This window comes from Manis pentadactyla, chromosome 14 (assembly GCF_030020395.1).
Source record: "Manis pentadactyla isolate mManPen7 chromosome 14, mManPen7.hap1, whole genome shotgun sequence".
Classification (NCBI taxonomy): domain Eukaryota; kingdom Metazoa; phylum Chordata; class Mammalia; order Pholidota; family Manidae; genus Manis; species Manis pentadactyla.
In genome coordinates this window covers 70,274,447-70,345,934 of record NC_080032.1, presented here as the reverse complement: position 1 = coordinate 70,345,934, position 71,488 = coordinate 70,274,447, and the positions used below count along the sequence as shown (strand labels likewise).

Sequence of the window (71,488 nt, the reverse complement as noted above, 5' to 3'; positions counted from 1 at the left end):
GCCTGCCACAAAAAGTGTCTATGGATCACAACTAAGTGGCCCCCACTGCCTGTCTTCTTCCCAAAGCAACTTCAGAAAGTGCTAATGTTCTTTCCATCTTGCCTGAGGAGAGACTAAGGTCCAGAGAAGATTTTCCTACAGTCATTCCAAAGCTTAGCAGGGGCTTTGTTTTTGCCCGTAATGAAACAATTAAAGATTTGGGGTATCACTTTTCCGTAAGTGGCAAGATACACAGAAATATGTAATCACTCTACGGTCTTCCAGTCTGGCAGAGAGTGAAAGAAAGTGATTTGGTATGAAGCGTCAAACTCAGCTGGTTGGCCTTGTTCTCAGTGAGATTATTTTTAAGAGTAACAGGACAGTCTCTAAACACAGGTTGAGAGTCAGCAAGACCTAAATTTGAGCCCTTGTTCAGCTGCTTAATGTGACCTGGAGCAATAGTTCCAGGTCTCAGCTTCCTCATCCAGACTGCTACTTTTCAGAATTTTCATCAAGATGAAAAGAAATAACGTAGATGAGTGGCTTAGCACACAGTGGGTGCTCCATAAATGTTGGCTCTTGTTATTTATTTAACTGTAGAGCAAGAACAGCAGTTAATCAGACTCTTGGGGTTTTGTTTTACTCCTGTGCGCAGACTGTTGCAAAATGCAACCCCAGCACTTCAGGGAGGTGTAAACCAAAACCCAATATTGGAATCATTTTTTACATTTCTTCTCACTATAAATGGGACAATCACAAGTGACTATCAAAACTGAGTTGGTAGAAAAAGTACGGAAGTTTGCAACAGACAGTCCAGGTGACAACCTAATATTTAGTTACTTGGGTTCTAGTGTATTTTTTCCAAATGAGAAGAAAGAGTGACGAGACATATGAGCAAGAATTTTCGGATAGTCCTGGGCACATCAGGCTTTCCGTGTGCAGGGAGGGAAGGGTGACGGCCACTGCCTTGACATTTGTAGTTGCATTAAGGTTTCTAATTACCTGTCTGAGCCAGGTTTGGGAGGAATTCTGGAATTGCCAACCCATTTTTAAGGAAACAGAGATTGGCATATTAAGTTAGCGCACCTAGTTCAGAGGAGAGTTCTATTATAGCTATATTATCGTATTTTTATAATCCATGTTGACAATAATTAAATGTCTTCTAATGAAAAGGTGTGAAATTACCTATCCAACCTCAAGAGGAAAAGTTCACTATGAAGAGACAGCTATTATTCAATGTGATGACATGAAGTTTAGAGTAAATAAAATAGCTGTTTCCCCTTTTAGAAATTTTTAGAATTTGAAGTTATCTTTATCCTGTTAGTTACTACAAGATACATTAAAAAAATATTATGTACAGTTGCTCTCAGGTAAGGGATACATTTCAAATGTATCTTGATGAGACAACCACATGTAACAAAAGTTCCTTTCCTTGAAAATGTCTGTAGGAGTTCAGAAAACATAGTAACTTCACTTTACTGTGATACTGATACTCTTTTCCTGTTCCAGCTTTCCCCTGCTTCTTTTTAAGACACAAAGAGCACCCATCTTCTCAATCTCCCTAGCTTTCAGGCCACTTGACAATAGCAGAATGCAAATTACTCAATAACTACATATTTAAATAACCACTGGGAAAAAGGAGTTTGGCAGAGGTGTTCTGGGAAAAAAAACAAAATCAATGACCCAATGCAAAATGAGTATTCTCCTCATTCAAAGTCTTCTCCCACTATCTGTCCCACCTGTTAAGCCAACTTTATCTATTTGTATATCCCGGAACACCCACCTCCCCGAATCTGTCTCTTGCAGAGCTACCAATCAGAATCAGTCCCTTGCTCAAAATTCCTCAAGGACTGCTACATCAGTTAAGATTTGCATTTGGCGGCTAGTAACAGAGCCCAGAAATAATAGTGGCTTCAATAAGATAAAAGTGTATTTTTCTTTTCTTTAAAGGAATTCTGGAGATAAGCGAGGCTGAGCTGGTGTGGCATCGCCTATAGTTCCTGTATCTTGCTGCTCACAATGCACCTTCTATCCTCCTGGAACACAAGATGCCTCCTCAAGTTGCTTCCATCTTATCCACCTTTTAAGCAGCCAGAAGGGGACAAACAGGCAGATGTCAAACTTCTTTTCAAATGTCTTCGGGGCCTAACACAGCCCAGCATACTTCATGAGCACTCTTTAAATAGCTGCCGGCCCCATGAATGAATGAATTCTACCACAGTACTGATGCAGCTTGAGTTATCGTTTACAAAACCTAAGCAAAATTTAACAGTACACCCAGGGCACCATATTAGAAACTAGAGGGTGTAATTTGAAACTCTTAAAAGGACATGCTACTTTAAAATATCTATATAATTGACTTTCCACAGGGCCTGAAATTCCCAGTTAGAGATCTATTCTGCTGGATTAAGAGACTATACTTGCAGTAAAAGACACTACACTGCTGAGGGAGAAGGGAGAGTTAAAATAAGTATAAAGCAACTTCCTATATATATAAAGTTAAGATGGACAATAATACCTAACACTATCAAGCAGCAGAGAAATGTCAAGATCAACTGGCATGTCAGGGAAGGGTAACAGGTGCATGGACCTCATTTAGTAAATGTGTGAGCCAAGTGATTTGTTAGGCACAAACAGAATGAGGTACGTTTGGGGGAGGGAGGAGAAGCTGCCCAGGCTGGTCTGCCTGGTGGCTGCACCAATGGGCCCAGTTGCCTGTATGTGGCATGCAGGAGTGGAGGCCTTAGAAAAGGGGGTGACAGGCAACCCCAGCGGAGGAGCAGAAAGGATAAGTAAAAACCATTTCCTGCACAGTAGGCCAAGGTCAGTGTGGTGTCATAAAGGTCATGCTGCATCCAGAATGCAGGAGCTGTGGGTTCCAGTCCTGCCTCAGCTGCCCACTAGCTGAATGACCTTAGGCAGTTGACAACCTCTCTGGGCCACAGTTTTCTCAAAGAAGAGGTTTGACCTAGATGATTCAAGGTCCCTGAACAGCATTAAAGTGATCACTACTTGACACTAATGGCTCATGCTCTTATCCAGAGAGACTTTCGTTGAAAGTCTGAGAACGAATATTTAAGGAAGACACGGGAAGACATGAAATGGGGGCCACTGTGTGGAAACAACGTGCCAAACCAAAGAGGCCTCTGCTGCTCCACCCCAGAAGGTTGGAGGCGTTACTTTAGGACATCCTCAAAGGAGCAATAGCGAAGGCCTCAGGCTCCTTGTGTGTAAGGGTTGCGGCATATTCCAGAGTAAAAATGTCGCTGTAAAATAGCAAACACACATGTAAGCTATTATTTCTACACTGGCTTTGTTCTAAGTTTTTCAGGGAAGTGAAGAGAGGAGCAAAGCAAGAAGCAGAGGTAGGGTATGTACAGCGCTTGGCCCAGGCCTGGCACATAGTAGGCACCCACTGTGGTTGCTGTTATTATTGACGAACAAAAGGCCTCAGGAGACATTCCCTTTTCCCCTCCTATCAAACCACCCTCTGCATTCTGCAGAGGTGTCCAGTCTCCTGCTCACCCAGACTCACCCCACTATTGTGCACCCACATCCCCACGGCTGAGCAAGCACATCGGAAAACGTCAATAGGAGTCACAGCCCTCCTCAGGCATAGAAGTCCCCCTGGGCCCCAAGCCTCCAAATTCAGTTGAGGACATGCTAGAGATAAGGAGCTAGTTCCCTCCTCACTTTCCAGCAGTTAATAGTATCTTTTGACTGGAGATTTGTTTTGTTTTTCTGGCAGAGGGGAGGTGGGAGCGGGAGGCAGAACAGAAAAGAGAAAGTTAACAAGGTAAGGTGTAGGAGTTATTTCAGGTCTGGGTTTTGGCGGGGGCTGATACTTCGAGCTGTTATTTTTTGAGAAATATGCAAGACCAACACATTCCCTAAAGACTGAAACAGAAACCACTGTGATTGGGGTTGGAATTACAGGTCACTTAGATGAACTCCAAAAGCACGTGAGTTGGTAGCTGAGGAAGTGAACAGTGAGCAATTTGCTAACACCTGTCGAAAGCTTCAGGGAAGCTTCTGGTCTAGGTTGTTACACCAGTTTCGCCAGCAGAGGTCTCTCTTTTACTAATCTTCAATTTTTTTTAAAAAAAAAAACAGCAACAAAAATCCCTGTGGGTTGTCCATTTTTATTCGTCCTCTTCTGAAGTCTCTTCCCAAAACCAAACAAATAGTGAATCGTTTGGACAAAGTATTTGTGAACACTGAATCCATTCGCTCCGCAAAAATGTAAATCTAAAATGCTGAGCTATTTGAAGAAAATGATTTTCAGTATTCACCCCTAAGCTGTTCACTTGCTTAGAAGATTCACACCACCAGTACCAGCTCATGGGAAAACACAGGCGGGGACCTAAAACAACACAAGCAGCAGGCGCATGATGACAATGAAGAGATTGCAAGCTAACTCGGGAGCGGTGGGGCAAAAGTGGTGAGATTCCCATCTTCGTTTGGCTGAGTCAGCAGACGGACGCCAGGCCATAGTACTCGCTTAGGGCCGTCTCTGAAATGTGAAATGTATCAGCTGTGCCCAGTATCCACTCAGGAGGTCCAAGGACTTCGTGTCCCCCTCATTCATTGAAGCAAGAGTTTTAAAACGTGTTTTAAATTGTGTATGTTAGCAGCGTCATGAAGAAATGAAGAGGTGGAAGCCTAAACTTTCCACATCCTATGGGAATGATCCCAATAGAAGACTGAGGGCTTTGACCAGAATTAGATAAAATGAGGAAATAAGTGAATTTAATTGAATTTGCTGGAGCAACTCTCTTCAATTATCCAATGGCTTCCCACTGCTTTTGAAGTAAAGTCCAAAATACCTAATGTGGCAATAAAAAGCCTGTCTGGGGCTGGGCTTCGCCACCACTCGTCATAGCACTTGTGCCTGTTGCCCTTAGTCAGGGCATCCCAGCCACAAACACCTTCTTTCACTTCCTCAAAGTCCTTCCTGGACTTGGGGCCCTGGACCAGCTCTGCTTGCATCATTCTTCTTCCCCTTGTTCTTTTTACTAGTTAACTCCTGCTCACACTCCAGGTCTTAGGTGAAGGTCATTTCCTTAGGAAGGCCTTCCGAGCTCCCACCACTAGGTTTGGCCCCCTGTTTCAAACTCTTAACACACCTACAGGACCACTGCTGCACCACAGGGGACTTTCAGCAAACTGCACAAAGCACCACGTGGCAGGATGCATTTTTAAAGCTTTGCTTCTGTGGATAAAATGAGAGTTCCTGTGGCTAGGATTCTCACCTGGCCCTGGTTGACTAAGCTCACTGCACACCTGTGGGCAGTGCATGGCTGTTGACTCTATATAAAGAGCTCTGCCCAGTGCTCTGTGCACAACACGGTGGCAGGGCTGCAAAGCTGCAGGAGAGCAGAGGCTGGAGTGGTGGCAGCGCCGAGGACAGAGGCCCAAAGGATAGCTGTGTGGGACGACTGTGCGGGCAGAGGGGCCCAGAGGACGGCTGTGCAGGCAGAGAGGCCCAGAGGCAGAGACTGGCTTGCTGCATGCACTCGCTCTGAGTGAACGGGATTCTAGTGACTGACCTGCCACCTGGAAATGAAGTTGTGTATAACCCTTTCACCCCAAGAACATTTTGCTGTCAATTTCTTTGGTCACATTGAATCCATAGCGAACTTGCCCAGGGCTGAAACCCATTGGGCAAGACAGCTTCTTTCTGGGGAATACAGGCTGGCCTGGGGAAAGAGTTTGGATCTCAGCGCCTGCTGCTCCCTCAGCTGGACACCTTTATCTAGGGCCCAAATTGTCGGGAGCATAAAGCAGAAGCCTTAAAGTGCCTTCATAGCACTGTCCTTCAGAACACTCACCTACGTTCCATTAGTAATTACGGCTGTGATTCTTTGTCTCCTCCAACAGCCTGTAGCTTCATGAGGGCCCTCCTGTTGGTCACACTGAAGACACAGAGCCTGGCCCACCGTATGCTTGCAACCATGAAGCAGTGTTTGGCATCCCTGAACAACCATCACATTCTATGTTCATGTGCTTTTTTCTAGTAAGACAATAAATGTTCACTGTTCAGCCTACACTATTGTACTAGCATCCTCCTTTGAATCCTGTGACTATGTGGTTTGTGGCCCAAAATCAGGAATCTAGCTTGCCTGGAAAATAACCTGACCCACAGGGATGGACTGCATGATCTTGACTAGCAAACAGAAATCACACAATAGTAAGCCAAAAGGAACCTATAAATCATCCTGTTGAACTTCCCCACTTTACAGGAAATGAAGAATTAGAATTTTCTCGTAAAATGAACACTGGATGCAGTGATCTCTCAAACCTGGTATTCAGAGATTCTAAGATTTGCTCCAAGTCAGTCCCATGGAGAGTGATAGCTCAAGACTGCTAACTAGAAATTTAAAACCTTCTCCCCAGCACGATGTCCTAAGTCACTAAACTAAGGCAGGGAGTTGATCTGTTTGTCAAATTCCAGGCAGAATCCCTGGGTATACCAGATGCCAAAGATCAAAGATTGTGAGGTTTGGGATAGTGTTACCAACAGGATCCCTTGTGCCAAAAAGATGGAATAGGCTCAATTTTCCATGGTTTGTTAAGATATCCCTGAGTTAATGGGGATGATATTTATACCTCGCTTACGTGCCCTGGAAGCAAAACCACATACCCAAACACACACACCCCTCATAATTCACATATGGATTTAACGATATCTGAAACTAGATAGAAAAAAGAAGGGGAAATGAATTACAGAAATGCTTCATTCTGTGCTGATGTCTGAGAAAAGAGACTGTATGTGAGACACAAAGAGAAACTTACTCTGTGTTCAAGAACTGTTAAGAATAATTCTTTTTTATTTGAAATATCTTTATGGTTTTTTCTTGTTAAAACTCATTATAAAAATGCAACCAATACCTAAATACATAAAGTGAAAGTCTCTTCATAATCCCACTTCAGAAATCAAAACTATCAATGTGAAGGATGACCTTTAAGGTTGGTTCTATGTATATATAAATGAATCAAAACATTTTTACAAAAATGAGATCACACTATCAATATTTTCTCTGTGCCTGATTTAATACTACTGACTTTTCCTATTATGTATATAAGTTATGCAGGGTGTAGCTTAACAGCTGCAATCTGTGTCAGTTTTGGATATACTATAGTTGGTTCAATCAAATAAGGATGTGTATTCATTCCTAAATCTAAAGGGCTGTTGTTTGGTTGTTTACTTTTTTGTTGCTTTTTAAAATCGAAAATGACTTTACAATTGTCATTTTAAATATATATATATATTATATATACAAAAAGACAAACACCTTTAGTCACACATCTAATTACATTTCAAAAGTAAATTCATGGAAAAGGAATTGCTAAATCAAAGAATAAACCCACACTATATATTAATTTTGTAATTTTTAAATATAATTAATATAATATATAATATTAAAACACTGTGTGTAAATGTGTATGTGTAGGAGGAGGAATTCAACATTTTCCCCACATGGTTAGCTATAACCTAACACCATATTTTCCATAACATAGTCTCTCTATTGTTTGACATTTCATGTTAATTGTATAATAAATCCTGCTTGAAGCTTTCAAGAGAATAGAGAACTTGATGGAAAAGCCAAAATAAAGTGTTGATTTTTGAGAGACCCAGGTTATTAGCTGATATACAGGAATTAAAAGCAGGAATGGATGAGATGTGTCAAGAAAGGTAGTTGTACTTGCCTTGAGAGGCTGGTTCAGGGGTTCTCTATGTGCAAAGAAAGGTGATGCTACTAAGGCAGAGACTAGATGGTTTGGATTTTACACTGAACTTCAAAGGTGCTCATGGCTTCCGCACATGCAAACTCCCTGATTCTCTGGTCACAGATGAATCTGGGGAAAAATAAAAACCACTCAGCCTTGGATAGAGAGGAGAGAAGCAAAGGTTAAACTATCAAGAAAGGATGGATAATGGCTATCTTTGTATCTGAGTAATGCTGACTGTGACTCTACTTACCTATACTTATGTATTCTGTATATAATTTCTATCCCAAGTCTCAAACTACAATTGAGCATGTGTTTATATTTTAAGAGCGTTTTGATTTTCCTTTTCTGAAAATGATGTTCATAGTGTTTGCTTATTTTTATTGGTTTGCTTTTTCCCATTATTTGTAGAACCTCTTTATTTATCAGGAAATTAGCCCTTTGATATATGAGTTGCAAACATTTTTCCCCATTTGCCACTGTCTTTGTGCATGTACGCGTATGTGTGTGTTACTGATTTACACCAACAAATCTATATCAGGTTTTTACCCAGAATGAGTTGGCCCTAAACTCAAAAAATACCTTGTTTTTTTAAGCTTTTAAAAAAACTGTGTTAAATACACATAACATAAAATTTACCATTTTAACCATTTTTTGGCAATATATTAATTCTGTTAAGAGCCCAATAAAAAGGACTTGTTCTTCTCAAGGGTAATAACAGCAGTAATTTAAAATGGGAAACATATTTACAGTGTTACAATGTTAAACATATTTACAATGTTGATTGTGGTTACTTGGGAAACCAAAATAAGAACTGGATGTCTGTTTATTATATTTTTATATAATAGTTATTATTATAGCCAGGTACAAGGCTAAGTACTGCACATACATCACTCCACTGAATAGTTTTAATAAGCCTATGAAAGAGGTGTAAGCATTGTTACTGTATAATCAAAGAAACAGAAACTTTAAAAGGTGAAATAACTTGCAAAAACTTTCACAGGCAGTAAGATAGGTAAGAGACTCAAACCCAAGCAGTCTGACTCCAGAAGTGGAACCACCACACAAATTTCTCACAAAGGATGGGACCCAGAACACTGTGTGTGGCATTCTGTTAGATAGAACATGGGAGAACTTTAAAATTTTTCTAGTAGTTGTGTATTTGTTTGTTATTATTGTGGTATTTTTTAATTAATGTATTTATTTATTTACTTATTATTGCAGTTAAATATGCATAACATACAAGTTACCACTTTAACCGTTTTTAAGGGGACAGTTCAGTGGCATTTAAGTACATTCGCATTGTTGTGCAACCATCACTCCCTGTGTCCTTGTCTTTTGACTTTGCTATGGTAGATTTTGCCATGCAAACATTTTTTGTTTTTACATCATTGAATTTAACAATATTATATTTAAAGGATTCTGTTTTGTATCATACCTAGAAAGACTTTCCTAACTCTGAGATTTTATTTTTAAAGATCCTCTGACATTTCTTCTGGTACATCTATAATTTCATTTTTCTACATTCTACACTAATCCTTCAGGAATTTATCCCGGTATAAAGTGTGAGATCCCACTTAGTTTTGTTTTTAATGCCAACAGAAATTTCATTTCCAACCAAATTCATTTTATATATAAATGGAAAAAAAGGCAAGCCAAAGAAGCTAGGAAAATCCTGAAAAAAAAGAGGAGGAAAGGGACTGGTTGGCCATGGAGGATTAGTGCTACCAGAAATTAAAACATATATTTACAGTAATTACAATATGGTCCTGAGTGCATAAACTGGTAGAACAATAGAATGAAATAAGATGATCAGACTTACCAGAATTGAGTATAAAGGTATAAATTTAATTTAAAAGATATAAATTTAAATGCCATCTTCAGCATGTTGAGCATTCCTATCCAAGAATATGGCATACCTTCTCACTTGCTCAAGTGTCCCGTTAGAAATAAGCATCCTAGAATGAGAAGGCGCTCCATCTTCCCACGGCCTTCCTGCCCACTGAAGAATGGCAATGAAAAGTTACCTGTGAGGTTGTTTGGGGTCTAATTTTTTGTTTCCAGAGTCAGTCCTAACACAATGGACTCCCCAGTCTCTATTTACATAATGTGAAAAGCTGTGATCAAATTCTGATTTAATCGAATGTATCTGTACCATATTTCCATAGTCAGGGCCCAAACCCAATACTAGGTGATAAAGTTTAAATGGTAGGTGTTAAGTGTTGGCAGAATTTTTTTTTTTAAGATTCCAGAGGCCTTGCTTTCACTTGGAAAGATAAGACGGCAGCTGGAAATTAACATCTACTTCTCAGTATTATTAGTCACCATTCTCAAAGATGGGGCTTCAAGTTACCATAAGGTGTTGGTCCAGAACAGCAATGTCCAACAGAAATATGAGTCACACCTATAAATTAAAACTGTCTAGTAACCCCACTACAAAGAAGTAAAAAGAAACATGAAATTTAGTAACACTTTTTTAACCCAATATATCAAAAATACAATCACTTCCACATCTAATCAATATAAAAGTTATTAATGAGATATTTAACATTCCTTTCCATGCTAATTCTTGGAAAACCAGCATATATTACACACTTACAGCGCATCTCATTTGGACTGGCCATATTCAAGTGCTCAAAAGCCACATATAACTTTCAGCTACCATAATGGACAGTACATCTCTAGAAGATGGTAATGGCCAAGGAAATCTATTAAGTCCAAGGTTGGAAATAAAGTATCTCAAGGGTCTAGAACAGACTTTGATCGTCACTAGCCCTAATACTTATTTGATATATTTATCTTGTCTACACTGTCCCTTATCAGGGGGTTATCCAGACTAGTGCTTGACTCACACTTTCAGAGGTTGTGAGTTCGCTGCTCCTTCAGCTAGCCAGTCCATTTTGGTGCAATCTTAACCCCCAAAAAAATTCCTTGCTAGCACACAAGCAGGTTGGTCTGTGGCGGTTTGAGAAGCTTATATGGGGTGGGGAAGTAAGGGATTAGTTGGGTTATGAACTAAAAATTGGGTGGGAGGTTAGGTGAAGAACTGTTGGAAAGCCAGAGCTGAGTATCTGGTTAAAATGGTTAGCTACACCACAACAAAATTAAGACCCCCAAAAAGTAGGTATACATACTAACTTCACTAACCTAGAGATAAATTCGGAGAATTTGAATTAGTGCAAACTTTACAATTTTTCACAGTACAGTAAAACACAATTGGGTTCTAATAAAGGTTACCATTTCTATTAGACCTGCATTACAAATAACATTATCCTAAATCTTAAAGTCTTTTATCAAAAGGATTAATTTCCAGACCCAGAAATCAAAGGCACTTTAAAAAAGTCATGTTCCCTGTCTCCCACATTTTCGTTACTCAAAAACACCCTGGAATTCAGAGACAGAAAACTTTTTTTTTTAATTCAGTAAAAACGACACCACCTGCCTGAATTTGATGAGTTTCTGACTGCGTGGCGCTTGAAATAATACATTTGTGCTATATATGCATTTCTTCTCTCCTTTTTTTTAACCCTTGGTAGTGAGGTGTTCTTTTCTAGGCCTCCTTCACCCTCCCGCCCTCCGCATTCTACCTTTCCAAGGCATGGGAAGGTGCATCCTCGCTGGGGTTCCTGCCAGCGCCTCCTTAGTACCTCTGGCCAGCAGCCGGTGAAACGACGCGCCCTGGACATCCATTAACGTTTATACTACATCTCTGCCGCACCCCCCAAAGCTTCTCCTGTTACCGCCGCCCCACGCTCCCCCACTCGCCTGCACACTGGCAAGCACATTGGGGGGAAATTTTGGAACAGAAGCTCCGCCCATCCTCCGCTCTCCCGCCTGCACAAAACCGGGCTCAAATACCCCACCTCGGGCCGCCGAAGTAGGTTCCGTAGCACGATCTGGGTACTGTATTTTTTACAAGAAAACAAGCATCCAAGAAAAAAATTCAAACTGCACCAGCGGGCCAATGGGGAAGAAGCGGGAGGCGGGCGGAGGAAGTGCGCGACGGGCGGGGCGGGCGCGGGGCCTGGTACCGCTGGGGATTCGCAAAAACGCGGCGGGCGCTAGCTTTGGGGCTCTTTTTTTTTTTTTTTTTTTTTTTTTTCCTCCAAAACCCGCTCCAGCGCGAGACTCCGCCTGCAGCTGCCGCCTTTCGGATCCACCTTAAATCTTCAGTGGACTCAGCGCAGGGGTCAGTGGGCGCAGCCAATGCCAATCAAGTTTACAACCACCAGCACGGGAGGGGGAAAAAAAAAGAGGAAAAAAATAATCTGTAAGTTCTCCAGTCCACACGCACAGTCACACGGACGCACGCACTCACAGACACTAACACAAAAAAGGAAGGAGGGGGTGGGGGGCCGGGCGCGCCAGAGAAAGGGAAGATGTTTGCAAAATGCTGCTCTGAGCTCGGCGCCCGTGGCCCGAGCGCTCGGGGAAGGCGCGCGGGAGGCGCGGCCCGGCGCGAGCGCCATGATGGTCGCCGCGGATCGGGGCCTTTTCTGGAGGGGGAGCTGCAATGATGCAATCCCCCGGCCCGCGTCCCGGCTGCGCGCCCTGCTCCTGCCTTTTCTTAACGTTCCTTTACAGGCACGTCGACGTTTCGCGCCCAGCACGCGTCGATATTTTTCTGTATTTTTTTACTTTCCGATTCCTGCGCACTCTGCGTGTGTCCCCACGCGAGACAGGCCTGGGGCGCGGGTGACCGCGCGGGACGAGTTTACGTGTAAACGCTCCACTTTCGGTTCCGCTGGGTCTGACGGAGGCTGACCCCACCCCGCCCCACCCCCAAGCGAGCCGAGGCCCCGAAGGTCCCCCATCCCGGGGCGGGGGCTTCTAGCGTGACCGTGGGCCCTGTTTCCCTGCCCCACCCCCACCCCCACCCCCAGCTTCGCTTGCAGGATTTTTACCTTGATTTTGGCCCGGAGGGAGGGGACCGGGGCGCAGGGTGTGGCTCAGGTGAAGGAGATGGCAAATCAGAAAAAGAAATTCATACTCCGCAAAATTGATCAGAGATCCTAGACGAGATTTTAGGACATATTTTGCAAGCCGGAAAAGCTTGTGAAGAGCAAGTGTCTACGGTAACGATGATGAAGGTGACATGGCGAAGGCAGCGTTCCCGGCCGCCAGGAAAGGTCGCTCGGCGCGGCCCGGGGCGGTGGGCGCACCTTGGCCTGAAAGGCCGCCCACCCCGCTCCCCTTGTCGATTTCCTTGGTACCCTCTGTCCCCCAGTCATACCCCTGGACCCACATTTCCCTAGTTCTTTCCTGCGCCGGTGCCCCGCACAGGATCGAAGTGGATGCGCTGGGGAAACCCTGCAAAGCGGGTGTAGGGGAGGAAGCGACCCCCGCAAGCGGCTGTGGCGCTCGGCCCTTCAGCGCGCGGCTGCGGCCCTCTAGGGCGGCCGGCGAGCCGGGAAGCCTTTCGAAATGCGCGGGGCTGCGGATCATTGGAGCCCGGGGTGGGGGTGGGAGCGGGCTGCCCTGGAGGGTCCACAAATTCGGAAAGGTTCTCCCCTTCGCTCAAATGCCCCAAGCGCCCTGGGATGGGCAGGGTGCTGCTTTGAGGGTCCGAATGTGGAGAAGAATGGGGGTTTTCGCTTCTTTCGGAGCCCAGACGAGAGGTGATGAAGGAGGAAAATTTCTGAGCAACCGCCCAACCCCGCTGCGCGGGCCGAGGCGCAGCCGCCCTCCACGGCCTGCGGGCGCCCGAGCGCGGGAACTGCGCCCAGAGACCCGGACGGTGCGGGAGCTGCAAGTTGCAGCCAAGGAACGAGACTCACTGGCCAACTTGTCCCAAGGCGACAGCCAGCCAGGCCCGCAAATGCCGCGGCTGGCGGGCGCGGGACTGCGGGACAGTTTGAGGAGACGACGGCGCAGTGGCCCGGGTAGCGGGGCAGGGGTGGCTGGCGCCAGCGGCCGCATCCCTCTGAGGGACGCTCACGGCGGGCCCCGCAGTCCGGAGCCCGCGTCAGGACGTTCCAAACCCCTGGGACGCATTTGAAGACTTGACACAGACGTGTAAAGGATCGACCCAGTGACGGGGGGCGGGGGGGCTGCGTTCCTGTGAACGTGCCTAGGGCGGCAAGCATCCACTTCTTGCTGGCCCTGCACGCCTAAAATGCAATCTCTGAAAATTCACATTACAGATGTCTCTTTAGGAAAGGAAAATGGGGGTAAAGGCAGCAATTAAGGGAAGATTCCCCCCCCCCCGCACCTCTTTAAAGACACATTTTAATTTTAAAGTACCCTTTTTGGCTCAGACAAACTCGTTTTATTTCACTATTTCCTGACAACCCGTTTTGAATTGTTTTTCTTGCTTTCTCAGCGCCTTCCTGAAAAACAGCCTGTACGCGTGTTTTGAATAGAGCCACAAAAACCCCTTTAGGCTTTAATTAAAATAATACCTAAAGGGAAGATGTAGCCCAGCTACAGAGGATCTACTTTTCCCTTCCCGGCAGCCGAAGAGAGTCAACCCTTCTTAAAAAAAAAAAAAGTAACTTTGGGTCAAACTAAGCTCGAACTATGGTGTTTAGAGCCCCTTTTGGGGTGCAATAATGTGATTACAAGTATTTGAGGGAACTGTTTAACCCAAATTTAGATTTTTGCAATTTAACCATTTACAGATTCCTGGAAAAAAAAAACTTACTTTTACACCTCAACCACATTTCTTGAGAATGTGGTATTACAGGAATTATTTTAGTAAATCTGTCTTTAAATGACTTGTTGAAATTTTTTGTTTAAGTAAAAAAATCTCTCTCCCTGTCATGTGGACATGGGGACCCAAAACCCACACAGATTTGGTATTTAGATTAACTAGTTTGGGGTTGTGTAGATAATAACCAAGAGATTTATAAATTGAGGAATTAGTGTAACCAGTTTATTTGAAGAATGCCTATTTTATCTAAATTAGCGTGGAATGCATCCAAATTTCTAAAAGACTTCTGAGTATTTTGGGCAAGAGGTGTAGATTAGGTGGTGTGAACAATTGCTCGAATTCTTCACAACACTGCATGTGTAAATACAGAATTTAGAGAAGTCACCATGTTACTTTCATTTTCAGTCCTACAAAAGTGTGTTCAGTCTACTTATGTAACAATTTTTGGTTCTGACATATTTATATCCTAGAAGACATACATATTGAAACTAATGCACACTTTTGACAATCTTATTTATGTCAAAATGTGACTCTTCCACTCCACACTTCTCAAGCTTTGTCCATCCAAAAAGAACAAAATAGTGACTGCTACATTCGGACCCACATAAACATCTGAGCTGTGAACCTGATTTATCTAGGTATTTGCCACTTCATATTATATTTGTGTAAATACAACTAGAATGCCAGGTCAAATACCTCACACTGAGTAAAGCACATTACAGTTCAACTCAATGAATAGCTATGGAGTTTTTTATTGATTGCTTGATGTGTAACAATAATTGGCATTTTTTTCACACATTACAAAAAATTATACTTGGCTCAGTATGCAACCTTTTAAGCATAGCCATATTATTTAACAGAAGAAGGGAAAAAACCTATTCTACCCAATACAGCATTTACAAATGCACAAAACATGCCACTTTGGCTTATATATTGCCTAGATTAAAAAAAAAAATCTTTTTAACATAAATAAGTTAGTATAATTTTTCAGTGTCTTTACAGAGTTATGTACACAGGTACAATTCAAATGGTTTTGTTTCATACACATACACAGGCAATTTAAAAATACTGTTTAAAGATGTAGTATCCATTTCACTTTTCCACGTGTGCTTTTCTCTATACACACTTTCATTTAAAAACACCACTTTCCTTTGGGCAAATTAAACAGAATGAGAAGCTTTAAATTTAAAATTACTTCATTATTTTTTATGTGGAGTTACAGACCTTAAAAAAAAAACAACCCAAGGATTTAGAATTATTTTGACTGCCTACACAGCCTAAAGTAAGAAGAAAATTAAGAAAATTTCTCAAGAAATCTGCTAAGAATTAGATGGTCCATTCTGAGCATTTAGAACTCCCCCCAGACACCCCAGATTTTCTCCCAGAATTACTTAACTGGAGTGATTACCTAACTGCTGAATAATTAACTGATAAATTCCAATTTAGGGGGGCCTAGGGTAGACGCACTGAGGATAGACTCGCTGTTGTTTCTTTAAAGAAAAAAAAAAGCCATTTGCTGCTACATAACGGAATCATCAGAGCTCCCAAATAAGAAAAAGCTTCATGTAAAAATAAATAGCAATTATTTGTAGTCAGTGTTCAAATTTGGACGATTTTAAAAATGAAGTATCAGTTTTCACTGAAAGGGACATTACATCTTTAAAGAAAACACAAACCCTTCCCCCAAAACTGCCTCTCCTTTATGCAAGTCAAATATTTTTCTCCTTGCTCTAGATTGAAGCAAGCTCTTCATACCTCCCATGCCAATTCCTCAGCCCCCACCCTGCCCTCCCTTCCCCAGTTTATGTGCTACATAAAAAGTAAAAACTATATACACAGGTAGTACAATGAAGCAAATAAGGAAAAACCTAATTGCACAATGCTACATCCAACGCTTTTAGAGGCAGATCATTTAAGAGTGCCTAACATTTTAGTGTTATTGTGTTGTTGTTTTTCAGTGCTTATACAGGATGTCCATTCCATGGAGTCAGCGATATGTATTTAAAACTTTTCATTTGTATCTTCCTTGCTTCATCAAGCAGTGATGTATAGGATAAACAAGGAAATGTACCCAAGTCTGCAAAAGAAACAAAAAGCATTAAGAGAGAAGCACTAAAGTAACATTACCAATAAATTACAGGAATTACTTGGTCACTTAGTTGGGAAATACCTGTGCAAAGCAAAAGCAAAGTATGTACTAAAAGTTGATCAGTGTAGTCATCTCCATCCAACATTTCCTGCTCTGGATTCTTACTATCCTCTGTGTTGTGACAGTGGGCATTCTGGCCCCCCAGAGGACATTAGCAATGTCTGGTTGTCATACTGGGGTTGGGGGTGGGGGTGCTATCGGTATCCAGTGGGAGAGGCCAGGGATGCTGCCAAACATTTTACAAGGCACAAAACAGCCTCTACAACAAAGAATTATTTGGCCCAAAATGTCAATAGTGCAGAGGTTGAGAGACCGTGGTGTAGAGAATCGGGGTCAAAGATGGTGAGAAAAAAGAGATAGGAAAATTAAGAGACTGTGACTGCAGGAGTAATGACACGTTCAACTTTGAAAAATAATTTTAAGTAAAACTTATAAAGTCTCTCCCAAGAAAATTCCATTAACTTTCTTTCAAGTACTAGAGTCTTTCTTAGTCATACGCAGAATACACACTTGAATGCTTCTGAAAAAGTCCTTACTACTATTTCTAGTATTCTCTGAATTGGCACTATTTACTAACAATTGCCTCTCTGTATGTCAGAATGGGGCCAGATCAAAATCCAGCAGGTCTGATTCACCGTGGCTCATGTGAAGAGCTCGGCCACAAGTCACAAAGCAACAAGAGCTGCAGGTGTTAAGGCTGCTTCAGAAAAAAATTAACATATTTTCCCACTTCACTTATAGCTGTAATATAGAGGTTCTATAGTGCCATATTATATAAGCTCCAAAAAAATACCAGGTGTGAAGTCACATATATGACATGATGATTTGAAAATAAAACTTGAATCCCACCTGAATCCCTGTTCTTAATTTATTTTTAGTTTTTTTAAATGAGGACTTAAATCAACATCTATTAAGACAGCTTCACATGCTAGGCTATAAGTGTGATTTGGAAAAAAAGGGGTCACAGTCCTTGTCTGTAAGAAGTTTACAAACTATTAATATATGTAGTTTGATCATTATGGATAGCCAATTCACATCAGGTTGGGGTTGAAATATTCAAATTAGCTATTCATGTTGATCAGATTTTAGCAGATGGGAAAATCTCCACTTCCCTTGTTTGGGGTAGACCTACCCTTGCCAGTCTTGCTATCTACTATTCATTTCCCCTAGAAATACCCAAATCATCCTGTTATAGCACAATTAGCATACTCATGCTGACGTGTTCCTGGACTGCTTACTCTGGCAGAGTTAATTCTGCTTTGTTAATTCGTGTTCAAAATTCTGTAGGAACCTTAGTATTTTTGAGCTTTCCACTTTGGTTATTTTAAATACATAGGTTCCTTTTCTGTTCTCAAAAGCTATCAGAAAATAAGGAAAGGGACAATTTATGAAAATGACAAAGAACACAACATACCTCTCTACTCACATTTCTAACCACTGAATTAACTAAATATGACCCAATTTTACCTAAAAATTTAAATTTAATCATTTATTTGCCATTCTTCCCCGGATGGCTCAAAATCCATTACTGACCCAACCTGAACCTCATGGGAAATAAATTCTCATGAAGTGGGACCCAGGCATACCCCAGTTCTTATTCAGATGAGGAAAGGACCTATTGTTCCCAACACATTTTGGTGGGACTCATAGGGAACTGACATTCCTACCCAAGGGGTCCTTGATTACAAGTACTTGACTGAGACACTTGGCTCTAGTTGTTGCGTGTTTCAAGGAAAAACGGTCTCAGAAAGTAGAAACTGTTAAGAACTACCGTATCCTCAAAGTGATTTCCAGCCTTTCCCATCCATACTTTCTTGACCCCACAAAATATAAGCAAACCAAAACCCCACAAGCTTTAATCTGACAGCAACTGCTACGATGGGGTTATCTGGGGGTCTGAAAGCCCACGAGTTCCTGCAGCCCCATTCGGGTGTCAAGTTCTTCCTCCTAGTCCTCTACCCACCGAGCAGTTTACGTTTGACGTCTTCGGAGGCCCGGCTTCTTGGGCGTCTGCTCCACTGCGCCCGCATTCGGGGAACCGTCTGAAACATTTTCTTCTGTTCTGTTGGCTCTTTTGTTTTGAGGAGAGGAATCTACAGGCAAGGCGGAATTTTAAAAAGAACACACACAATCTTTATTAGAAAAAACAATGGCTGACAGAAGTTGGCACAATAGTCAGGGGATGAAAAACCCACCACCTCCACCCACAATCCCGTACCCGTCATTCCCAGTGGCCTTTAAGGGCACAAAAATGAGGTTGTTTTCCCATAACAGAAAGTGCATTCTACGCCCCAAAGCGCTCTCTCCACAGCGAAGAGGGAGGAGACTGATAAACATCCCAACGCTGTCACACACCTACCGCCGGCCAGCGGGGAGACCTGCAAGGTTTTTTTCAGTTCGAGAAATTACCAGATCATACAGTCCCACGTTTCTGACTTAAAAATCATAAACAGACAAGTAGTCAGCCAGATAGCATTCAAAACCGAAGATGAGGAGAGTTCGCTCCCCAAAAGCGAAATCAGAATACGCTGAAAATAAAGCTCTATTAAGACCCTCCAGCAGGCAAAGCGGTGGCCCAGGCAGTCAGGCAGACTTTCATTTCAGGGCTTGGAAAGGGTCCTTACCGTCCGCCGCGGGTCTCTTCCTCATCCCGGCGCACTGCTCCGCCAGCCCCGTCTGGCTGTCCGAGGTATCAGTCTTTGGGTCTACCAAATGGGAGTCCTCTGAGTTCGCCTGAGACCCAATTAAAGGCACCGTCGGGCGGTTCGCGCTGACATCCTGGCCCTCCAGCGCCGGCACCTTGCAGGCGCCTTTGGGGGGCCGCGGGGGTCTGTAGTAGAACTCGGGCAAGCTGCCCTTCTCCACCTCTTGCCACTCGTACTTGCCCTCCAGGGGCTTGTGATTCTGAAAATCAAAATTCCACTTGCGCTGGCTTGCCTCTTCCATGTCTCTGCAGTGCTTCTCCAAGTCCCGGGTCAACTCTTCGTGATTCACCGGGCCGAAGAGGTTTCTGCAGGCTGAGGGCTTGGGGTACTCCGCCTGTCTGGCGTCCATCCGCTCCAGGCTCGGGCTCCCGTTAGACACTCGCACGTTTGACATTTTCCTCCTGGGTCTTTACGACCGCCTCGCTCGCGCTCTCGGAAAACAAAACCGAACAAAACAAAACGCCCCGACCCAGCCCGAACCCCTCTTATAAGCCCTGCGACCGCGCCGGGAGCCAAGAGCAACAAACACCAGCAAGTGGCTGCCCGAGCGTCGGGGGCGCGCTGGCTCTGGGGGAGGGGGCAGGGGGAGCCCGGGCCAGGCGGCCCAGAGTCCCCGCCGATCAAGTGTGCGGGCGAGCGGGAGGGCGGGGAGGGCGGGGAGGAGCGGCTGGGCCAGTCCCAGTCCGGGCTGCCGCGAGCGCGGGCCCCGCGAAGCGAGCGCCTCTCCAAACCTTGCCGGCGTCGAGTCGCGGAGCGGCGAGTGAGCGGGCAGAGAGGGGAGGGGGAGAAAACACCCCGAAAAGACGAGCCCCCTTTTTTTAGTTGCCCAATATGGCGGTGGAAGGGAGGCTGACGAAGAAGAAAATGATTGACACCGCAAGTCTATTTAAACAGAGGAGGAGATCCATTGGTCGCGGCGCCGGGAGCCGCCCCGCCGAGGTTGGCGAGCGCGGCCTTAAGGTGGCCCAGGCGCGAGCGCGCCGACTCCGAGAGCGCCGCCCGGAGATTGGCTGGTCGCGTGATTGCTGGAGGTGCGCTGCTGCCAGCAAACCTGCTCCGGCTGGCCTCGGAGAAATTAAAAAGACAAACAAACTAGCCAAACGGCCGGGAGGCTGGGGAAGGAGGGGCCTGCGAGGTGGGGCGACGGGGCGGCGGGGCGGCGGGGCCTTAGGATCTGGTCCCTGCGCGGCGCTGGCAGGCGCACTGCCGCTCCGGAGCCCCGCGCCCACTCCCCGCCAGGAAACCGAGGGGCTGGACCAGATGATAGCGAAGGCTGCGAGCAGCTCGCCATGCGCCTCGGCGGCGAGCTTGTTTTCCCGCACTCGCCGCGCCGGGGGGCAGCTGCGGGAGGCCGGGGGGCAGGTCGTGGGAGCTTTGCCTGCAGCTGGGCTCTCCCCGCGGCCCCAACCTCCCGCACTGCGCGGACGCGGGTGACCCGCGGAGGGGCTGGGAGGCCGCCTGCCTAGGTGCCCTAGCTGGGGTTGAGCAGTGCTTCCCTTCGACCCAGCAGGCTTTGCTCCTCTAGGGGAGGCAGGGGCCTAGGGACGGAGCCAAGGAGAATGTCCTTCTATAAATTAGCCTGGAGTAGGCACAGCATTTATAATGTATGCGGAATCCAAGCTCTCCCTCACTAAAAGTTAAAACAGGACTTCAAGATCAAAAACTTGACTGGTCTCCCAAGTCCCTAATAAACTTTGTACCTGTCTCAGCCGCATTTCCTTTTCAAAAGCGAGGTTACACCCCTGGCCTAGGTTCTTGCTTCCCAAAGCCCAGTTAAGGCCACTGCCACGAGCTGCGTGTGGGAACTCGTCTCCTCTTTCTCTTTTTCAGTGCTTTCCCGGGTTGTAGCAGTTTCCTCTACCTGAGTCCTGCCGCCAAATACAACAGCTCCTTCCTTCCTCCACTTTTCTCTCCCACTGGATTCGCTCCCTCAAACCACCCAGAACATTCTGATGCAAATGAATGCTTTTAGAGGGCTGCAAGTCGTGGAAGGGTGAAAATAATCTGAAAGTCCAGAGTGCGAAGTGATTTATAAAGCCACTACAATCATGTCCTCATGTCTGATACTCTGCTCCCCTTTGCAGCTTGAAATCTACCTATTTTGTTCTTGAGCAGGGGTGGTGGAAGTTAAAATAGAATGGGCAGAGCTGTCATACCTAAGACAGAGCTGGAAGGGTCTTTAAGTGCCTCCCCACCTCACCCCCATAAGTAAAATCTTGGTTTGGGCCAAAGTTAATGCAGTTTACTGGAAACGAATCCCCTTCAGTTCTAACAGTCCCCAGCAGAAATGTTTTCTTAGGCATCTCTGCTACAGATGAGTTTGATTTGTAACTTGTTTCCTTAACCACGTATTTTTTGTCCCCTTTGTGTGCCTGCCTCACCTCACACACTCCTGAATGAAGGAGTGGGGAGGGGCCTTGGGAACTCTGCGGTGCAACCTTCTCTTTTCACCACTAAGGAAATTGAGACTCAGGTTTCCTGTCCAGGGACACATACCCAGTTGGTAGCGGAGCTAAGACTAGAGGCAGGTCTCTTAACTCTCGGAGTGCTTCATTTTCTCTTCCTTTCCTTCCGGGTGGCCCCAGCTGGTTCAAGTTTTTGTCTGGATTCGCCTCTACTATATAGTCTGCAGGTCCTCCTCACTCACAAGTGACGCAAAATGGCTCCTTCTCATCCGCTGGGCTGCCTGCAGATGCTTCCTTGATGTGGCCTGTGGTCACTAATACTTAAATGCAGCTGACACTGGGTGTTGATGTTACTGTGCACTAGTTCAACTAAAATGCAGATTCCAGAAGGACAGAGGTGATCCAGAGAGCAGTGAGCGAGGCAGTGCCCCAAACTTTTTTGAAGTCAGGTTTTCCTACCTGACAGGAAATATTTTACCTGGAATCAAAGAAAGAGGTCTCATCGTCTTAATTTTTCTACATTTAATGCTCCACTTAATTTACTGTATTAGAAAAGAAGGGAAGAGGGACAGGAAAATTAGAGTAGGCCCCAATTCCATAATTTATACTCTATTCCCAAAATTAGATCATTGTTGTTGAAATTTCTACATAATTGCTAGGCTACACAGGAACTCTTATTATATGTAAACATAAATTCACACGCATAAATACAGAAACTACCACATATATGTAAATGGAGATATTCTAGAGTATTACACCTTGCCACAAAAGTTTGGTTTTATTCATGGAATTAATAATATTTTACTCAAAAGTACAAGATTAACACTTCTATCCCCTCACCCCAACACACACACACTGACATGTAGAAGCACCATTTTGTTAATCTTAAAAAGTAAACAAGTCAGTCATGCCACCTTAAGACGTCTGGCTGCCAGCAGAAAGGCTGTGCTTACACCGACCTTGCTATGATCTAAAGTGTTTTGTTTACAATCAAGGAACCGGAGATCTGGACAGCAAATAATGAAAAGGCCAACGCCTGTCGTAGTAGCGACCAAGCGTGAAAAAAATACTAGGGAGTCCAGAGGTAGGAGGGAATGTGGAGATCAGAGCGCCATCCTGCTGCGGAAAGTAGGCGGCTGCAAAATTGTAAGCCAGGGAGAAAAATTTCAGATAAACAGTATAAAGGCGGAGCGTGGGTGGAAGACAGCAAGTCCTACTCACGCTGCTCTAAAACAGGCTATGCTTCCCCAAGACCCAGAATCTAGTCCTGGGTGATGTTTCCTTATCATTTTAACTCCTGGTAGTTTCCTACTTAGAGCTGAGGAGTGTCACATAAGCCACCCAAGATTTCTGTGTCCTCAGCAAGTTGAGACGCAAAGACCAAAGTAACTTAAAACACCTGCGTGGTAGACATGTGTCCACACGGGGGGTGGGGCAGACTCATCTCCCAGATGCGGTCCTCTCGGGGGGAAGTTAGGCAGCCCAAACGTTTCTGCGAAGGTACTCGTTCCCTCGCCCAGCTGCCCCTCCCACCCCAACTTCGCAGTTTGAATCCTCCTCCGAGGCATGAGGCAGCTTTCTCTCAATGTCACTGATCTCCTAAACCGACATAGTTACACAGTTTGGACATTTCCCAGTCATCTGCTTCTGACTTTTCATTCAATTTAACAAATATTTATGGAGCACCTTCTATTAATTTGTGTATTGCTTTTCTCAACAAATTTATCCTAGACTAGGGAATGCATTATCCTAGACTAGGGAATGCAGACATAAACAAATAGATTTCAACTAGGATGAAATTTACATTCTGGTAGGGGGAGTGGAGACAGAAAATAAACACAATAATACATGAATACAATGTATACTATGTGAGGAGGTGATACCTGCAGTGGAGAAATAAGCAGCAGGGGAGAGGAAAAGTGCTGGGAGGTCCTGATGTGAATAGAGTGGTCAGGGAAGGCCTCACTGAGAACCTGACCTTGGAGAGAAAGCCCTGAGGACGTGAGAAAGCAAACCGCGCAGGTCTCTGGGGAAAGAGTGCCCCAGTAAAGGGAACAGCAAATGCAAAAGTTCTGAAGTGAGATCTTGTCTGATGTGCTCCAGAAACAGGAGCAACGGGAGAGTGGGAGCAGAACATCAGATTCTACCAGACCATGCAGGCCTATGTAGGGATTTTCTCACTGAGTAATTTGGGGAGCCACTGGGACGTTAGGGGGGGTTTTAAGCAGTGGAATGATGTGATCTTACCAAGTATAAGGTATTCCCCGCGGCCATGTTCTTGTCATTCTCAGCAGTGTGGGGAGCAGCAGGATGACTAAGTCACAGTCCCTGCCTTTAGGGAGTATGCGCCCTAGGTGGGGAGACCACGGTGTGCACAACCTACAGAGAGAGGTAGGAGCGATTCATGGATGAACACAGTACAAAGGTGCAGTACAAAGGAGGGAGAAAGAGGACGCCTTCGAGGAGGTGATAAATGAGTCAGATCTTGAAGGAGAAAAATGTCAAGAGTATAAGGATATATTGGCAGGGGTGGTAATTGGGGGATGGGAGCAGACAGTGGCAGGCCATGGACGGCATGCTAAAAAAAAAAAAGTCTGTTTTGTTCAGTAAACAATGGGAACTTGATGGAGCTTTTGGTAAAGAGAGTAACATCCTTCACTGTCCCAACTTGTCTCCTGAATAAGAGCAAGCCTGGGCCCTGAGAGACAATGTCTAGGGACAGAGCTAAATGAAAAGCTGAGTAGATAGTCCAATTATGGTGTTAATCCAAAGGGAGCTGGGTTTTGGGCAGAGTACAGGTGTGAGGCAAGAGGGCAGAAGCACAGGCCACGAGACCAGGAGAAGAGGCTTCGGAGCAGAGAGTGGGAGGCAGTTCTGGCCAGTCTCCTGCGCTACAAAAGGCAGAGCTGCAGGCGCTTTCTTTGTGTATAGAGCTTAGAGGCCGCTGAGTGGAGAGGTAACTGCTGAGGGGCCCAAGCTGTCCTGGGCAATCAGATCTCTGTGTTCGGAAGTGGCATCTGACAGCAGAGTAAAGGATGGTGTGATGAGTCTGGAGAGACTGACATGGGGAGGTAATTTTGAAGGCTGATTGCAGTTGCTTATGCAAGAGACACAATGGCCTTAAGCAGTGCTATGGAGGAAGGAATGGAAAGCATGTAATGAATGTTGCTTAGGTAGGTAGAACAGATACAGAGACTGGGTTGAGATGGAGAAATGGAGGATGACTTTTAAGGACTCAAGCTTGGGTATTAGAGGGGAAAATGCCATTAACTAAGAGAGGTTAACACAGAAAAGATGAAACAGACTGCTAGCTGTCTACCAAAATCCATTCCTACCTTCTTACTTAGTATCAGAATTATAACTGGGTATATAGCTGCCTAGCTACACTAAATTTCCCAGCCTCCTTTGCAGTTAGATGTGGCCTTGTGATCAGGTATTCTGTAACAGAATGTAAGTAAAAGTGATCTGAGTCTTCCAGGCCCAGTGCATAAAACCTGTCACATGATCCCTCCACTTCAGCCTTTCTTTCCCCCTTCCCATGGGCTGTAAAGTGAATACCACTGCAGTCTGGGAAGCCATATGTTGAAGGTGATAGAGGCACCATCAACCTGGATCACTGACCTATAAGAAAAAATTAATTCCTATTTTGTTGAACAATTACATTTTAGGTTCATTTGCTATAAAATTTACAATCAGTTCTAACTAATACAAAGGGAAAAGTCTGGGAGACAGGGAATAGGGATTTGGTTTGATAGAGTCAGTGTCTGCATTGAAATTAATTGGGTCCCCAAGATAAGAATGAGGTTAGGTTCCTTAAGGGGGCAACAGAGACAATGTTGGAACATGAACCTGACACATAATGTGAAGGGCTGCCATAGTTGGTGGGGCTCTCTAGACCTGTCCGTATTTACAAATGTACCATTAATTCTATGGCCAGGTCATGTACTAAGCAGTTTAACAAGTGCAAAGATATAGGAATAAGGATGCAAGCAGTGTTCTCGGTACTTTTATGTCACACTCCGGGTGTGCACACTCCTTGTTTCACCGCCACCCCACACTCCCTTCTCAGGGACAGCTCTGTGAGCCTCCTCTGCTGGGGGACAATAGATCATACGATGCTGTTCCCACGCCTTTCCTGAAGTTCACCATTTGAGGGGAGAGGAGGTGTCTATCTGACCTAAACTTGGCCAACCAAATTCTCTTTCCTGAAACTTTGCAACCAGATCTCAGGAACTTCAATTTGTAAATTGTAATTTGGAGATCAGTAAGTTAATGTAGATTTGAAATTGAAAGGTTCTAAGAAAAGTGATGTTGGCTTGTACGTGATAAACTGACACTGTAAAGCATAAGAAAAGGACATGCCAAGAGCGGCAGAGAATAGAGACCACAGGTTTTAGAAAGAGAACCCTTGGCAACCAAAAAGTCCCCAGTTTCTGGATCCTGCAGTTCATGAGGTCCCACTCCCTGGACTTAAGTTCTATGGGCCAGCCCTGTGTTCATAACACAATTTCCCCCCGTTTGCTCCAAGATAGTTTGTTATGAGTTTCTGTTAGTTGACTTAGTTCAACCCTGATGAACAGAATACTTTACATATTTGAAAGCAGCTTCTCTGGTGTCATCACATTTGACCGTCAAAAAACCACAACTTGCAAGACATCTGTTATTATCCTCTCTTGTGGATGAGACCTTGAGATGGAGGAGGCTGCATGTTTCAAAGCCACAGAAGAGAGCTGAGAAGGCACTAGGACTAGGGTGTCTGTGACATGGAGTCCGGAGTCTTTTGTGACTCCTCTCATAGAAAGTACAGTGAGGTGGTAGGTTGCAAACTTTATCACTGAGGCTTCACTGGCTTAATTTACCTACAATGAGCTATTCATAAAAACAAGGTTCTGGGGAAAGTGAGACTCAATTCCTGGAAATAAAAATAGCATTTTTGAAAGAAACTGGATTCCGGAAATGGTTTAGAACTGACCTGGTGGAGTCAGACTTTGAAGGAAAAATACATCAGGCATTTTTACTTGCATTAAAATCTTCATTTCCAAGCAAATGATAGTAAGTATATACAGGTTTACTAGTATTGCTGATTTCATAAGAATGGGACATAAACAGCAGAACCTGGACTCATGACCACATACATGATTTAATTTCCATGACTGAAACATAAGGGGACAACTTCTGTGATTAGAATATGGAGTTTAGAACAATAAACATATTCACCGCCACCAACTTCAACTAACATTCTATTCTTTTCACTGAGAAGACATGGAGAAAACCTCCCTTGATTATGATCTCCATCTTCAGTTTATGCAAGCTTACAACTAAAAAAAACCCTGGAAAGTGCTAATTTTCTGCTCCTGACCACATTCTGAATAACTGTTCACATGAATATTTGTTTATTCCTTCATTCATTAAATTTTTAATGAGCCCTTACCAGATGCCAGACTCTCTGGAGACGCAGCAGAAACAAAAATAATCAAAGTCCTACTTTCATCAAATGGGCTTACATTCAAGGGTGGAAGGCAGACAATGCACAAATAAATAAGCATAGTATGTCATGTTGTTTGTAAGTCCTAAAACTAAAAATAAACTACTTAAAGGTACAGAAAGTAATGAAGGCAGATGCTCCAATAACGGGGAAGAACTCTTCAATGAAGTGACACCTAAATAGAAGCTTGACTGAAATGAGAGCATGGACTATGTAATTTTCTGTGTTCCAGGCAGAGGAAATAGTAACTTCAAGGGCCCTAAGGAAGGAATGTGCTTGGGATGGCTGAAAAATAAGGGAACTAGTAAGTCTGAAATAAAGTAGGGGTGAAGAGGTAAGAGATGAAATCAGAGAGAAAGTAGGGGCCCAGATCATGTATACTCTAAAAGCCATGTAAAGCGCTTGGGTTTTATTCCAATCAAAGTGAGCAGAGAGTTTTGATCTGACTTTGGCTAACTTGGATTACTTTGATGAGTGGGAGATACTTCAAAGAAGCAACAGAGAAGTGGAGAGGACCAGTTAGCAAACCACTGCAGTAAACCAAAAAGAGGTCATGCTGGCTCAGACCAGGACGGTAACAGGGTTAAGTAGTGAAAAGGTAGAGTTGACCGATGTGTTTTCAAAGATACAGCCAACAGGATTTGCTGAAAGATTGGAATTAGAGTGTGTACATGAGAGAGAGGAGTCCATCGAGACTCCAGAGCTTTTGGGCCCAAGGAACTGAAGAGAGGTTGGCCATTTCCTGAAATAGGGTGGACTGAGGGATGAACAAATTTTGCTTTGAATCTGTTAACTTTGAGATATTCATGGACATCCAAGTGGGGATATGAGTAAGCAATTGTGTATATAGGAGAGAGAGGTTTGTGCTGGAGACAGAAATTTGTAAATATTCAGCATTTAGATGATATTAAAGCTATGGGACTAGATAAGATCACCAAAGGAATGAGATTAGACAGGGTAGAGGCCTGGGCATAAGCCTTGGAGTATTATAGTTTTCTAGAAATCAAGAAGATGGGAAGTATCCAGGCAAAGAAGGCTGAAAGGAGGCCTGACAGAGTTGCGGAGAGCCGAGAGAGAGGCGGCCCTGAGACCAAGTGAAAGAAAGGGTTTCGAGGAGACAGAGATCGAACAGTTTAAATACTGCTCATAAATAAGACGAGGGCTGAAAACTGCCCATTGGATTTGGCATGGAGGTCACTGGTGATCTTGCTAAGAGTCGTTTCGGTAGAGTGGAGGATATGAAAGCCTGATTGGAATCGACTAAAAAAGAGAGAAAGTCATGCACGCTGAATACCCACACGAGTACTATATGCACACACATACCTAGTCTAAGTAGAGGGTAGCTAGGTTCTAGTATCAGGAAACACATCTGGAAGCAGGCCAAGCGTGAGGTCTCGGCACCGGCAGATGTGGGAATAAGTCCATTAAAAAAGTGCCACCCACTGACTAACCTCTCTACCTGTTTAATTGTATGGTTTCACAATGCTTCTTTCAGTAGCTTTTCTTAACTTTCTTAAAAACTGTCATGCCAACAAATAATCTTAAACCTCTGGAAGGAATCACTTTTGGAGAATGTACTAAGAGAATCAGCACAAAATGAGTTTTTCTTATGAGTCTCACATTTCCACTGGCTAATGTTCTGCTTAGGAAATCATGTTGAACAGTATCTTCTGTTCCCACCCTAGTATAGCCTGTCATATTAACCAAATAAACAATATTAATAACAGGCTATATTATAAACTCTTGGCATATTAAAAGGGCAATGAGTTGCATTCCTAGTTATTCTTGACCAAAAGCCTTTCCTGATGCTGTCATAATGGCATTCTTCTACAAACCCCAATAATCTGCTTATGATCTTCCTCAATCAGTGAACCAATTTTAATCTCCAGGGTCAAATGCAATTTGTAATTTGTTGCCCTTTTCCTTAACTCGGGATTAGGATTTTCTGACCTAGAATGTTGCAGAGCAGTTTTCCATCTCTTCCTTTACTGAAGAAACAGAAATATCCAGAAGAGTTAGGCCCTCTGTGGCCACAGGAGGACAGAAGAGGGTAAGTAAAAAGGTAGAATTACCCCACAGAGTATTCACAAATGTAACTTGCCTGCTGAGCTATTTAAACAGCACAGGAGGGCAGCACAAGGCCAGAAATGTCAGCCCTAATCTTAAAAATATGCCAAACCACAACCATATCTATAATCTACTTTTCTAAAAGCATCACAAGAGCTTGAATCCTACCAAATTTAATTGAACTCTAAATCTGCATAGATTCTACCTATTAAACATTTATTTTCAGGTTATTTTCATATAGTCCCACTTAATAATCTGAAATTAACATTTATTTGATCACAGCAGACTGTAATTGTCTGTGCAGTCAAGGCAAATATTATATCCCTTAACAAGTGAGGAAGTAGAAATAAAGGTAAAAGGTGACTTGTCTGTGGTTATACACAATTAGGTGCAAAGTCAAGATAACCTAAAACTTGATCATTTTCCACTAAACCAAGCTCTTTCAGAAAGGCACCCCTGCCCCAAACACACAGATAGATATACTGCCTCCATGCCATACTCACCTTGACTTCAGATATAAATCTATAGTCTTTAATATTTTTTTACCTTTCACTGATCCTTGAAACAAAGTAAATGCAAAGTAGGTAGCACCCAATAGATAATTTTTAAATATACATGGTTCCTGGATAGGTCAGAGAGAGAGCCCCATTGCATTCTACCAGGGATCCTAGATGTGGAACCTACCAAGTCTAGAGCCCCTTCCAGGAGGAAGTGCCCCACTCCCAGCCCCCTGACCAAGAGCCACGGTTTATAATGTGGCCTAGTATAGACTGCTGTACCCAAGAGAAGCAAGATGGTTATTAGTTAATCCAATCTTACACTCCTATGCAAGAGTTAGAACTGGGAAGTATAGGAAGAATGAGAAGGCCACAGCAAAAAGGACAGCAGATGCACAGAAAAGACATAAAGGCACTGACAGCATCACTATGAGTTAGAATAACAGGCCATGGACTTCCGTGGCAAAGGCATTTGGAACCCTCCATATTCCAAGTGAACTTTTGATTCATGCTTCCATGTAACCTTCCAAAGCCCCATAGGTTGGCTTTCCACATTCTAAGGACTTGGCAGTATGGTTAAGATTCCTGTCACACATGTGAACACACATGTCACACATTACTTGATGTTAACAAATGTGACTGTTCCTTACAACCAAAAGACCTTACCCAACCACCACCCAGAGATACTTTCCATAACTATTGGTAAGTACACAACCCCAACCAAACTCACATGGAATATATGATTGTTTGATCAAAGCTGTACTTCATTCCCTCATTACGTACTTACAGATCACCTACAGTGTGCCAGGTGCTATGTGAGTGCTGGAGTTATAAAGACAAATAAGCAACAGAGACATATAAGACAAGGTCTCTGCATTTGAGGGCCTCCCAGCTCAGTGGCAAAGGCATAGAAACATCATACAAGAATGGAAACAAATTACAGAAAATTTAGAAAAATTACATACTGATTTCCTAAATGGTAGATTCTCTTTTGTTTGTAAGTCATTCTAATAGAACTCTTCCATCGAAGTCCAGTCAACACACGATTTGTGTCAGCACAGGATTTGTGTCAGCATACTGTATACACAAGTGAAAAAACCAGAACAGAATTACATTATCATTCTTGAATGCCTTGATCACTGGGGTGTAAAAGGGTGCAATTAGATGGACAGGGTTAACAATTACCAAGTTCATCATGACTGCTACCTAACATGAATGCCAGCTTCTCAGGATTTTAAATGTGGTTTAGACTTAAAAAGTTAGACATCCCTTAACTGATTCCCTGTTTGGGGTGATTATCAAGACAGAAGTTAAGAGAACATAAAGAGCTTAAACAGAGGAGGAAAAGAAAAAGGCCTAAGAAAAGGGAGGAAGCAGATTGAGAAAACCAGTCCTTTAAAACATGAGTCATTATATGGATCTAGATCTGTCATAAGTCTGTACTTACTATAGATTTAGTCATAATCTACCAGTACGTACTCGAATGTTTAGTTTGATTTTCTAATACTAATCTATACAGAGGGTTCTGTTGTATTTTTTTAAGCACTTGAGATGTGAGTCAGATACCAGCTCTTACTTTAAATTTTAGAAATAGTTTCCTATTTAAATCATTTTAGGATAAATACAGCACAATGATATTTAACAAATACTTAACTGTGACTAATTTGTCTGAGCCATAATGCCAGTCAGTAGAATTTTGAAAAGTGAATAAAATACAATCACTGTTTTCAATGGGAGGAGCTTTATTCTGTATATAAAAATTAAACAAAGAAACAACATTAATACTATGCCAAATATGTGTGCTTTAAAAAGATGGTACAAGCACAGTGCTATGAAGGTTCTAGAGGGGAGCTCAGGGAAGGCTTCAGATGTTGTGTTTGAAATGAGTCTGATTTTAATTGGGAGAGGTGAGTGAATTTGTTAATTAAGTGGGACAATTTACTAAATGTTAATTTGGTAACTAGCCAAGTCACATTATTCTCTATTACTGTTCACTGACACTGTCCAGGATAGCCCATTATTGTATACCAACCCTTTAAAAATACAGGATTGGAATTCTCTCTCCCTTTTGCTTACTGGCAGTCCTATCTCCCACAATAAAAGCTGTACATGCCAGAATAGTCATTATTAGCTTACATGCAATTGGCAAATGTAAATATAATTCAGAAATCACATAAGTTCATTCATTATCTTTCCCAGCACACTTACATTTTGAACTGAACAGGGGCAAGCCTTCTCACAACTAAACATAAAGCAATATTTAGACTTAGCAATATAAAGACTTTAAGGAAAAAAGCAGGAAATTATTCAGGAATGCCTGTCTTTAGTGCAAATAGAGTCTTGTCTGGAGGCTTCAGGAACCTTTAAGCTTTTCACACCATTAAGTTAGGTGATGAAGCTGCATGGTGTAATGAAGGTGTGAAATCATTTTCCCAGTGTGTGTGTGTGTGTGTGTGTGTGTGTGTGTGTGTGGTGGTGGTGGTGGTGGTGGAGGGGGGGGGGTGAGGGAGTGGAAATCAAGAAGGCTAAATGCTGAATCAGATTTTTAATTTTGCTTGGAACTTCTTTCAACTGGAATCGAATGCCCCCAAGGACCTCTCTGTCCAAGGAGGAAGCACGCATCGCAGGGTAAAGCTCTGAAGCAGCGCCGTCCAGCAGAAACATGAGACATGTAGGTGATTTTAAGTTTTTTAGTGGCCACATTAAAAAAGAAAAAGAAAGTAAAAAGAAACTGGTGACATATTTCAATATGTAATCAATATAAAAACTATTGAGATATTTTACATTCTTATTTGACACTTTGAAGTCTGTTATATATTTTAACAACACTTCACACTTGGGATTAGCACATGTAAATGCTCAAGAGCCACACACTGCTAGTGGCCACCATACCGGACAGCATAGCTCTACAGGGTGGCTGGGGTGTTGAACATCAATGCCAGTGAAGATGAAATTGTGTTAGTATTTTTCATTAGAATAGCAACTGTTAGAGTCCTCAAGTAACAAAGTTGCATAGGTTTTGAGTGCTCTGCTCCCAAGTCTGTATTTCCTGTAAGCAGTTATTTACTAAATGTTTACTAATGTAGTAAAAATAAAGAAGTTATTTTTAGTGCACCATTTTAAGGAACATACTTGTATTTTTGTACATTCTTTCCTAGCCTTCCTCTCAGCTAGGGGTAGTCATATGATACAGTTCTGAGCAATGAATTGTAAAGGAAAGTATGCTAGTCATATGGGAACGATTTTTTTTCCCTAATAAGAAGAGAGGCCACCAGGAGAAGGCTTCTTCCCCCTCATATCGCTCCCTTTCTGTTTGAAATATTTCATATGAGAACATGATGCTGGGCACTATGGCAGCCACCTTGTGACTACGACAGAAGGTTCTTTAATACTTGAGGATGGTAGGACAGAAAGGCATCTTTCTTTATCGAAGAAGTAACTGCACCCAAGAAGCCAGCCAAGCAAATACGGGAGTGGGAGGGAGGCAGGGCCAGAGTTCCTTAGCAGAAGGAAGAGCACTTCAGCAGAGAAACCATCCCCGATGGGTAATGCTTAATATTCACAGCAAAAATTTACCCTTTCTTTCCTCCCATTTTTCACTCACCCCCTTGCTAATGATTCCACCTGACTGGACCATTCTTTCTTTAGTTATGACAGGAGTGCTGACATTACTCCCAACAGTGAAGAGAGTATAAAGCTAGAGGCAGCAGCAAAACAGTCCTCTGTTCATTAAGGTTCATGCACAAACAGTGCAATCTGGCCATAACATATGTTTAATACTTTTAAAAATGTTTAAAGGTACCTATTGTGAAAAAATTCTTTCACTCACTTAGTAAGAAAGAATATATTGTGCTGATTAAACCAATTTGGGTTAATTGGGAATGCATAGAAAACTCATTGTTCAGAAATTTGTCTTGGGCTCACAATGTTTCAAAAATCTGTATTCATATTAATATATGGCTACAAATGGAAGCAGTTTTTTTTACTGCTTTCCAATGTCAGGGTAATCGCAGCACAGTGTGCCCCTAATGCTACTAAAGAAATGGTATGGGTGACTTTTTTAACTACTGAGTGTGGAAATTTTGATAAGTGTACTTCCTGAGCCATATGATAAACTGAATGGGTGGCCAGACCAATTCTTTTGTTTCTTTTACTCATCAAAGGATTTTTTCCCCAGTGAACAGACGAAGTTTTATTTGACTACTTACCAGTCTCACATTAAAGTTTTCACCACATGTAAATGAACAGGGAGTCTCAAAGGCTTCAGTTCTTTATCAACTCTTTACCCAATTCCCATACTTAATTTTCATTAGAGCCAACTCATCAAGTGCAATAAAAGTATTCAGTTTGTTGACCGCCATAACCAAGTAATCCATCTTTATGAGTCAGTCTTAATTACTCAGATGAACAAGGAATCAATTCACCTTATTACATTTTTTTCCTTCATGAAGAAAATGTCAATTCAATCCTGGCTTAGAAAACTGGTTTATCACCTTACTGAAGTGTACCTGTAGACAGCAGAGGATTTTAAAGTCCCTTTCAACTTTGGTAGAAATTTGCCCTAAAAAGTTAAGTAACCAAACGGATGGATTGCTAAAATTTTACTATTGTATTAAACATAGTAAGAAAAACCCAGAGGCTAATTTTTTAAGGTGAATGCTCTCTGTGAACCATGATAGAAGCATCTGGATCCTTCAAAATTTGGCCCCATCTGCACACATGTCCATTCATTTTTCTCTCCTTAATTTCATGCTACCTAAAAATCTCACCTTCCTTTGTTGAAATTTTCTTCCATTACAAAAGTCTTCAGTTTTATCATTTTAAGAGTCCAATAAAATTGCCAAATTGTTAACATCTATGCCTTCATCCAACTCTAAGGTAAAGATCCAGGCTTAGTTGAATCTACCGGTTATTTAAGGTTGTTTTTGAACACACTAAAATGCCTCATTGGAAATTTTTCCATAAAGGTTTTTTTAAAATTCAGCTTGCCATTCTTTTTGTTCTCAAACGGATCCAGTCGCATTTGTAACACAAAATTTACCGAATCTTCCCATTTTATAAACATAGCCTTCTAAGCCTCTGAAACTGTCTTTTAAGGGAACTTAAAAATCACTTTAAAAATTTTGTTTCTTGGCTTGCGCTTTTTCTGGCTATTGCTTCTAGAGTCAGCTCTTTTTAGTTTCAAATTTTGCATGGCTGCCTTTTTGACGTTGCTTCGAGTCAGCCTAATGCAGGTTATTGCTCGAGGTTTGTTCCAGCAAGATGGCCTTGAAGTTAGGCTTATTTGCATCTTTTCCGTAACAAAGTCTTTATTTTAAATAGTTAACCTAAGGACTTCCTATGCTTTGGGGTGTACTGTCGCTGCTTACCACTTCTTAGTCGTCATGAATAGCATGGTGGTGCTATCGTCACATTCATTACAAAGATCTTCCACGACAGGCACCGACTTCTGAGGGTTCAGTTTTCACTGCCGTTCGTATTTTCACTGGTTTCAGACTTACAAGTAAACTGTCCGGCCACCCGCGTTCCCGGATAAAAGCAGGAGTTTCGTTATGAATTAATTACACACCGCGACAGAAAGTGCCCGCGCTCTGCACGCAGGACTGAGCGGTAGTAAACAAACCCCCGCGCAGGCGCAGAGGCAGCCGGAGGCTACCCTGGCTGCGGGGAGACAAGGGGATTTTTCGTAGTGAAAAGTGGGGGGAAAAAAAAACCCAGAACACCGCGTCTTAAGGTGATAAACTAGTTGCCTTTTTCTATTTTTACATATTTCTGGCTTTTGTCCCTTGCAGAGACGCCCGTGGAACTCCTCGGCCTCAGAGAACCGCCGCTAGTCTGTCAGCTCGTTACACTAGCCTCATGCGTTCTTGCCGCGGAGTCTTGATCTTTTTCTATTTGACTACAACATAGCACTAATCCACAAGAGCTGGAGAAAAAAGGGAAATATAAGGCCGCACAACGCGCGCGCCCGCGCGCACACATACACCCCGCCCCCCAACCCTCACTTCTCGCGTCCGTGCTTCCCCAACCAACGCGAGATCTGCCTGGGCGAGTACGTGTGCGCATGCGCCCCACTAATCATTTCTGGCGCGAAAAAATTTCACCCGCGGTACTGGTGAACGGAATTTGACTCTCGAGAAAGGTCCGGTGATCCGATGATTCACGTTAATTCGATGGATTCAAGCACACAACACTACATTCTTCGAGACGTTGCAGTCACTACTCCACATGCTTGTATGGTTCTCCCTTCTTTCCGTTGTCATTTATTAGCCGTGAACTCACTCTGTGTCACTAGTTTCGGCGAATCAAGCAGGAAAGGAGTGGGCCTGGGACAGCTGATCAAGGATTTAAAATAAGAATGATGAGTTTTACCTGTTTGGAAAGATAACCGTGGGAGCGACATAATAAGTCTGAGGGGCCACAAAATTTTTTTTTTTGGTTTGTTTTTTACTGGAGTCCAAGAGAGGATAAATGTGAACTAAGGTACTGCAGTGGGAAGGAAATAGGGAATTTGAGAGGTAAATTAAGGCAGTAACTATACAGCACAGGGGGTAGGTGAGACTAGAAAGAACTGTTGGCAGTAAACAAAGTTTTCCGTAAAATAGTGTGAACTTACTCATGTTCATCAACAAAAAGGCAGAAACGCTACACATTTAGCCCATGATGTGCAATGTGGACACTGGAAAGTCCCTAAGTGAGTGGAACAAGGATTCTAAGAACCATAGTTCTGAGCAAGGGCTGAGGCTGGGATTAGGCAGAACAGTTCATGATAACAGGAGTCAGGAATTTGGGAACTGTCTTAAGAGAATTGACTAATCTGACTTCTCTCTCTCCCAGGATGCATGGGACAACTGCACACGCATTGGATTTTGTCTTGCAACATGTTAAAGGTACCACCTGACACCTGACATGTTCTCCCCCCAATGAAACCCCTAGTCCCTACTGCCTCCCACCAACCCCACCAACCTCAGCCAGAATGAAGTGTGGACTGCATGGCATGAAAAGGTGGACTTTAGCTATCCAGTTACTTAGATGTACCACTGGCACATTACCAAAGTACATCCTTCTAGCCTCTGGCTTTCCCATTCACTTGGTAGAGAGTCCATCTTGATATTGGCAACAGTCTTACACAAGAGCTTAGCCCGTATATTTTGATTCTTTGTTTGCTGTATGGAGTACAAGGCAGAGGAATGATTGAGTATATTATTTTACTACACCAGGAAAAGAACAGCTTGAAGGTAAGCAATATAGCTTCATCTGTAGAGAAATATAGGACACTACAGGATTTGTGTTAGCAGTGATGAAGAAGGATCCAGGTGTTAATATATAGAATCGAAGTACTTCAGTGAAGACTCAGATAGGGTAGCTATCAAGAAGTTCTGCCTGCCTTGTCTAGCTTGGATTAACACATAGTCTACAGGCACACACCTGATCATCTACATTTGCTCTCTTACAACACTAAACTATGTTTTCTACCTTTATCTTGTATCTACCTACCACTTCAGCATTTTATTAAAAATAATAATAATAAAGAGAGAAATGTGGTATCCACATATAAATCAAGTATAAAAATCAAATGAGTATTCATATTTGAACTTAATTTTTATAGTTCATAATGCATAAGCAAAACCGAAAGCTTCTGTGATGACTGCCCTTGTAATGTTCACCATGTAACTTATTCACTATGTAAGAATTTGTTCTCCATGTAAGAACTTGTTCGTTATGCTTCAGAAGATTGGAGACTGATGAAAATTAGGCTTGGGGTGGATTAATGATTGTGCATTGAGCATTGACTCCCCTATACAGAATTTTATTGTTGTTAACAACCATTTGATCAATAAATATGAGAGATGCCCTCTCAAAAAAAAAAAGTACACACTTCCAATTGTAAAATAAATAAGTAACCGGGATGTAATGTATAGCATAAGGAATATAGTCAAAATATTGTAACAACTTTGTATGGTGATAGCTAGTAGCTAGAATTATCATGTATATAAATGTTGAATCACTGTGTTGTACACCTGAAACTAATGTAATACTGTGTGTCAACCACCCTTCAATAAAAAATAATTATCTAAAAAAAAAAAAAAGTTCTGCCTGGAGCATTTTGGAAAACCTAAAGTATATCCTAGTAGTTGGGCTGTATGTGTGGAGTTCCTGGGAAAATGTTTGAGGAAAATGCATGGATGCCAATAGAATAGGATTTCTGGGTTGGAGCCACGGTGTCTTGTTTTAGGGAGTGGGATTATCTAGCTGTGAGAGGCATGGCGTCTCAGTATGGTGTCATAGAAAGTATGTGGCATTGAAAATCAGACCTGGGCTTTAACTCTTAGGTATGCCAGTCACTCTATGTATGACCTCTCTAAGCCTCAGTTTCCCTGTTTGGAAAATAGTGCCTACCACATAGGATGACTGTAAAAATGAAGTAAGGTACTGTTGGAAAGACTGCATGGGTAATTAGCACGGAACTTGATGTATATGATCAACAAATGAGAATTTCTTCCCTGAGCCTCTCACTACATCTGTGCATGCTGTCTACCCATAAAACTGCAGATGCTCTATGTAGCAAAAGTTCATCTGTATTTAGAGAGCCTTAAGACGGGTTCTCCACCTTGTCTGCACATCAGAATCTGCTCTGGGGAGCTTTAAAAAAATCCTAATGCCCAAGCTTCACCCTAGACCAATTAAATAACAATCTTTGGGAGTGGATCCTGGACATCAGTATTTTTTAAAGCTCTTCATTTTGCTAATAAGGTAGAGAACAACTACTTTAAGAGTTTCCTCTAGAAGAAAGAGAAAAGAAATTAGACCTGTGATTTAAATTCACCTCTGTGGATAGCTATATATTCAAGAAATTTCTAGAGGAATAAAGGCTAGAGCTCAAGATGGGCAGATAAGTAGGGCGTAGTGAGCCATATTCAGGAAAGAATGTGGCAAGCATCCTCATTTGGGAAAGGTCATTAATAGGCCCCAGGAATATACAGGATCTGCTGTAGAGAAGGAGGACCCTCGGCCTCCCAAGTTGGCCTTTGATCTAGCACAGACAACACAAGTGATGATGTCTTTATTGCTTTACCATGTGGTGAATCTTGGACCATCAGCAGGGCTGATGGCAGTAGTGGGGTGGCACCGCCTTTTACAACCAGCTCTGCTCCATTGGTTAGGAGGCATCTTTGAAGTGTATGTATGTGGATATTCTTCTCCAGTGGGAAGGCCCGTGCGGGAAAGCATGTTCAGCAGGCCACTGATAATGAGGCTGCTCCCCATAGCCTCCTGCGGGGTGTTAATGTAGCTGCTCTGACTACCTGAGTGGTTCTCTAGGTACTAACAGATGAAGAAGGTGAGGTTCAAGCCTGTTTATAGCCTTCGAGTGAATAGAGAATCACTTGGAATAGGAAGGATGGCATGTCTGGGCAGGAATTTGAGCTTCTAAGAGAAACAGGCACTTTCCAGTAGGACAACTCTGATTTCTAGGGATGTAAGTAATTCAGAAGCTGAAGCCAGCATACGACTTCAGTCATTGGATGCCAAGACTTTCGCCGTCATGGTCAGGAATATCTTCTGCCACATGAGCTAACCGGTCTTTAATTGGGACCCTTTTCTTGAGAAGCATAGAAATGTGTCTAGTCCCTAGCAAGAGCATTGGTGAAATGGCTAAACACTGCTGGCTCAGTAAGGAGACAGAGGATTCCGAGACTATGCAGGGGGCAATAAGTAGAGGTTATGAACTGGTGGATAGCAGATCACGCAGAAGTGAAGGGAGAAATGGGGGAGAAGAATAGGGGACACAGGGTGAGGAGGGAAGCATGTTGAAAGTTAGAAATGGCAAAATCCCAAGTGGTAACAATTTCATTATACTGTTATAAAAGTATGTTAAATAGGAATGCTGCCTGAGATCCTATGATGAGAAATCCCAGAGATAGGCCACTCTCTAGGACTTTCACAAAATGTAGGCAGGTTGTTAGGCTATTCTTAAAGCCTCACCCATAGCAAGGGCATACAGGAGTCAAGGTGAAGACTGGGTAAGGGGTTTTAAAGAGGATATTTGAATGGAGTTATTGGTGTGCTGTTGGGCAAACAAATCAGAGAAAGAGGAGTGGCTGTACTCTTTCCTGAAATGTAAGTTTCCTCTCTAAGCAGGCACAAATGGAGAGAAAGCCTTAACTTTAAGTTAGGTGGCAAATTTTGACTATTACATAGTACTGAATAATATTTGAATTACTAACTTTTCTTAACTAAAAGTGACCAGAAAAAGGAATGGGAGTGGCCAAGTTTTTATTTAGAACAAGAATCAGCCCCTACAGAGTGTTTCCATAGGTGCAGTGGAAGATAAAAATTAAGTTGCTTTAAGTTAGTCCCAAAATCATGCTTCTTCTAGGTGCTGGAACACTTGTTTGAGCACCTACTTTGTTTTTTATATTCAAAGATATACAGATGAATTGGATGATATTCCTCCTTACAAGAATCTGTGAACTACACCACTTAGGATGGCCAACATTGAAAACACCAAGAACAATAAATGCTGGCGAGGATGTGGAGAAAGGGGAACCCTCCTACACTGCTGGTGGGAATGTAGTTCAACCATTGTGGAAAGCAATATGGAGGTTCCTCGAAAAAATAAAAATAGAAATACCATTTGACCCGGGAATCCCACTCCTAGGAATTTACCCAAAGAATACAAGTTCTTAGATTCAAAAAGACATATGTACCCCTATGTTTATTGCAGCACTATTTACAATAGCCAAGATATGGAAGCAACCTAAGTGTCCATCAGTAGATGAATGGATAAGAAGATGTGGTACATATACACAATGGAATACTATTCAGCCATAAGAAAGAAACAAATCCTACCATTTGCAACAACATGGATGGAGTTGGAGGAAATTATGCTCAGTGGAATAAGCCAGGCAGAGAAAGACAAGTGCCAAATGATTTCCCTCATTTGTGGAGTATAACAACGAAGCAAAACTGAAGGAACAAAACAGCAACAGACTCACAGACTCCAAGAAGGGACTAGTGGTTACCAAAGGGGAGAGGTGGGGGAGCATGGGTGGCGAGGGAGGGAGAAGTAGATCAAGGGGTATTGATTGGTACATGGTGTGAGGGGGGTCACGGGGGAGACAGTATAGCACAGAGAAGACAAGTAGTGACTCTGTGACACCTTACTACACTAATGGACAGTGACTTCAGTGGGGTATAGGGGGAACTTGATAATATGGGTGAATACAGTAACCACCATGTTTTTCATGTGAAACCTAATGAGTGAATATCAATGATACCTTAATAAAAATAAATAGATTTAAAAATCTGTGAACGTAATGCAATATAATATATGCAATAATAGGAGTTCTATGTATGAAAATTTAACAAGTCTATAATAAGCAAGAAGATGTGAGTAACTTGTTTTGGAGGGGGTGAGGGTAAGAGTTTAGAACCAAAGAGAAGATGAGACCCAGAAAGATTTGAGAGAAGAGTAGATGTTCTCAAGGTGGAGAAGGCAGAGGAAACTGTGTGTCAGGTCTCAGTTTGTGGAGGCATGAAACAGCATGGTGTGTATGTGGGAGAACTATGAGCAGTTGCAGAGCGTGTATCCAGGTGATTAAAGTGGAGGTGAGGTGGAGGCCACAGGGATTGTGAGGTTAGCATGTAGCTACTGGCAGGCTCACCAGCATGGAGTTAATGAAATTTTAAAAACATACACACACACTGAGACAACAGTCATTTCCACCCTCTCCTCTCCCTTCCCTTTTATAAAATTTGTCAATGTGTTAGAGTGCTGAGAGGGTGGCACGGACTTCTCCATTCCAGTGCCTACAGCTGATTGGATCTGGCTGTCTGACTTAAGCTGAGCCAAACAGACTCTAAGAATTTAAATCAAAACATTGGGAGACTGAGTCATATTATTGAAATATAACTGACAAATAAGAATTGTATATATTTCAGGTATACAATCTCCAAAATATTTATAGCTATTTTAAACCAAATCCCTCCAGTCAGCATTTCAATAAATTACATGCTTTGCTGCAATTTTGTCTTTTTAAATGTGAAATGGTAACAGTGTACCCTTCAAACTGCATACCTTCTAATTTCATGACATTGATTTTTTAATAAGTCCAGACTAGTTCTCTTCTACAATATTCTGTATTCTCAATTTGGCTGATTATTTCCTCATAATGTCTTATAACTTGTTTCTCCCACCCCTGAGTCCTTTTTTTTTAACTAGACATTATGAGTAGAGGTTTGATTAGATTCAAGTTAAACATTTTTAGAATGTTTCACTAGTAATGTTATACTTCACTAGTAATGTTAAGTCACATTGTTTCACATTATGCACATTAATTCAGGTTGTCTCACTATTAGTGATGCTAAATTGGCTACTTGGTTAAGATGGTGACTCCCCTCCCAGTCTCACCATTGAAAAAGGACACATTTCCCTTTGTGGTTTGTAAATAACCTACAAACGAGCTGTTCCTAAGAACTTTTCATCTGATAGTTTGACTTCCTTACCAATCTGGATGCCTTTTATCTCTTTGTGTTGTCTGATTGCTGTGGCTAGGACCCCCTGTACTATGTTGAATAACAGTGGGGAGAGTGGGCATCCTTGTCTTGTTCCTGATCTTAGGGGAAAAGCTTTCAGTTTCTCGCTGTTAAGTATGATGTTGGCTATGAGTCTGTCATATATGACTTTTATTATGTTGAGGTACTTGCCTTCTATACCTATTTTGTTGAGAGTTTTTATCATGAATGGATGTTGAATTTTGTTGAATGCTTTTTCAGCATCTATAGAGATGATCATGTGTTTTTTGTCCTTTTTGTTGATGTGGATGATGTTGATGGATTTTCAAATGTTGTACCATCCTTGCATCCCTGAGATGAATCCCACTTGATCATGGTGTATGATCCTCTCGATGTATTTTTGCATTTGGTTTGCTAATATTTTGTTAAGTATTTTTGCATCTATGTTCATCAGGGATATTGGTCTGTAGTTTTCTTTTTTTGTGGTGTCTTCGTCTGGTTTTGGTATTAGTGTGATGCTGGCTTCATAGAATGAGTTTGGAAGTATTCCCTCCTCTTCTATTTTTTGGAAAACTTTAAGGAGAATGGGTATTATGCCTTGCCTAAATTGTCTGATAAAATTCAGTGGTGAATCCATCTGGTCTGGGGATTTTGTTCTTGGGTAGTTTTTTGATTACTGATTCAATTTCATTGCTGGTAAATGGTCTGTTCAGATTTTCTGTTTCTTCCTTGGTCAGTCTTGGAAAGTTGTATTTTTCTAGAAAGTTGTCCAGTTCTCCTAGGTTATCCAGTTTGTTAGTGTATAGATTTTCATAGTATTCTCTAATAATTCTTTGTATTTCTGTGGTATCTGTCATGACTTTTCCTTTCTCATTTCTGATTCTGTTTATGTGTGTAGATTCTCTTTCTCATAGTAAGTCTGGCTAGAGGTTTATCTATTTAATTTATTTTCTCAAAGAACCAGCTCTTGGTTTCATTAATTTTTTCTATTGTTTTATTTTTCTCAATTTGATTTATTTCTTCTCTGATCTTTATTATGCCCCTCTTTCTGCTGACTTTGGGCCTCATTTGTTCTCCTTTTTCCAGTTTCAATAATTGTGAATTTAGACTATTCATTTGGGATTGTTCTTCCTTCTTTAAATAGGCCTGGATTGCTATATACTTTCCTCTTAGAACTGCCTTTGCTGCATCCTACAGAAGTTGGGGTATTGTGCTGTTGTTGTCATTTGTCTCCATATATTTCTTGATCTCTGTTTTAATTTGGTCATTGGTCCATTGGTTATTTAGGAGCATGTTGTTAAGCCTCCATGTGTTTGTGAGCCTTTTTGTTTTCTTTGTACAATTTATTTCTAGTTTAATACCTTTGTGTTCTGAGAAATTACTTGGTAGAATTTCGATCTTTTTGAATTTACTGAGGCTCTTTTTGTGGCCTAGTATGTGGTCTATTCTGGAAAATGTTCCATGTGCACTTGAGAAGAATGTGTATCCTGCTGCTTTTGGGTGTAGAGTTCTTTAGGTGTCTATTAGGTCCATCTGTTCTAGTGTGTTGTTCAGTGCCTCTGTGTCCTTACTTATTTTCTGTCTGGTGGGTCTGTCCTTTGGAGTGAGTGGTGTGTTGAAGTCTCCTAAAATGAATGCATTGAAAAAAAGATTTCTTTTAGGGAAACTATTTTAATGACTCTCTCAGTGGACAATTTGACAGTCACTTGTTTTCAATTCTGTTTAAGGCAGTGGGAAAGTTCTTGATTTTTAAAAGGACTTGTTACTCAATTATTGGAGCTGCTCACGAATATCTCAATAGCCTTCCCAATATTTCCAGCTGTTCCTTTGTTTGGTTCCCAGGAGCTTTTTAAATCCAAGCAATGCACCATTGTAGGATTTGAAGTAAAGATGGGTGAGAACTCACCCTTCTATGGTAAAATGGAAGAAAAACTAGTAGGTGGGAACCAAGAGCCACATGACACATGACACAAGAGCCACATGACATCTTGACTCCACCAATTCTCAGGAAGATCAGCTTTAGAAAGCATGCTTGGGGAAGTGAGGATCTCCAAACTTGTTCCCATAAAACTGTCTGCATGCTTTAAGAAGTCCTATAATAAACAAGATGGGACCCTTGGGAAAGTCTTTGTCTGCACCAGTCTCAAGACCTGCTCTACCCTATCAAAACACTGAGCAAAGTCTTCCATGTTTTTGAGGACAAGTAAAGGCAGAATTAAAGGAATTTTGAGGATGGCTTTCAAAATAGTAGGCTGGATTTCACTGCTCTGGTCCTGCTGCACACTCCTATTTTAATATTGATTCCTTCTTTCTTTACACTCATCTTGTAACTTCTAAACGGTGTCACACTCCCTATCCCTGAGGCAAATTGATTCCCCAGGCAGAGGAGAAAAAAAAAATCACATAAATTATTTTCAAAATATTTTCACAACTATTCAAGTATTATTGGGTTTGATGGGTTTGGATGGAAAACAACTGTCTCTTTTTTCTTCCAAATGGCCAGGAATAAGTTTAGTGATTACATATTTAATGCTTTTTAACAGAATAAGTATATTAGATAGCACGTTTTATAGCCATCCTTAATAATACTCTGGATTATGGTTCCTTATAAAATTATTTTTATCACTTTATCATGAAGGTATGATGTACATATGCAACCATCCTAAAAGGAATGAATAATTTGGTCATTTTGTTGGTCTCAGTTGAAAGCAATCTTTTTGATTTCTCCTGTCAAAGACCTATAGTTGTGGATCAAATCACATTAAATTGACAAGTTGTTTTAGTCTAGTTCATTATTCATGATGCAAAGTAGTATAGTATAGTGTGCCTACTCTGGGGTCAGATTAAATAGTTCCAGATCCTAGCTCCCACACTAACTAGCTGTGAGTTTTGGGCACATTACTTATCCTCTCTAAGCCTCAATTTCCTCATCTATAAAACAGAAATGTTAATAATAGTACCCATCTCCTGGTTTGATGGGAGGATTAAATGACATCATGTACTAAATACCTGGCACATGTTAAATATTAGCTGTTGTTGTTGGTATTGACTAAGAGATGATACATATATCACCATCCTGCTGGCTGTCAGAATTTTTTTCAAAAACATATCCAACTTTCCTGATAAATGAATTTCCTGAAAGTGGCAAGTGTTAGATTTATGAAAGTTGAGTTTCTCTGAGTTTTATACAAAAACACTAGAATTACCCTGACTCTTCTCTTGAAATGAAAGAAGTAAAATACATCTTATCTGTGATTGTTTGAGTCATGTAGGAGTTTAGCTTCTTGAAATTACAGTCCAGCTCCCCTTTGCTACGAGTTTGCATTCCTGCACATTGAAAGTCAGCATTTCTCCCCCAAAAAATAAATATTCAGAATTGCCATGATGAGGATTCTGAGTTAGAAACAATCAGTTATATGTCAGGCTAATGAGACAAATGTATAGCTAGCTTAACTCCCTAATTTGGGGTAGTCTAAATGCTACCCAAGGGATTAATGTTACTAATCAAATTTATTTTTAAGATAATTTAGGAACTCGCATTCAAAAATATTTATCTTTTCTCCCATAAAATTGTAAAGCATTTGCAAATTGTTCCTAGGGTCAGCAATCCCCTGTGGTTCTAAAGTATCTCCCAATTGAGCCTGTTGGACTTCAGTGAGCGGCACTGTAAAAGTCAGAAGCCCAGGGAGAGAGGCATGTTTCCCCTGCTCCTCCCTCTACTCTGTGATGGCGCTCCACGGTCATTTTATGAAGCTGGTGTTTTCATTCAGTTGCACCTAAATAGATTTTTTTAAGGAAAAAAAAAAAAAGCAGTGGAGAATGGAGGAAGTTACCATCACAGTGTCCATACTAATTCCTAGAATCTTTTCAAGATTTAGGGTGGCAACAATTCACTAAGGAAAGGGCCATTAGGTAAATTTGGCTCTGAAAATGCTAATTGAAAGTCCTCCTCATCAATTCAGCCCTTTTCCCTTTTCCTTTCTTTAACTGTAGGGTCCCATGGTGACTGGTTCTGAAAGAAATCATCCCCTGCAGCAGTTACCTAGCACCATGGCAACAGGGACGTCAGCAAAGCAGGAGAGACCCTGCACAGAACACCTCCTACCCGGCTCCCTCCCAGCCTCTGTAATTCAGCACTGCCTTGAGGCCTAGGGGTGGAGATAAAGACATCTAAAAAAAATGCACACTCAAGAAATCCCACTTGTTTCTGTGGTTTTGCTCATGAACATAGATATATGGGCATAAAGTAAACTACGCTATGAGAATTTCCCTTCCCCCAAAGAACAAGGAGCATATTTAAAAGATGGGGATTGGTGATGCGTTGAAGACCGGGAGGTGAGCATGGGATGGTCTTTCGGTTTAATGATATGTAAAAATTATTTATAAGGTAACAGTAAGCTGATAGTAGGGAAAGTCAGAGCCCTAATATATGGTCTGATTTATATTTAGACAGAAGACTTGGGGAAAATATTTTTAAAATATTTTAATTTACCTGAAAGTGAAATAAACATTTGTTTTTGATGAGCACTAAGTGGGGGTGGGGGTGGGGGGTGACGTGTAAGATGTTCAGCTGTCCATGGTGCTGAACATTCGATCGTCTCAGATGTGCCCAAGGGTCTCCACAGGGAGGTTAGGGAACACCTTGCCATGTTAAGATACTGATGATAAGAAAGAAAGAGAGGCTCTGGAGAGAAAGCATCATTTCCCTCCCTACCAGGCAACTCCGAATGCCCAGGATAAAATGTTCCAATAAAAAATAAAACAAAAAAGAAAGTGGAGAGCGCTGTTGGTTTGGATGACTGACTCTTCCCCTTTTCATATGGAGATTTTTGGTCAGAGCCAATCAGGTCAGAGATTTCTGTTGCTTTGCTCCTGGAAGAAAAAGTGGGGGAAGGGAGAGAAGATGGCTACAGTCTCCCCCTGAGCCACATGATCTATTTCCCATGTGACACATTCCAGAGCCTTGGAAAGAAGGGAGGGGCACCAAAAGTGTGGGGCTGGGGGTGGTAAGATAGTTTAACTGTCAGCCCTGTACAGCGTCATCTTGTCTTCCTACCAGGAAGCAGGCTGGGAGCCAAGGGGAAGGCAGAGGACAGCTATGAGTGCGCTTCCACGCTTTCCTGGTGGTTTATGGCATTCTCCAAACTCCTATGCAAGGGCTATTCCTGATCAAGAAGACCCAAGGAGACCGTCTCTGAAATCAAGTCCAGATGAAGGTATGTACTAGGGATCGCTCGGGTATCAAGCCTGAAATTTGGCTCAGAGGACATAATACCTTCTTTTTTTTTTCCAGGCAATTTGAAGATTTTTGTCCTGGCTTAGATGCTGGTTAGGGGCTTCTGATTTGTTACAGGTCCAGAAAAAATACCTAGGTAGTTCTATAAAATGAGTAATTCACCAGAGTAAGTGCCTGTTGAAGAAAAATTAGATGGAGATTGTGCATAGTGATAGTTAATAAAATAAAGCACTGATAGGTAAAAAGGATATTTTTTTTTCTTTGAGGCCTGGAAAGATGAAAGAATAATATTACTGAAACCATCTAGATTTCCTTGTCACTGCAGTGAAACCCTGCTTATTCTGTGCCCATGTTCCCAGAGATTGCTGGCAGTGGCTTAGGGAGGCTCAATGGGCAGGCAGGCTGTTGCTTTGTGCTATGCAGTTTGTCTTCCTTCTCATGTTCCTGTTAACAGGAGTGCTTGTGATTGTTTCCAGCTCTGGTTTAGGACAGGAGATTGCCACTGCATTCCAAATCCTAGAGAATAGCTACCAACAAGGTCCCCCCGGAAGTTCTCAAAGGAATTTTCTAAAGTTACTGGCTAAAATAATCTGCCTTTCACTCAAACCTGGGTATCTTTGTCCATTTCTACCCCAGCACAAAGAGGGAAGCTAGCCAATTTAAATTCTATGTCATCTTTAACAAACGTTTATAAAGTTCTTGCTTTGTGCAAGATGTCATTCAAAGCACAAATAATCAGTCATTCAGCCCTTATAATAACCCTCTGACAGAGGTATTTTTCATACTCACATTTTTGAAATAAAGAAACTAAAACACAGAGAAGTTAGGGAACTTTCCCAAGTTCACACAGCTAGCAAATAGAAATAGCATTTGGACCCAAGAAACTTGACTTTACAGTCCATGATCTTAACCACTGAACTTCACTTCCTCCCTGTTCCTGTTATTTTAAATGATATCGACAGTTGATTTGGCTACAGAGTTTTGTTTAGCTGATGCTTCTAGAAGACTGAATCATCTTGCCTGACTAAGATGAATCCCAGTGAAGTCTATATTTAATCATGAATTATCCCAATAGTCGCATTCTGTACCCCCAAATAACTCAGTAAGTAATTGCCTGTTCTTCTTCCCCTTGTGCTATGTTGATATCTGGTAGTAAAACATTGTGTTGCTATGGTTACCAAATGATGACTAAAGGAAAAAAAGAAATCTAGAATTACATCACGGTTGATTTTTTTTTATTAAATCTAGAAACAGTCTTCCATACTCAGAACCTAGTAATAAGACCAGCCTAAGCATATTATCTTAAAAAGCACTTACCTGGTTTTGAAAAGTAATAAATTTAAAACTTTTAAATTATGAACATAAACAATGATATCAAAGTGACTACCTTTAAAATAATATACTTTAAAACAAGGGAATATATCTCTCTCTTTGAAAGCTATTTTAGGTTTTTAAGGGAAAAAGAGGCAGTTTTAAAAAAAATTCTAGAGATTTCTGAGATATAAAGATTCTCTCCCGTTGGTCTGTGGAGTTCCCCTTCTGGCTCTTGACAATAAAAGATAACTGCTTTCATTCTCACATGCTGTGGGAAAATTAAGAGAAGTTACTAGGTCAAAGATACAAAAAGGAAGAAAAGGGACTAAATGAGGTATTTCCCTCCAGTGTTTTATTGAAGAATACTTTGAAAAGTAATTGTGTCTCCCACAATACTGAACTTTAGTCCTTTGGATTAAACTTTTGATTCCTGCTGAAATCTACATTTCTCTGGGACAAGTAACACTTGTCCACTATTGTAGTCATCTGAAGTGAGCTTTTGAGAAAAGGGACCATATCCTTATATCTTTGTATTTAGCACCAGGTCTGGTTTATGGTAAGCTCTTAATACACATTTGCAAATGAAAACTGGGAAGAGTCAAGATTCTGACAGCATTCTGCTGGAGCCAGTCTGGGGTCGCATGCCCATTTTGCTTTGCATGTGTTTAAGGGAAGATCATGAGGTGGTAAATGTAAAGCAGGAGAGAACTTGGCAACAGTCAGAATTCTGCCTGAAATTTTATGTACACTAATCAAACTGACCCTGGATCGATAGCAAACTTGAGTTGAAGAAGTATACATAAATTCTTTCCTGGGGATTACCAGTCCTGACAGTTTATTTATATTTAGAATGAAGTTCTGTCAACACTTTTATTGTCATCCAGATGAGGACCCCCCTAACAGCCTCATTTTCCTCTGATGTTTTGCTTGGCACCATCTCCCACTGTTGAAATAGTTCATCTTGGGTTGAGAGGGGTTGTCTTGAGAAGGTTAATTCCCTGCCCTTCTAATCAGTGTGGGTCCCAGTCCCCAGAACAAGAGCTCCAGGACTGTAGGACTGCTCCCTAGAGATCCCTGGGGTCTTCAGTGTCCGAATGGGCTGGAGCCAGACCGCCTTTCCCAGGTGGTGGCAGTTAGGACGCAAGTGCAAAAGATTGCTTAGTGCATCTTGAAAGTTTGCTTAGGATTTGACTTCAAACAAGCAGGCTAACTAGCCTTGAAATAGTCACCCCTCCTGATAATATATATAAATACGTCCTGTTATATTGTGTTTCCATCTAATCAAGTCATTCTGGAGAGGAGAGGGGGTTTGTGATGAGGTGAGGGCCCTGGACTCCCTGCTCTCATCCTCCTCACCTCCAGTGTCACCTGCTGAGTGAGCAAAAGAAACAGCCCTGCGTGCGGGAAGCTCCGTTCACTGGGCCTAGTGCTGCACCGCCCACCACACGGATGCGGGCTTCCTGGAGCAGGAGGCTTGGATCTGGAAGCTTCCCTGCGCTGCCTACTCCTCCTGCGCAAATCTAAAAGGGGACGATCCACTCAGCCAGCTGAACAGGAGAAGATGGAACAGAGGGAGAAAGTGGGGAGGCTTCCCTTTGAGGAGAGGCCTTGCCAAGTATGCTTTCAGCTTAGAGGCTAGACGGGAACAAGGGAATAAGAAGGGGGACAGTGAGCGTGGGCCAAGGCCCTGAGGAAGTGACACCTGGGTACTGCCTCTCAGTCCCGGTAACTCGCCCACTGCTTGCAAACCCTGTCAAATCAGTCGGGCCCTGCCAGCCCAATCAGCAAATCCTTTTCTAGGATACCTATGTAGCGAGGGGAAGGAATGGAGAGAAGGACCACAGTGTGGGTGCAATTCCTCCTTCATGAACCAAGGCAAAAAGTGGGATGATACGGCAGGCAGCCTCTCCAAGAGAACAGTTTGAAAAGCAAAGTGGGTTTCCACCATGGATTTATTTCCCTGTTCGTAGAGTCATTTTCCCTGGGCTAAACTTTAAAGCGGTCATCTGGAGCCTCTCATTCAGCAGACTTTCCTAGGTACTGGATGTCTGCCTTGTTTAATCCTGATAGAAACTCTGAGGTATGCATTTTTAGCACCAATTTCTCATCAGAAAACTGAAGCACAGAGACACCTAATTTGCCTGAAGTCACACACGGCAAACAGGGCCAGGATAGGAATTCAGTCTTTCTAAATCTGCTCTTTCTGTCACAAGTAAAATTCTTTCCTCTGCATCCTTGGGTCTCTTGACTTGCTGTTCAGTGTATATAATCAAAAGCAGGACCCAGGTTTCTTAGTCCCCAGTCCAACGTTTGAGGTGAAGTAGAAAGCACTATACTCTAAGCTTTCAGGGGATTTAATATTCTGGATGCTGGTGGTGGGGTAGGGGAAAGCAATAAAATAGCTGATTCGAATTTAGTCTTTACACTCAATTATATAAGAAATGCTATATTGAATTAGTTCCTATTGCTGCTGTAACAAATCACAAATTTAGTGGCTTAAGGTTTCAGTCATTTGTTATGTCACAGTTCTGCAGGTCCAAAGTCGAGGCAGGTTAGGCTGATTTCTCTGATTTGAGTCTCACAAGGCTGAAATCAAGGTGTTGGCAGGACTATGTTCCCTTTCAAAGGCTCTGGGGGTGATTTCCCTTCCAAGTTCATTTTGCTGCTTGGCTAAATCCAGTGCCTTGCAGTTGTAGGACTAAGGTCACAACTTCTTGATGACTGTCAGCTGGGGGTCACCCATTACTCCTAGACGCCCCTCCCTGGTTCTCGCATTTGGGCCCCAGCATCTCAGAGCCAGCAACGGCATGTTAATTCCTTCTCAAGGCTGGGCTCTCTCTCTGACTTCTGCTGCATTTCTCTGCTACCAACCAGAGAAAGCTCTCTGTTTTTACTTCCCAGGTAAAGCTCCATGACCTTAATTACACATGCAGAGTCCCTTGTGCTCTATATAACGTGACATATTCACAGGTTCTAGGGATTAGCGGGTGGACATTCTTGAGGGGGCCATTCTGCCTAATATACACATTATTTCCTTTAAATAATGGCCAGGCTCCATCTTACTAGGCCAATGGGAAAGTCAGTGACAAACATTATTGAAACTGTCTTTCTTTTCCTCTTTCTAGATCCTGGGATTCTTATGCACAGCAAAATATATGAGGAGGTTCCTCTAGCCTTAGATCCCTTCTGATGATAGCAGATATTACTGTGGTCTGAGCTGATGTGTCTTCCTGTCACTAACTCCTTAAAGGCTGGTGGAACTGCTGCTTTGGGACCACCGCTGGGGCAGTGGACTCCCTTCCCAGCCAGGAACTCTGTGCTTGGACCAGCCTCGCAGCTGCCCTCCTCCATTACCACCTGTCACTTACCTGAGCACAGTGAGGAAGGGAGGCAAGGGTCCCAGACCTACCTTTTTTTACAAAAAATTATTCACACACCATAAAATTCACTTATTTAAACTGTGCAGTTCAGTGATTTTTGTTACATATACAGATCTGTTCGACCATCAGCATAATCCAAATTCAGAACAGTCTCATCATCCCAGAAAGCTCCCTTGTGCCCAGCCAGGCCACCTTCTGCATGGCTTCAGGAGACACGGCCACATTCCTGGGTCAGAGGTCCTTGTTTCTCCTTCCTTCCATCTGTGGAAATCCCCTCAGAACTCAGCTTCCAGAAACCCAAAGCCAAGAAAACAGGTTTGTCTCAGGCCCAGAGATACAACTCTCCTCTAAGACTTGGCAGCACTTAGGCATGGTTCGTTCTCCGAAGGGGATAGGAAAGGAGTCCCAGCAAGGAGCACAGGGCACACCAGCAGCTCAGGAATTACCCTGCCTGCGGACAGTGCTGCAGCGCCTTCCAGGTACAGTTACCAGCGGGCAGCCTGGCTCCTTGGAGCAGGGACCTGCAGGTGGCTGAGTCAGACCTGCTCCCCTGCCCCTGCTTCCTGCCTCCTCTAAGCAGAAGCAAAGGTATTCTTTGCTCCCAGCTCAAATGACCCAGTGAGGACAGATGTGGGGTGGGATGTGAGAATAGGGAACCCCATCCATGGCCTAAGAGTGAAAGGAAGTTCCCAAAGGCGCTTTGTCCTCCAGGCCCCACTTAGCCCTATTCTCTCTACCCTGCCCTCTATATAGGTTCTTTTGACTGTAAAGAATGCTGAGCTGCCTTAAGGACAACAGCCTATCACAAGGCCATCCTGAGGCCAGGCCTCAAGGAACCTAAAACGTTCTGGATCTGGAAGGCGGCTGGGGAGCCAAGGTGCTTGGTGACCAGATTTTCTTGTCATGTCACCTGTGCAGCGGGAGCCCTGGACAATCTACTGTCGATGACCCTGCTCTTCTCTCTCTGTGCCTCTACCGCTCCCGCTGTTTCCCCGACCACCTAGCCCAAGAGGGGGTCCCCGTACCATGCTCTCATAACAGCTTGCTGTCTTCTGCCGTAGAACTCATTACAACTCACCATCTTCACTTGTGCTTATTTATTATTCTTCACTTCACCCCTCCCCAACTAATCAGACTGTGATCTCCATGAAGGTAGGGACACAGTTTTGTCTGCCCCCATATATCCAGTTCTTAGCTCGGTACATTCTGGCACACGGTCTGATCTTAAAGTATACTTACAGAATGATAAATGAATCCGTGACAATGTGCACAAGAATTGAAAAGACATTTCTTCAAACTTACATATTCGAGTGCCAACTGGGTATCTCTTCTTGAATCTCTAAGAGGACTTTAACTCATCCAAAGTAGAATTTTTGATTTCCAGCTCCCCAGCCTTTGCCCCCACCCCATCTCAGACCCTTAAGCCTAGGAGCCGTCCCCATTGCCTAAACCCCATCACGCATCAGCAAATCTTATTGGCTCTGTCTTCAAAATATTTTCAGTATCCATCTACTTTTCTCCACCTACACTGCTACTACCCTGGTATAAGCCACCATCATTACTTACCTACGTTATTGTAATAGCTTCTAAACTGGTTTCCCCACTTCTACTCTTAGCCACCTACACAGCAAACTAAAGTTATATTTTTAAAACATAAATCAGGTCATACTCATATCACTCCTTTGCTGAAAACCTGCAATGGCTTTCACTGCAATAAGAAAAACATCTGTGCCCTACAATGCCATATGTGATCTGACCCCTGTCTACCTTTCTGATTATATCAGTTACCAGTTTCTTCTACTTTCATGTGCTCTAGCCTCATAACAAGCTCACTCCTGCCTCAGGGTCTTTGCATTCACTGTTCCTTCGCCTAGAATGCAATTCTAATTTTCACTTGCCTGGCTTCCCATCACTGGGGCTTCAGCTCTAGCGCCAAAGAACTTCAAAGAATCCTTCTCTGACCACCCCATCTGAAGTAAGACCCTGTATCAGGCAAGATGCTTTTAGAGGCAAGTAACAGAAAGCTCAAAGACTCTTAAGCCATAAAGGAACTTACTGATTATTCAATAAGTAGTCGAGAGGTGGGTGTTTTAGCAGCACTATGATTTCGGGGCCCTGGGTAGTATCTTTGTGAGTCTCAGGATTTCCTTTTGACCTCATAAGATACCACCCAGTGCCCTGAAATTGTGTGCTGCTAAAAGTTTCATGTGACAGTTTACAAAGGCAAGAAGTAAGGGGCAGCCAGGCCCCTGAAAGAACATGTCCCACATGCCCCTTTCCTCTTACCAAGAAAGAAACATTTCCCAAGAGCTTCCAATGCCCTGCCAGAAGCCTTTCTCTCATCTAGTGGCCAGAAGCAGATGATGCTGGTGACCACCCAGCTGCAGGGGATGGTGGGAAGCACTTATCTTGCCTTTCCAGCCTTTTGAGAGAGGAAGGCAGGGAGGAGTTGGGAACGGCTACTGGGTAACCATCTGCCATTCCACTTCCCACTGATTCTTGGTTCTTCATTCTGCTTAATTTTTCTCCAAAGCACTAATAATTTCTTTATTATTTATGTATTTGTTTGGCCGTTTATTACTTGTTTCCTCTACCAGAGGGAAGCACCATAAAAGCAGGGACCTTCCCAGGGAAGGCAGTATAGCACAGAGAAGACAAGTAGTGACTCTGTAGCATCTTACTACCCTGACGGACAGTGACTGCAATGGAGTGTGTTGGGTGGGACTTGATAATATGGTTGAATGTTGCAACCACAATGTTGCTCATGTGAAGCCTTTTTAAAGATTGTATATGAATGATACCTTAATAAAAAAAAAATACCAAAAAAAAAAAAAAAAAGCAGGGACCTTGTCTGTCTAGTTAACTTCTGTGTCTCTAGCAATTAACACAATCCTGGCTCATGCTAAGCGATAAAAAATATGGATGAATGTATGATTGAAGGCTATTTTGAGTGTCCACCATATCAAAATAGTCATTTCTTAGGGTAAAGTTTCTTGGTATTTATTTCTCATTTTCCTTCTTGTTTTATCTGACCTTACAGATTCTGGGTGAACAGTAGAGAGACAGGGAAGTCCGGTATTATTAAACCTGGAGCTGCATCCCTTCTGTACAGAACTTGGCTAAGTGGCAGCTGGAATGTGTCCGTTATACATCCCCAAAGAGGTGCCAATATGACCTACCTTTGTTTCCTGCAACATAGTTTGCGAATAATTTGGGGACGACTGCAGCTCGTGGTCAACATAAACCTTCACGTGTGGTAACACTCAGGCTCCTCGGTTATGTGCCTTTGAGAAGGATTTTTACTCCCGTGCTAGCCTTCCCTGCCCAGGACTGTCAAGTAGGTGAGGTTTATCTGCTTCCCGGTCAGCCCTTCACCTACCCCAGCCCTTAAGGGCTCCCCGCCTTCACTCTCTCAGATGCTGGCTGTCCTCATGACTTTTGTTTTTGGCATCTCTTCTGTTGTCTTTTTCACTAAGATCATAGGTCTCTGAGACAGAAGGAATCTCAGAGACCACTACTGAACTGGTAATATGTACAAGTATTTACTCTTTAAGAAGCATTTACATTTTATTTTTTTTTATAAGTATCATTGATATACACTCTTATGAAGGTTTCACATGAGTAACATTGTGGTTACTAGATTCACCCATATTATCAAGTCTCCCCGACACACCCCATTGCAGTCACTGTCCATCAGCGTAGTAAGAGGACACTTACATTTTAATAGGGACCTTGGCTTTTTAAGAATGATGTTCTAATGGTGAGAGAAGTCGGGGGCATAGAAGTCTTCCTAGTTTCTGGACGTCACACCAAGGATACTGTTTATTTCTGGTATTTTAGAACTCATGTGAAGGACAAAGAAAGGTAAAGGTGACAGAGAAGTAATAGTTCCTTAAATACCTAGAATTTCTCACCAGAAACATGATTGTCTATTATGGGTTATTTTGTGAAGTTAGAAGAGGCTGAAAATCCCTTTCTGTTCAAAAAGTCATGCCCCCCTTGAAAACATAACCAATAGGCAAACATAAAGAAGGTGCCCAGCCTCATCTCAAGCAACTGCTTGATCCCAGTTGGGAAACAGACTGAAAGGCACAGAGCTGGAAATATTATGGAGGAAAATTTTTATATATTATGTAGTAGGAGGAAAGGGAAAAGGGTATTAGGGGAAATTCCACACTTACAAGGATATGAGGGGTCTCAGATGATGAAGAATAAACTCTGTTTTCATTGGAAGTGTGAGGTTCCTTTGCAATTACTCAGAATTACCTAATGGAAATAATTTAAGCAGAATGAATTCTATATGCTTTTGAGAAAGACATATTCAATCCTGTTAATATTACATATTTGGGCTTAAGGTATTAAAAAAAGCTTTATCTGGCTAGTATGTCACTAGAAAATCATCCCCAACTTGGAGAAAAGTTGTGTTTGTTTATTTATTTGGACGTCAGTGGTTTTCCCCTTAAAAACAATGTTATGGACAATGATTAGGTACTCAGGCCCCTTCACAAGAGCCGTTTACCCTTAACAAAGCTAAACTTTGTAACTGATGTATTGTCTGTCATTATAGTATGTGTGATGTGGTCACTAAAATGTGCTTGTCATATAGCTTATAAGACTTTTATGGGATGACAGTAGCAAAATTGCTAATTTTTTAAGCTTGTGTTATATGCCAGACACTGAGTCATCTGTTTTTTAGAACTATATAAGGATAACACTTAGTATTTCCTCATACCAGGCAGATTGACTTGTATTAGCTCACTTAATTCCTGTGCATATATTATCTCAGTTTATCTTCATAATAATCAAATGAGATAGGAACTAATTCTCCTCATTTGACACATAAGAAAACTGGAGCTCAAGAGGGTTAGATAATTGTCCTGGGTGTCACATGACTAGTTAGTGACAGAGGCGGGATTCACGCTTCAGCTGACTTTAAAGCCTGCATATATAACCACTTTGCCATATTCCTGTATTGGAAGATGAAAAGTAGATGTTTTTCAGCAGAAGATTATGTTATAGATATGTTTGTCAGATTTAGCTAATACAAATACAGGATAAAGTTAAGTATTGCATGGGATATCACATGGGACATACTTATACTAAAAACTTATTTGTTATGTATCTGAAATTCACACAACCAGGTGTCCTGCATTTCAGGCGGCAACCCTCTCTGGGTGGTACATTAGGAGAACGTGGCTTACCCTGGCTAGTTTTTCTGTCCCCATTCCCAGCCCAGTCATGCTGATGGCTTCCTGGGCCTTATGAAGTTAGTTCTACAAAGAACTTAGCTCAGTGTGCACCCTAGAGGCATAGCTCAGGGCTGGAAAGCAAGATAGCCACTCAGGAAGCTTCTGGAGAGGCTCTGTGGCCTCCTTTGCCATTTGTAAGTTTAGGGTTGTGTAAGTTCAGGACTTCAGGACAGGTTGCCCCATAAACCCTACCCCGCTGGAAGTGGTGAGCTGGTAAATGGTTAACAACAGGCTCTGCAGGAGAAAAAAAAATACAATTTGTTGTGTTTTTCAATTTCCATGGTGTGAACATTCCTACCATGGTTGATTCATGATACCAGCAAGACACCACTGAACCTGGAGTTGGGAAGAAGTGTGCACAACTGCCTCTGGGGAGCTCATAAAAGCCAGTCCCAGCCCACCACTGTTCTGGGCATTTCTTATTTTCATATATAGGCATATCAAGCCTACATAACCAGGAAAGGTTTAACAGAAAAATATCTGCTTCCTTGGTTTTTTCTGAATTAGAACGATTAAAATTTAAAAGAGACAATTTCCTACGTGGGATGATACCGCTGATCAAACTTTTTCCTCATGAGATCTGGAGTCTCAAGTTCTGCTCTCACTCTGCATTGAAGGGCAACAGCTAACGATCTGTCACAGTGAATTTCCTCTCGTATTCTTTATTCTGGAGAAAGGCTGTATTTCCAGACCAACACATCTACTGCACTTTTGCTGCTAAGCTTGCATGCAGTATATGGTGGGAGTGATTTTTTTTCCCCCAAATGTTCCCTATGCCACATATTTCTGAACTAGCATATTGAACAGATGTATCTGTGGGTAGGCAAGAGGCTGTGGGGGGATAATTTTATTTATTTATTATTTTATTTATTTTTTATTTTTTTGTAGATAATTATTTTTTATTGAAGGGTAGTTGACACACAGTATTACATTAGTTTCAGGTGTACAACACAGTGATTCAACATTTATATACATGATAATTCTAGCTACCAGCTATCACCATACAAAGTTGTTACAATATTTTGACTATATTCCATATGCTATACATTACATCCCGGTTACTTATTTATTTTACAATTGGAAGTGTGTACTTTTTTTTTTTGAGAGGGCATCTCTCATATTTATTGATCAAATGGTTGTTAACAACAATAAAATTCTGTATAGGGGAGTCAATGCTCAATGCACGATCATTAATCCACCCCAAGCCTAATTTTCATCAGTCTCCAATCTTCCGAAGCATAACGAACAAGTTCTTACATGGAGAACAAATTCTTACATAATGAATAAGTTACATGGTGAACAGTACAAGGGCAGTCATCACAGAAACTTTCAGTTTTGCTCATGCATTATGAACTCTAAACAGTCAGTTCAAATATGAATATTCGTTTGATTTTTATACTTGATTTATATGTGGATACCACATTTCTCTCATTATTATTATTTTTAATAAAATGCTGAAGTGGTAGGTCGATACAAGATAAAGGTAGAAAACATAGTTTAGTGTTGTAAGAGAGCAAATGTAGATGATCAGGTGTGTGCCTGTAGACTATGTGTTAATCCAAGCTAGACAAGGGCAATAAAACATCCACATATGCAGAAGATTTCTCTCAGAACGGGGGGGTGAGGTTCTAAGCCTCACCTCCGTTGATCCCCAATTTCTCACCTGATGGCCCCCCTGCGACTGTGCCTGTCTTAGGTTGTTCCTCCCTTGAGGAATCTTACCCATCTCTGGCTAACCAGTCATCTTCCGGGGCCATACAGGGAAATGTAAAGTTGGTAAGTGAGAGAGAAGCCTTATTGTTTGAAAAGGTTAGCTTTTTACTTCTTTGCATATTTATGCCCTGTGGCTTCTATGCCCAGCATTTGTCTTGAGGTATCTTTACCACTTGGAAGAATTATGATACTCGGTAAATTTGATATGAGGCACGAATTCTATTTAAGGGTTGTAATTAGGAAGGAAGAAGAAAAGCTATAGAAGTAGCAGGCGGAAGAAAACATGGGAAGGGGGATAATTTTATATTCCTATGTTTGGTTGAGGAGTCAAGAAAGACCTATCCACAAACAGCCAGTTTGTCTCTCTGAATGCAGACCTTGCCCTCTGTGGCTTGCTGGGCATGAAGCCGCATTGGTGGCTAAGAGCATAGGCTTTGGCGTGAGGTGGTGGTGGGGTGACCGCTTTCCAACTGTATGAACCTGGGGGAGAACTTTAGCTCTTTTCATGTGTAAACCAGGGCTAATGATATTACCTACCTGAAGGGCGAACCATATGAAATACCTCAACCCACAGTAAGTGCACGGTGAGTATCAACCCTTGCTGGTATAAAGATTGTAGCTACTGTCATTATAATGGATCTGGCTGCTCACTCGCAAACAGCCTTCTGTATCTGCCTATGTCCAGAAGATACTCCCCATTCTACAGAAAATGTTTCAATTTATTTTTCAACCAGATCACTTAAAATTCAACATGGTAAGAATTCTAGTTTGACATGAAATTTTTGAGCAACTGTCAGAAATAAAAATAGTCTTCCTATATTGTGAGACTGTCTATGAACCTTTATAATTGCAAGAAGGAAAAGTAATTAGTTGTTAGGGCTTTTTGAGACTAGAAGAAACCTAACCAGCGATTGATGTGGGTAGCCAGGAATAGCCCCCCGCAGAGCGGTGAGGCAAACAGCGTGTCATCTGGGCCCCTCTGCTCCTCTTTGTGGTCATTTCATTAGTTTCTAATCATTCATATATTCATCCAGCCTTCAAAGTGTGATTTTCAAACAGGTAAAATCATAACCCCTGCAAATACAGGAAGAACATATGTCAAAGATGTATTAACTTATTACTGAAGGAACCAGTGAGATACTAAGGCTGGTCCCAAGAGCATTTGAATAAATAGGTATTTATAGGGCTTTTGTTGTTTGTTCTTTTTAAAGAATATAAGCATAAGGTGCTAGGTAAACACAAACAGGTTAATGTACTATAGGGCAATAAATAAGTCCATAACCACTGGGGTTATTTTTTTCTGCCACAGGGAAATATGCATGTTAACATGTAACTTCATGATGTCTAGACTCTAGTCATGTATTAAATAGCAAAATCAAGCACATTTAGATACTCCCAGAGAATTAAATAATTCTTGGGGAAGCCCATTTAACAATGTCCTCATGCGATATTAAAAAGATATGCTATACTCTCTTTGTCTTATTGTCAAGTATGGGATAATTGTTATTAACAGATCTATCCATGTATTTATTCAACAAACATACACATTCCCCAGGGACGCAGAAATACAGACACAGTCTCCTTCAGGAACTCATAACCTAACAGGGAGACAAACATTCAAAATAATTATAATATAAAGTGATAGGCATATTCCCCCGGCCCCCACCATTACAGAGGTCCACCCAGTCCCTAGCTCTGTACCATGTCAACCCACTCCCATTTTCTCCACCTCTATGTTAAAACATATCTCTTAGAGTCCAGTAGGTGAATGTTCCTTTCTTAAATAATGTATCAGTAGAAATGTATTTTAATAAGGGACTTTAGTACTCAGCCCAATAGTGTGTCATATGTAAGTCTGAGAACTGGTAGGGAGAGAGACATTGAGCTGGAAAGAGGTGAAGAAATCTTTCCTGTCACTGCTAAAATTACAGCATATGGATGACCCAGACATAATTAAACAACCCTTGTATTTCAGACACACTTCCTTAAAGATGTATTTTTTTCCAAATTAATAGAGCAGAGGAGACCTTTCTAAATTTTTACTTTGGAGCCCTAGAATTTAGCTATGTCAGACTATTTTTTCTGGGAGGGGGGGTGAAGGAGTCCATGTGAGGACACCTGAGGTACCTTCACTGTCCCTTAAATGAGAGTTCTGTTTCATGTAGCAGTTGACCTGGTGACTTCAACTTCACCTGCCCTGTTCTTATCAGGAGTCGTGTTTTCCCCCATCTCCATGGTTACCACTGTTTCAGCTTCCTGAGAATACAGTGATTTCCTATCTCTGTGTTCAATTCTAGTGGAACAATTCAGTAATATATAACTTAATAAGCTGTTACTAATCGAGTGCAAAAAACTTTCAGAGAAAGCATAGATAAAGAAGAACACCCTCCTCCCAGGAGCCCAAAGTTTAGTGGGAGAAGACAGAGACATGGAATGGACATAATTCTGAAGCAGCAATTCTTTTTTTTTTTTTTTTAATAATATTAAATGAAACTTTATTTGAAAAATACTCTTAAGATCATAATGCTATGTTTACTTGGATAAGGGAATTGTCGTATCAGTTAAATAACAGTAGCTAAACCTAAAAGAGAGAAATCAAAATTAGCTTAAAGATAGAAACACCTGCAGAGCTCTGCCATGGCTGTGGGTGGTCAGGACCCGGCTGCCGTGAGCTGATCACACCTGCAGGTCACTCCTGCCCCCTGGGCCCTCACAGTGACACCTTCCTCCTTCCTGGGGGGGCCTGAGGATTCAGGGGATCCTAGGACAGCTTGTGGCCTCCGTGGGCTGCAGGTGGAGCAACAGGAGAAGGGCCACTTGGGAAAGGCTGCAGGTGGGCCTGGGTGTTGGGCAGCATTTGTCTGATGCGGTCGCCTTCTCTTAGCTTCAGGAGGTCTCTCTCAGTCTGCACGGCTGCCTCCCAGCTTTTCTGAGCCCTTTTCTCATGCAAGAGCAACTCCCTTTGGTAGAAGGACCTGGTTCTCTCCAGTTCTTTGCCCATGTCTTCAACTATCTTCTTGCGTAGCTGGAGAATCTGAAACTTGGAGTACCGGTTTCTGCACCAGTTGATCAGTTTCTTCTCAATTTCTGCACACCTCTTTTCCTCCTTAGTGATTTGGCTCTCAAGTTGCCTGGCACGTTCTTGGTGTAGTTCAAGCGGACTCTGGAGCTTCAGCTGAAGTAGTTGACTTACCAGCTGTAGGATTTCACACCTCAGAGATGATTCCTCTGCCTGAAGGGAGGCTGTTTGTTTTCTCAGCTTTTCATTCACTTGCTTTCTTTCCCTCAATGATCTGGCTCTCTCAGGACTCTGAGGGGACACAGGGGAGTCAGCAGCGTGCACGTCAGCCCTCAGTGCCACTTCTGACCTGGGGATCAGCTGTTTGCAGTTTCCCGCTTCCCGCTTTTGCTTGACTGCCAGGCTCCCACCACCCAGGAGATGTCTCGGGGGTGCAAGTGCAAGATGGCGTGGAGCAGGGTCTCAGCCACTGACAGCAGGCGGCTGACTCCCTCTTTCAGGTCCTGCTCTGCACGTGCGTTCGACCCCAACAGTCCTTCCTTCCCCTCCTCCTTTTCCTTCAGCTTCTGTCTGCATCCTGTGATGTCCTGGGCAAGGACTTCTGCCCTTTCTGGAAAAGCAGTGCATTTTCTTCCCAAATTGTTCTCCATCCTTCTGTGATGCCCAGAGAGTAGGTTTCTCATCAGTGGCCTCGGGAAGTGTAGGAGGCTGGCTGCCCCATGCCTTTGCCAGAAGGCTCAGAGTGTCCTGAAGGGACAGCCTCAGGTGTGTGGTCACCACTGCCAAGCTCAGGCTTTGTAGGGTGGGAGGACTGGCCTCCCCCACAGGTGGCCTGCCGGTGTCATCGGCTGGAGTCGTTCATTCCACAGTGTCAGCACGGTTTCCAGGTACTTCTTGGTGGGCAGACAGCTTCTGTCCTGAGCCTCGGTACTTTGTGAATTCCATCCCCTCCTTACCATGAAAAGCATCTTCACAAAACCTGCCAGGTTCCCCCAGGGGACTCCACAGAGCATCTGCACACAACCTGCGAGGATGCCCCAGGGGACTCCAAGAAGTCCTGATAGGTATCCCCAGCTCTCAGCGATCACCTGGAGGGCCCCCCACAGGCGCTCCAGGATCAGCTCACACATGAGTCCGGCGGCAGGCAGCGGGCCCTCCATGGCTGCGGGGGCTCCACAGCTCTGCCTCTGAGTGCCAGTGTCTGTGGGCAGAGGGGACCGCTCAGAACCCTGCAGAGTTCCGTCGCTAAGGGCAACAGGTGCCCTAATAATAGGGCAGGTCAGTTAGGTGGGGAAGGGGAGGCCAGCCAGGTCCTAGAGCACTGCTCTCCCTACCTGGCCCTGCAGCCAACCTGGGTGACAGCACAGGGCCAGGCCAGGTCCCTTTCTGTGTGTGAGGGCCAGTCAGGGCAGAGGTGCTGGGCCACGTTCCAGCTGAGGCCCTGTCTCTTGATTGTACATTTTCTTCTGCCTCAGGGATTTCCACTGCTGTCCACCAGGGTCCTGGCATCTCCCTCGTCATGTTGGTCACTGTGGGTGTCACGTGAACATGTTCCCAGTCACTGTTTATGGAATCCTGGGAACACAAGTCCAGGCACACCACAGCCATGCTGTCTGCTGCTCAGCCCAGTGGTGGTCTGGGTTTCAGTGGCACATGTCCCCAGACTAAGCTGTGTGTGCCCACATGCTTCTCAGGGGTCCTTCAGGAAGGGGAGGTGGTCACCCAGAGACAGGCCCGACTGTGTAGCCTGCCTGTGGATGAGGGCTCCGGCCAGCCACGGGGGTGGTGACCCTGAGTCTCTGACTGGGGTTGTGAAGCAGCGATTTTTAATCTTGGCTGCACATTAGGATCACCTGGGGAACTTCGACACATCCCAATGCCCAGCCTGCACTCCAGACCAATTAAATTGAATTCCTGGGGGTAGGACCCAGGCATCAGTATCCTATAAAGCTCCCTGAGAGAATTCAATGTGTTGCTCAGCCAGGGAATCATTGCTCTAAAGCAGAACAAACTTGGAAAATTCTTCAGTAAAGGACTAACAGAGTGGTGTAGGAACAAGGCCACTACCTCACGCTGGATGTTAATACTCTTCCCCTGGATGCGGAAAATGTAGCCTCTCATTGTAACCATGTGAAAAATGTAGGTCTGTTTGATTGTAGAGCAGCTAGAAACTGTGTACTCTGGGAGTCAGGGTATGTAGGAAACTATGCCTCTGAAGGGCAAAGGCCCAGAAAAGATCAACCCAGAAAGATGGCCCCCCAGATTCATCCCACATCAGCTCTGTCCCCTTGGGAATTTGTTTTTACTCCCTTGTCTTCCTGAAGAAGTCCGCCTGTTCATTCTCCCCGTCCGCAGCTCAAACCTCAGCTCCCTCGTGAAGACTTTCCTCCCCCCATCCCAAGCAAAATCAGGTCCCTATTTTTCTCGCCCCTTACTCCCTGTCTGTTTTTAGCAGTTAATCATAATTATCCTAGAATTTAGTTATAGTATAGCAGATAGCTTATTTATACCTTGATCCTCTTTATGGGCCTTACTTACCTTTGCTGCCCTTGTACCTAGCATGTTGCTTTGCTTATTGAATGAATAATCTGGGCTGCAGCAGTTTTAGGTAGTCAGAAAAGGCATGCCAGCTTCAGGAGAGACCGAGGTTCAGGAACTCCGCAATATCATTGTCTCCTTTGTCCCATTTCTGAGCTTTGAGATTCTGTGCTTCCAAGGGGTGGGGCTGCAGAAATTGGTGTCCACACCCACTGATGTAGAGTAGCTGGAGGAAGTGATGGAGGAAGTCCTGGCAGCCCTTTGGCTGTGGGGAGACTGAATTTCATCTGCAGGGTTTTTCTATGAGAGGAGGAGAGAAACAAAGAAGTTCACAGGTTTAAAGTCTGTGTATTAACTTTGTACAGCGACAGACGGTAACTACACGTAGTCGTAGAGAGCATTTCATATACATGCATGGATCACTGTGTTGTACACCTGAAATTAATATAATATTATGTGTCAACTATGTTTGAATTAAATTGGTGAAATAGGTGGAGGGAGAAAATGTTAGAATGTTTGGTATGTCGATCTAGGTGATGGTTACATTAGTGTATACATATGTCAATATACATCCAACCGTGCACTAAGATTTCTGCATTTTCTTGTATGTACTTAAAAAAATGTTTTTTTCTTAATAAAGCATGTGTACTGACTATGGAAAAACTGCCTGTGCCACAGACTCCTATTTTATTTAGGCCACAGGCATCTCCAAGTAGTTTAGAACAGCTCTTTCTGCCTGGGAAAATTGTCTGTTTTATTTTTAAACTTTAAATATTTTTAAAAATTGTTGTTTTGGCTTTTTGTAGGTTTTTACTCATATGAAGGTGAAAAGATAACTGCAATTTTATAAGTACTAGGGTCATTGTAACTCCAGGGAGAGGAAGTCTTGGGGCAAAATACCTCTAAAACCGAAATCAGTCAGAGGGAATGTTTAAAACCCGTTTATTGCTTACAAACTGCTGTCCAGGGCCATCTTTTTCCTGCTTTGGCAGAAGCGAGAGCAAGACCTCCCTCTAACCTCTCAGGTTCAGATAAGCCCTCCGTCAACCAGGTAATTACCCATCGATATGGAGAGGAGCTACTATCTCCACCCCTGAGAAACACCTGTTGATATGCAGATGCACTAAAGCCAGGCGAGATATTCTGGAACTATTACAATTTTACCCACAGTCATGCAAAACAGAGTTTCTAAGGCAGTGCTAATTTAGTACTTACGTTCTGTTTTCAGACTGTGATTTCTGTTTTTTTTTATATGGGAAGTATGATTGCCCTTCAGCCATGCTTAACAGTCTTTCAGGAGTCAAAATGTCTTACATTTCTCTTTGAGAAATTGAGTAGGGCTGCCTCATGGACGAAGAAGCTTAAAGGTAACAAGTTCTAACAAAACAACATTTAGTACATTGTCCTGAGCTGCAGACCTGTTGAATGTGGTTCCTTAATGAGAACGATACGTGTTAACACTCTTCTCCCTAGCACAGATGAGTGCAAAAATCCTTCAAGGAAAAATGGGTCAATAAGAACAGTTCTTCCAGTAAGAACTGTTCTTTAATGCCACCTCCAAAACGTCAGAAATGTTTCTTTGTGAGGTGTTGCCAGGAGCCCACCAAGAGGGACTCGAGGCCCTGCTGGAATATGTTACTGGAATGCCCTCCCCTTGTGCCACAGACCAGATGGAATTGCTCTGGTTATTATGGATTCAATTGCTATGCTTTCTCCCGCTTAATAGATTTAGACCAAATTAAACTATTATAATCTGACTGCAGTCCAAGTCCCCTCAATTTTAATTGAATGGCCCACAATTATGCAATCTTTTTACCTTTTAAGAAGTGTAACTTTTTTCCCCTCACTGAATAGTACCAAAAAAGTTTTGAAAAAGGCTAAATTTCACAATATTCTTTTATATCTGAGGATCACAAGCTATTAAAAAGTTGCTGAGAAACAGTTATAGTTGGTTGTTTTGAAGTACATGAACAAACACCAGAAGGTTTCTAGTAACCTCGTTACATTCTTGAGAGGACATCCTGTATGTTCCTTAGGCAATGTGTTACTGTATGAAACAATAACAACAGAATAAAGTCAAAATGTGTCATTGATAGGTAGCAAGCTCTTGTTACATAAATCACATCATCTTTTGGAAAAAGCAAGCTATTTTCAGATGTGACTGAATTAGCTGCTAATTCTGGCTCATGTACAGTGTTATGGTTGTTCCATATGATGCCATGAGGCTTCTGATGTGGAAATTCTGCCGTAAGGACAGGGTCCTTCCCAGGAGCCAGCCCATTTGTATTCACAGATTCCCGATAGCTGTTTCCATGGCTGACATCTGTGGGTTTCCTTCTGCCCAAGGGATCCCCCCCTGCAGCCTCAGTGCACTGGTGTTAGGACAGTCAGGAACTTCGCACATACTTGCCCAGAATTCCAACAGCTCCCACAGAGTAGCGCCCTGACCGTGAGCCAGATGTGAGCTCCCTAACGCTCTGCGATCTCCCGGGAGGGAAGGGAACATGGATATGTTTAGGAGTGGGGCTTGGTATGAGTCCTACCACACTTTGAAGGTCAAGAGAGGGGGAGGCCAGAGAGAGCCTAAGCTGCAATCAACTAAAGCGGCTCCTAAAATGAAAGGAAAATGGGACCAGAGCTTTTGCTGGATAGAGCCCAGTTTCCCTGCCGAGGCTCAAGTCCTACTCATTAACAGATGACAACCAAGCTAAGGAGCAAATAAGACAGCCTTAGGGATCAGACTGTAACGCTATTGTAACAGGAGGCCTCGCTCTTCTTTTCTCACCCAGAACTAAGAGACAAACACTGAATATGGTTTTTGCTCACAGAATGGATAACAGCAAGCCGCCCTTGGTGACCCCTACACTTCTGGTGCCCCTTCAAAACCACAGCTGCGCTGGGACAGCGACCCTCCTGCCCAGCCATGACCTGATGGGTCTGTCCGAGGAGCGCGGCTGGAGGAGCAACAGCACAGACCTGCGGCACGGACCGAGGGCTGGGGAAGTGGCCACCGCCAGCATTTTCTTTGGGACCCTGTGGTTGTTTTCTCTCCTGGGCAATTCCCTGGTTTGTCTGGTCATCCACAGGAGTAGGAGGACTCAGTCCACCACCAACTACTTTGTGGTCTCCATGGCGTGTGCTGATCTTCTCATCAGCGTGGCCAGCATACCTTTTGTCCTGCTTCAGTTCTCCACCGGGAGGTGGACACTTGGCAATGCCATGTGCAAGGTCGTGCGGTATTTCCAGTATCTCACCCCAGGCGTCCAGATCTATGTCCTGCTCTCCATCTGCATGGACCGGTTCTACACCATTGTCTATCCTCTGAGCTTCAAGGTGTCCCGGGAAAAGGCTAAGAAGATGATTGCAGCCGCATGGGGCTTGGAGGCGGCCTTTGTGACCCCCGTGTTCTTTTTCTATGGCTCCACCTGGGATAATCGTTGTAACCATTTCCTCCCTCCCTCTTGGGAAGGGACTGCCTATACAGTCCTCCATTTCTTGGTGAGCTTCGTGATCCCATCCGTCCTCATAATCTTGTTTTACCAGAAGGTCATAAAGTACATTTGGAGAATAGGTACTGACGGCCGAACAGTGAGGAGGACGATGAACATTGTCCCAAGGACAAAAGTGAAAACTATCAAAATGTTCCTCATTTTAAATCTAGTGTTTCTGCTCTCCTGGCTGCCTTTCCATGTAGCTCAGCTGTGGCACCCCCATGAAAGAGACGATAAGAAAAGTTCCCTTGTTTTCACAGCCATCACATGGATAGCCTTTAGCTCTTCAGCCTCTAAACCTACTCTGTATTCAATTTATAATGCTAATTTCAGGCGAGGAATGAAGGAGACGTTTTGCATGTCCTCAATGAAATGTTACCGAAGCAATGCCTATGCTATCACCACTAGTTCCAGAATGGCCAAAAAAAACTATGTTGGCATTTCAGAAATCCCTCCCACGGCCAAAACTATCACCAACGACTCAATCTATGATTCGTTTGACAGAGAAGCCAAGGAAAAAAAGCTTGCTTGGCCCATTAATTCAAATGCACCAAATACTTTTGTCTAATTTCTCAGAATTCTTTTAATTGCTGTTATGCACCCGAGATTAAAAAGCTTTAACTATCAAAACAGAAGCTATTTATATATTTTTTCAATCAACTTGATGAGGGAAATGTGTTATTTTGGTCAAACGCATCCACTTACTGTTTCTACTTTTTGCTGTTTTTACTTTAGCTGCTTTTTGTTTTGGGGACACATTCACCTTGAACTGTAGTCAAGTCCTTTTACTGTATTAGTTACATGCATTAAAAAAGAGAATGCTCTCCTACTTTTTACTTACTATTAGATCCAAAAAGCATAAACTATATATAGCAGTCTTTGATTAATGATTTAACCTAGTTTTATTCTGTTTCTTTTTTCCCTCCTTACTGAAATTTTATAACTCTGGGCTTCTGTTCCAGATGAAACCTATGTCACACTTTTCAGAGGCTTGTATTTCTCAACTAGGCAATATTTAGGATGTGTGAATATTGTAGATGTTTTTACATTCCCTTCTTCCAAGTAATCGCTGTCCAGATCTATGGAAAGCACTCCATCTATTGGAATATACCAGAAATGCTGAGCAGTCTTCTATGATGGAATTTTAATCAGAATTCTTAAGGGGAAGAAAAGCTGTCGAGTTGCTTAATTCCCCCACCCACATGCCTCTTTTGCCCTCTATTTCTCTCATTTTTATTAACCTAAGCAGCTGATCATGCCTTGCAAATTCGAAGTCAGCATGATTTTTTCCCACATCTGTGACACATCCAGGCCATGGCGAGGATGTTCAGTTCCATTCTTGGAGTTAAACTCAAGCAAATGAGTAGGTGCCCCTACTAAGGCAAGCCCAGAAAATGCCAAAGGGAGAAATGACAGGTGGTATTTCTCCGTGCTCTGCAATTCAGGCAGAGACCTTTGGGTGCCTGGCCCTGCCCGTGTGCACTAAGGAAGCAAGGACAAGGACCACCTTCTAGGAACTCCCAGGAGGCCGTTTCTCCAGCCAGTGTCTCCTCTCCTCATCTCTCTCCAGAATACATCATCACACCCTCACCAAGCTCATGTTCCTCTTTGCCTGTGGTAATGTGAGATTTACTTCTCTGGTTGCACGTCTCCATTATTTCAAATCTAGGACCAGCACATTTAATAAATGTCCTTATTTAAACAATAAAGGGCTTACAGACAAGACTGGTGTGCATTTTCACACCCTGCTTAACAGGAGCTGCAAATGATTCTAGTTGCTCAGTGATTTTACTTGCATTATCTCATTTTAACCTTTTGAGAATTCTGTGATGTACTACTATCATCCCTATTTTATCAATGAAGAAACTGGAGCTCAAAGTTGTGTGACGTGCCCCAGTTGGAGTGTGATGAAGCTGGTGTCTACACTCAGGTCCTCTAACTGCAGGTCTGATGCTCGTTCCTGGGCCCTACAGATGTTTCTTCCAGAGAACACAAGAGTGGCCAAACCCATCCAGGCCTCAGTGGCCGTCCTGGCTGCTGGCTTGGTGGAAGTCTAGTCTAAGAGAATCTGGTCATTCTTAAAAGGAGACTCTAGATGAAATTCAATGAGCTGGTCCTCAGCTTTTCCTTGGCTATGGATAGGTTCTTGGACTTGTGGTGCTGAATGAGGTGTAGAAAGAAGCCTGGACATTCCCACCTCAAAAACACAGGGGAACAAGATTGGGTTCAATATTTGGGGCATGGAGCATCAACAGTAAAACATTTCTTCTACAAAACATCTGCAAAGCTGATGTGTTTAAGTAGAGGTGCTTCCTTCAAAAATTTCAAAAGATGAAAAGAGTATCTCATGTTTTCTCCCCTTTCTTTCTCCTTCTCATGCTCTTACTTATCCTGGCAGCAAATGGCACTCCAAAATGACAAAATGAGCCAGATGTTTATCTCACTTGGCCCTTGAATTTTATGGTTCAGACTTTTTCAAAAACTGAAAAGACCCCTGCAGTAGCTTTGATTTTTACCTTTTTAAATGGAATATTATTTTTTAAAACTAGACTGTAAAAAGTTAAATTTAATTCATTGCAATTTTATTTTTATGTATATTTTACGTCTCAGTTTAAACTAAAAGCAACTAGATGCTTGCCATGCTCCGTTCTCTCATGTTCTGTGCGTTTACCCCAGTAGGTGGACATTTCAGTGAGACAGTCTCATACAGACTCTTTTTAGAGAAAGTAGTTTTTAAAATAAGTCCCCAAGTAAAGGCAAACTAAGAGGGTTAAATCATAATCGACAGAGCCCCCAAGTTTCACAACCAGTGGTAATTCAGCTGTATTCTTTCAGCATGCTGATAATTCACTGTTTTACAGTTTAATATTCAGGACTCCGGTTGTCTCACTTGATCCTGAAATTGGAGAAAACTGGATATAATGCACAGATGGGTGCAGATTTGCACAATCCCAACAATACAAAAATATTCACTGTAACTCACACTGACCTGGCAAGGAGAGTTAAGTCCTGGGCGGGCTGTCGGGGAGAGTCACTCCTCACCAGGCCCATGGTGAGGGGCACCATGAATCTGGGTTCATGTAACCTCCAAACAGGAGTTCAAGAAAGATGGCAACGGGGATGTTCAGAGTAGAGACAATTCACCTACCTGGCCCCAAGTTCTCACAGACATAGAGGAAGGGCCAGAGATGCTTCCTTTAGGTGGAATTCGAATTTCTCCCTTTTTTCTAATCTTCAGTGAAAACATTAGCCCAAAAGGCCTGCTGTGGAAAAGTCAAGAAGCACTTGCTGCCCAGATGCGCTTCCCTGTGGCCTTCCCGGCACAGGCGTGCCCGGGGACACCTGGAACTGGCTCCCTGGGC

At 42.8% G+C, this 71,488-nt stretch overlaps 3 protein-coding genes and 1 long non-coding RNA gene across 5 annotated transcripts; 3 read left to right on the top strand and 1 right to left on the bottom strand.

Annotated features, from left to right (window-relative positions):
* The first annotated feature begins 10,562 nt into the window (after positions 1–10,562).
* Positions 10,563–14,737, top strand: LOC118924591 (uncharacterized). The gene is made up of 2 exons (XM_036909480.2): positions 10,563–11,587; positions 11,832–14,737. The coding sequence occupies exon 2, from the start codon at positions 12,806–12,808 to the stop codon at positions 13,706–13,708; it is 903 nt and encodes a 300-aa protein (XP_036765375.2). The 5' UTR covers positions 10,563–11,587; positions 11,832–12,805; the 3' UTR covers positions 13,709–14,737.
* A 353-nt stretch (positions 14,738–15,090) lies between these two features.
* Positions 15,091–20,055, bottom strand: CDKN1B (cyclin dependent kinase inhibitor 1B). The gene is made up of 3 exons (XM_036909514.2): positions 19,136–20,055; positions 18,475–18,604; positions 15,091–16,439 (listed from the first exon to the last, which is right to left on the bottom strand). The coding sequence occupies exons 1-2, from the start codon at positions 19,608–19,610 to the stop codon at positions 18,483–18,485; spliced, it is 597 nt and encodes a 198-aa protein (XP_036765409.1). The 5' UTR covers positions 19,611–20,055; the 3' UTR covers positions 15,091–16,439; positions 18,475–18,482.
* Positions 20,056–35,748: 15,693 nt separating this feature from the next.
* Positions 35,749–40,703, top strand: LOC118923292 (uncharacterized). The gene is made up of 3 exons (XR_005029152.2): positions 35,749–35,904; positions 36,508–36,560; positions 40,097–40,703. It is a non-coding gene; the product is annotated as an uncharacterized LOC118923292 (long non-coding RNA).
* A 6,394-nt stretch (positions 40,704–47,097) lies between these two features.
* Positions 47,098–68,746, top strand: GPR19 (G protein-coupled receptor 19). 2 transcript variants are annotated; one of them, XM_036909543.2, is made up of 2 exons: positions 47,098–47,402; positions 67,464–68,746. In XM_036909543.2, the coding sequence occupies exon 2, from the start codon at positions 67,465–67,467 to the stop codon at positions 68,692–68,694; it is 1,230 nt and encodes a 409-aa protein (XP_036765438.2). In that variant the 5' UTR covers positions 47,098–47,402; position 67,464; the 3' UTR covers positions 68,695–68,746. The 2 variants fall into 2 exon arrangements, with proteins under 2 accessions (XP_036765438.2, XP_036765429.2); XM_036909534.2 differs by having other exon boundaries at positions 67,425–68,746.
* Positions 68,747–71,488: the final 2,742 nt, after the last annotated feature.

Bases quoted from the DNA above. Each gene is read 5' to 3' on its own strand.
- LOC118924591 (XM_036909480.2), top strand. From the start codon at position 12,806: ATGGCGAAGGCAGCGTTCCCGGCCGCCAGGAAAGGTCGCTCGGCGCGG.
- CDKN1B (XM_036909514.2), bottom strand. From the start codon at position 19,610: ATGTCAAACGTGCGAGTGTCTAACGGGAGCCCGAGCCTGGAGCGGATG. The intron at 18,605-19,135 runs GTAAGGACCCTT...CCTTGCCTGTAG, and splicing joins GAAGAGACCCGCGGCGGACG to ATTCCTCTCCTCAAAACAAA.
- GPR19 (XM_036909534.2), top strand. From the start codon at position 67,447: ATGGTTTTTGCTCACAGAATGGATAACAGCAAGCCGCCCTTGGTGACC.